The 72089-nt window shown below is 33.8% G+C and overlaps 2 protein-coding genes across 2 annotated transcripts; both read right to left on the minus strand.

The window, feature by feature from the left end:
* Positions 1–41784: 41784 nt before the first annotated feature.
* On the minus strand, positions 41785–44630 carry LOC149543367 (uncharacterized). The gene is made up of 4 exons (XM_089795793.1): positions 44586–44630; positions 43678–43741; positions 42856–42945; positions 41785–42762 (listed from the first exon to the last, which is right to left on the minus strand). The coding sequence occupies exons 1-4, from the start codon at positions 44628–44630 to the stop codon at positions 42020–42022; spliced, it is 942 nt and encodes a 313-aa protein (XP_089651919.1). The 3' UTR covers positions 41785–42019.
* A 1022-nt stretch (positions 44631–45652) lies between these two features.
* On the minus strand, positions 45653–48454 carry LOC149543368 (uncharacterized). The gene is made up of 8 exons (XM_089795794.1): positions 48242–48454; positions 48091–48162; positions 47896–47991; positions 47367–47446; positions 47177–47229; positions 46653–46817; positions 46417–46547; positions 45653–45754 (listed from the first exon to the last, which is right to left on the minus strand). The coding sequence occupies exons 1-8, from the start codon at positions 48452–48454 to the stop codon at positions 45653–45655; spliced, it is 912 nt and encodes a 303-aa protein (XP_089651920.1).
* Positions 48455–72089: the final 23635 nt, after the last annotated feature.

Genomic DNA, 72089 nt, shown 5'->3' on the forward strand with positions numbered 1-72089 from the left:
ACAAGACATGTAGGAAACCTACTATGCAAGCAGGAAAGTGTCATCGCACGGATCATGCTAGAGTTACCCTAGTAGTCTCCCAATAGACCCCGGCCCCCTAGTCATCCCTATGCGACCACTAGTATCCTCTCAAATAGATGAGGCATACTATAGAATGCAAGGTCGCAACCAAGCATTCTCTCTACTCCTATCCTAGTCTGTACTAGCACTCGAGGCATGGGAGAGAACAAAAAAATTATCTTATTAGGTTCATTTAAGTCAGTATTAGGTGTGAATGTTTTCATTTATAAAGAAAAATTACAATGAGTTACCCTGGCAGCCTCTTAGGGCCCTGGCCCCCATTGCAAGCCACTTCCCGACACTATAAGTAGATAACCTACCCTAAGCTCATGGAATCATAAATCTCAAAATCACAAAAGATAATCCAAAATGTAAACATCAAATCTCCATGAGTCAACTGAAAAACATCCATAGATAATCATGACCACAACAATTCTCTATTGGCAACTGAAGGTATCCCTGATAATCACAAAAGTCATTGTTTCTTAATAAGCAACCAAAAAGTATCTCAAAGTAATACTGATCGAAGACTCCAAAATGGTTGAGTCAAAACATGTCACAACATGATGTCATCAAGATCAGATAACAATTCAACCCCATCAAATAATTGGAAAGTAATCCAATACAACTGATTGATAACTCATAAAAAGGTTACGTATATCACAGCTTAAACAAGAAAACTAAAAACAATATCAATCAGCATGCTATCACATAACCATGGTTGAGTTTAAAAGATCGAGTTCAAAAGACATCATCATGACATCAAAATCATAACCCTCAAACCTCTAGTAGACATCTTATAATTGGTCAACAACTAGTCAACCCAAAAACCCAAAACAGATAGCATAGAGAGAACACAAATGCAAGCACATGTTTTGTTTTGCTAAAATTACATAGTTGAATAAAATGTGGAGGTCTCAGTTTTTTTTTCCAAATTTAGATATTGAGTGGAGAAATTCATACATTATTACCTAACCCATGTATAGGTTTTATTGATGAACTAAAGTTTTTTTCCCATAACTCTTAGACTTAATTTTCTAATTGATGTATTGTTTATACAAATATTATATGAAAACGATCCCCCATCAAAACCAATAAGACTCCTTGTAGCTTTTAACATGAATAAATACCAATTCCCTTTATTATCTTTCCTTCATAATTCAAGTCAATATTTATCTACATCATTTGACTATAATATTACAAAATAATTAATTATTAAAGAAATAAACTATTAGTACAATTCATTCAACAAATATAATAATTATTAATTATTAATAACATATACATACATATACATATATATATATATATATATATGTATATATATATATATATATATATATATATATATATATATATATATATATATATATGTATATATATACATACATACATAAATATACATATATAATTATTAATACTTAATAATAATAATAATATTTTAAAACATTATAAAAAGTCAAAATATGGAAAATTCAATTTCGCACCCATGAAAATCAAATCGCAAAACACACACACACACACACACACACACACACACACACACACACACACACATATGTAAGTACCGTCATCGACACGCAGTACCCTACGGTCGCAGGTCCTATGGTGACAGTGGGTACTTTGTACCCTCTATCATCGTAATGCCTGTGACAGCAGGTATTCGCAAGGACAGTGAGTATGGGGGCGCGGGTTCCATCCCCCCCAAAGTTTTAATAAAAATTTTCCAAAACATTTTTTTATTAAACATTCGGCCAGAGTAAAATTTTGAAATTTTGTTTTTAATAAAAAATTTCATTAAACATTTTTCTAATGTGATATGACAACAACATTTTTAAATAGATAAATATGTATATATATGTATATATACAAGTATTCATATTTGTACAAATATGTATATTTTAAAATGAGACATATACATAATTTGAAGGGCTTCTAATTTTAAGAATTTTCCTATAAAATATTTATTCTCTGAATTTACCCATAAAATAAAAATTGTATAAATTTGTCCATACACATCTGAAAACCCTAGCCCCATTAATTTCATCAAATCTACGCATATGAAAATTTCTTATATGGAATTCAACTACCCATAACAAATGCATGCAACCAAGATATGAAAATTGTCAAAAAGAATTCAAAAGACATGAAGAAGACAGGAAGAGGATGAAGTGAAAATGACATATGCAAAAATCATGAGTGTCTACCTGGACACTAATGCTATATCACTTCTCCTCAGAATTCCGCAGAGCAAGCTCCTTCCTTCTCCAACGTTCTCGGGTCCTCCAAACACACTGTCTAAGCTTCTAGGAGTGCCTAAATATAAAGAACTCTCAAGAAGCACCTAGAATGTCTCTAGAAAAAGCCAGAAGGTGTTGACAACTAAGCATGAGCCTTTTCTAACCTCTAAATGAGTCATAAGGTTGTAGACACCATGTGCTTAATTTGTGCACTAATTCCTGTGTTGTTGACATATGTGCAATCAAGAGGTGCATTTACTCCTAGGCAAGCTTATAACTTTTATTTTAATTCTTTTATTACTTTTATTATTATTTATTTATTACTTTATTATTATTTTTATTATTATTAATTTTAATTTCTTTTATTTAATTCTTTATCTCAATTAATTTCTCATTTAATTAATTATAATCTAAATATCTAAAGGCCATGATATTATATTAATTTTCCCCAAATAATTAATTTATTAATTAAATCTATTTATTTTAGACTTAATTAATAGAAAATTCACCATAGACCTCCAAGATAAAATATGAAAACCCATCATAGAACAATCCATAGAAAATCAATCTAAAGGGTTAAAAATTACGAATTGTGTCATTCGACACATTTAGAAGGTAAAGTATATCAGATACTTGTCCTACCTTACTAGGACAAATGGTTTAGGATTTGGACTTGAGAATTTATCTCCCTTATCTTACCATTGAGATAGTGTGATAGGGTACACTCATCCTGGCAATTCAGGGAAGTCGATACCCAGTACCTACAACTTGCATAAAAATCATGCATGTACATACTATATATATATATATATATGCTAAGATAAATAAGCAATGGCAAGAAGTGGTGCATCATGTAGATCCTGACTAGTAGGTGACTATGACTCCCTTCCTTAACCACATCAGAAATGCCATACATAAGAACAAACATGCACACCATACACATGCAAGTATGGGGTAAGTATCCATAATAAAACACATGTGATAATAAACCATCCAACTAATCATCATCAATAACTAAAAATAATGTAATAATCATCATGCATATATGAAATGTAGAGTCTAAGTAATCTCATCATATATCAACTGAATCCATAGCATAATATCTAATAGTCTTGAAACAATGCTACTAACCATCAACATAAAACTAGTCTAACATAGTCCCACAATAATAGCAACAATGTCTCCAGAAGAATGTGAACGAGGGCAGGCACTACATATTCTATTTTAATATTTGATGTTCTTATCATTATTTTTAAATCATTTTAATGTTTGATATTATAACTACTTTTAAATTAGAATTTTTTAAATATTTACTTTCATTTAAAAAATTATTTATCAAATTGTGAAATATATTATTCAATATTCTAATTATTAAAATTATCAAAAAAAATATTAACCCATGTATTACCGTATAATATTTTTAATATATTTTAATATTCATATAACTAAGGTTGACCCCTATTTGTTCTTTTGTAATTATTTTATTTTTAACTTGGTCATTCCTTTCTTTACAAATTCTTTAAGATATACCCTATTCAACCTTCTAATGTTGTTCTTGCTAGAGTTTGATGTCAATAGAAACTATGATACTCATGTATGATATGTCCAAATATGTACCTTTCCAATAGCCTTTTACTTCCTATGGACAGCTAGTTCTTATTTTTCTTTTATGATTCAAAACAATATTTCTTTGCTAATCACATAGTCAATGGTAATCTTCACCTTTAATTACCCCTATAGATCACTTCATAAACCTAACCTTCAAATTACTTCCACATATAAATAAATGAAATTATCCTCTCAAGAAAAATAAAAAGTATAAATCTATCAAGCCTTTCAGCTATATTAAGTCAAATTCTTCTCTTATTTCTATAAATTTAATTTTTAGAATGCCTTATATAGAAGCATATTGTTGTCAATTCTATAAAGTTCAAAATAGAAAATAACTCACATCACTAATCATTGAAAATTTAGTCAATATTTTTATGAAATTTTTACAATGAGGGAAACATTTTTTGGTCTATCCTTTTGAATAGATACAATTTTTACAATCGTCAACTTTGTGTGATGTTTATATTTTCATAACTTATTCAATTATACAATTTCACTTTTTTTTAGTAGGCTTTGTGAAACTTTAAGCCTAGGTGTTCCATACTTAAAACAACATTATTTGACTTCTAATTATAGTTAGATTTATATTTGTAATCTCCAAAAATCTTCTAGATGTGTTATGATTTAGGTTTTGTTTGTAATGCACTTTTCATATATTTCTATTGCATTGCAATTATATTTAAAATCATTCTTTCAATTCTATAAAGATATGAAATGCAAATGTTATTTATCAAGAATTATGATCATGTAGTATGTGACCTATCATGAAAGCTATAGCTAGAGTGCACAATGATTTTAACTAAATCTATTTACAAGAATGCGTAAGCATTTCTAAAGATTGTGTAGGGAGTTATCCCCATATTTAAGTACCCATAAAATTATAAAAACATGTTGTCATTGATGCATTGAAAATATGGGGTAAAAAACATGTTGATGCCTTAGTAGCTCTATGGCTACAAATATGACGATTGGCTTGCATTTGCAAAAAATATTGAATAATTTCTTCCCCAAATTTAGCATTCCTTAAAAAAGGTACAATCACATCCAAGGTGAGTTTTGTTTGAAAACCAATTTTAGCGAAGACTAAATATAATGAATTTAAACTATGATGTTCAAGAAATTGAGATGAAATAGTAATAGATACATGATCTTATTATCATAAGAGATTGTAACTAAAAAGCATATTAGATGCTTACTTCAAAAAAATTGGAAGAGTGTGATAATTTCAAATTAGAAAACTAGACCCCATAAATCTGAAGCTCTACATGGTATGAGGGTAAGAGAATGTGAGTAAAGTATTCCATTCTAAAGCATGATGCCATGAAAATGTGGAATTTATTTTGTTTACTAATTTAAATATAGTTCCAATAAGGGTGTTTCATGATTAAAGAGTCACTTGATCCTGCCCAACATGGGGGAAGATTTCAGCCTAACTCATCTTCAAAATTAAACAAATAGGGAAGCCCTAATTCCCTTCCTTGGCTCAGTGCTTAGATTAGTGCTCTTTTCTTTTAGACCTTTCTTGCATCAGGATTATATTCTCTTTCAAGATTGTTCATTTTTATAGTGTTTACGATTGTGAACAAAGATATAACATATCCATTGTAACAATACCATTGTTTCCAATAGATGATAGTAATGTCATGCATTAAACTCTTCTTTTGATGGATATCCATAGTTAGTTTAACCACTTATTATAACACAAAAAAGGAGAACAACTCCAAAAAGGTTCTAGAAATCAAGTTACGACCCACTAGTTCTAGAGCATTGAATATTTTAAAAGGAAAGTCATCATAACTTACCTTTTCACTTGAATGAGTTTATGTGTGCACATTCTAGTTTTATTCTGAGTATTCTATTACGGTTTTATCAGGAAGACTAGTGACCATGTATGCTTACAAGTGCATCTTTGGATCCTTGTGCATACTAACGAGCGATTGTGCATTCCTTTTTCTAGGCAATAAAAATATGTACATAAGAAAGGATACTAATATAAAGATTGAGAAAATGTTATTTTCTTACACTAATATCACTTATATACCTATTTTACGTAGCAAACCATGGTACGGGAGCAAAAAAGAAATAGAGAGATAGCAAACCGGTCATGTGGCCCACATGTTGGAGCAATAGGAACCAAAGAAACCACTATATATAACTAATATTGAAGCCAAGAAATTGTATCCACATGGATTTGACACTGCCAACCTTCCATCTAGGAAGAAATATATTCGTATGACAAAAATCTAAAACTCTCATATTCTGAGATTGAAGGGGAAAAAAAATGGTTTTCTAGAGTTCTCTTCAGTGATTTTATGTGTGTGAATTCTAATAGTTCTGAGAAGTGACTTTGAATTACAAGATGAACTAGATTTTCTAGTGCATTTCTAAGACTAGGATTTTTTTTAGATACATAAGATTGGTTTTTTAACACTAATTTATTTTTAAAGATGGATAGTTTGTTCTCACACATAAGAATGGTTTTCTTATACATCTTTTAAAATGGTGGATTTATTATTCCCTTGCAATTAAAAGGTAGGCTTTCTCATTTTGAGTCAAAATTATAAATCTTTGCCATGAATTGCAATAGAAATAATATGCATTTGTGGCTTTCTTTCTTGGATGAATAGGGGATTTAAAGCTATATATTATGCATAAGCACTAGATTATTTACTCATAACCTCACCCAAACCATCCTTTAGTTCTTGCAAGGGTATGACTAAGTAGGGATAGGAGCAGAGCTAGATGCATGCACACACTGGGGGACCAACTTCTTCAATGGAATGCCACATGTTTTAAAACTTTCATTTCATTTTACATTATGAATTTCAATGCACATAGTTTTATCTATTTAGTAAGAAACTATTTTAGCAAAAAAAATTACTATATGACTTTTGGAGTTGTAAATATACAGTACACATACACAAGTGAAGCAGAATTTTACCATTTTATTTCAGCTTTTCAGTTTATGTGTTAACCATTTCATCATTTTTTATTCTAAGGTGATTTATAAAATACAAGTGAATTGTATGTCATTATTAGTACATTTTGTGTTCTAAAATGTTATACTTACAAGCAACAATTCCTTTTAGTTGTGCAATTCCTTATAGTCAGATTCAATTGGATACTTGGTTGAAATTTCTAATTGTATCTCACTTGTATTACAATGTTTTCCAATTCAAGATGTCTTCTAAAAAATTTTGATTACTTAACAATAATTCTTTTTCATACAATTTTTTAATGTACCAAGTAAGGACTTGTAGTGCCTACCCTCGTTTACATTCTTCTAGATACATTGTTGCTATCATGGTCGAACTCTGTTACACTAGTTATATGTTGATGGTTAGTACCATTTTTTTGAGACTGTCAAATATTGTGCTATAGATTCAGTTGATATATGATGAGATTACTTAGTCTCTACATTTCATGTATGCATGATAATTATTACATTATTCTCAATATTGATGATGATTAGTTAGATGGTTTATTATCACATGTGTTTTCTTATGGATACTTACCCCATACTTGCATGTGTATGGTGTGCATTTTTGTTTCTTATGTATGGCGTTTCTGATGTGGTTAAGGAAGGGAGTTGTAGTCACCTACTAGTCAAGATCTACATGATGCACCACTTCCTTCCATTGCCTGTTTAGCTTAGCATATATATATTGTATGTACATGCATGGATTTTATGCAGGTTGCAGGTATCGAGTATCAACTTCCCTGAATTGCTAGGATGAGCATACCCTATTGCACTATCTCAATGGTAAGAGAGGGGAGATAAATTCTCAAGTCCAAATCCTAAACCTATAGACCATTTTCCTAGAGATGTAGCACAAGTATCTGAGATGTTTTACCTTCGAAATGTGTCAAATGACATAATTCATGATTTTAACCCTTTAGACTGATTTTGTATGGATTGTTCTATGATGGGTTTTCATATTTTATCTTGGAGGTCTTTGGTGAATTTTCTATTAATTAAGTCTAAAATTAAAAGATTTAATTAATAATTTAATTATTTTGGAAAAATTAATATAATGTTATGATATTTTGATTTTTTGATTTTAATTAATTAAATGGAAATTAATTGAGTTAAAGAATTAAATTAAAGAAATTAAAATTAATAATAATAAATAATAATAATAGAAATGATAAAAGAATTAAAATAAAAGTTATAAGTCTATCTAGGAGTAAGTGCACCTCTTGATTGCACATATGTCACAAATTAAGCACATGGTGTCTACAACCTTGTGACTCATCTAGAAGGTTGTAAAAAGCTCGTGCTTAGTTGTCAACGCTTATCTCATCTTCTGGTTGTTTCTAGAGACATTATAGGTGCTTCCTGAAAGTTCTTTATATTTAGGCACTCCTAGAAGCTCAAGGGAGCATGTTTGGAGGACCCAGGAATGTTGGAGAAGGAAGGAGCTTGCTCTACAGATTCTGAGGAGAAGTGATTTAGCATCAGTGTCCAGGTAGACACTTGTGATTTTTGTATATGATATTTTGCTTCTTGCACTTCCTGTCTTCTTCGTGTCTTCTGAATGCTTTCTGAGGATTTCATGTATTGAATATTTTAGTTGTATGAATTCTTGTCATGGGTAGTTAAATTTCTATATGAGGAAATCCCACATGCGTAGATCTGAAGAATCTATGGGACTAGGGTTTCAGATGCTTATGGACAAACCTATTAGAAGGATCGATTAGGTAAATCTGAAGAACAATCATTTTGGAAGAATTCTTATTTTTAAAATTAAAAAATAGAAAGAACTTTTTTTTTAATTATGTATTGAAAAAAATGTTTTAAAAATGTGTGTGTGTGTGTGTGTGTGTGTGTGTTGTTAGGATAAACCACGGACAGAAATAAAAAACTACGTGCAAATATAACTAATAATAGAAAATAATAGAACACACAGAAATGAACACAAGGCACCAAGATTTAACGTGGTTCACCCAATCCTTGGGCTACATCCACCAAATAGCAAGTCCGATCTTATTACAATCCAGTGATCACAACCTTATTACAATCCGTAATCCCTTACAGCTCAATACTGCCGCAAGAACCAATTTCGTATCACAACATTATATAAAATACCCAACCCTAAGCCCTTTTTATACAAGTATTAAACCGCTTTAGGGTTATAACATTTCGGCCATATGTCGGCCATAATATGTCGGCTACTTCCCAAAAAAAAAAATTTCCCACTATTTATGAAGTATGTACAGTACTTTCCTGATCAGTCACCACAATCTAACATGTGTGTGTGTGTGTGTGTGTGTGTGTGTTAGAAAATCTGAAAATGTTTATATAAAAAATTATATATATATCAAACGTTGCATAGTAGAGAAAGCGTTTAAATGAAATTATTTTTTAAAAAAATTGGTTGATGTGCATTTGGAAAAAAAAAATTTTGAAAATGTTTATAAAAAATTTTGCAAATATAAAATGTATTGGGGAGGTGCAGCTTTACCCACCTTCCTTCATAGTTAAAGGCCGACGGCCGCCCATACCGTTGTCGCAGGTACTGCAACTACCGTTGCAGGCCCTGCGACAGGGTGTAGGGCCGCACGGTCCTTTTTTAATGAGCCGCACAGTGATTTAAAAGAATCACTTAAAAACTTTTTTAAAATGCCTCTTGTTTTTATAATATACTGTGCAGTACTAAGTTTTTGTTAAGTTATTATAATATGTTATTTAACAAGTATGATTCAGATTTTATTGTTATAAGATAAGTTTTAGAATTATATATATAATTTTTTTTAATTAGTATATTAACATTAATACATGTTTTAATGTTATCTAATATAATATTATTGTTAATGTTCTATAAGTATTGATAAATATGAATTATTAAATTATTAATAATTCATTAATTATTATTAAAGAAAAGGAGATATTAATAAAGTTAGTTAGTTATTAATTAATTTAATTAATTGTAGAATTAATTAAATTTAATTGATAATTAAGTTATGCAATGGATATTTTTAATTGATGTGATTATCGATAATATTGATTTTAAGGAAATTATAAACTATTTATTTGAAAGTTGATAAGTTTTGTTCTAACAATGGGTAAAAGCATAGATTTGTGTCACCATTTGTGATACAAAAACCTGCTTTGGTCAAATCTCATTTCTCTATCAAAACTCAACTTTTTTCAAAATCTAAAAATACCCTTTTATAGATCTCAGATTCAATATCATCATTATATAAATTTTTGAGTCTTTTGATTAGTTCTAATATGTTATAATATCAAAATATTATAAGCCAATATTTCAACATTTCAGAAGATACTCCCTCAAAAAAGGAAAAAAAAATAGTAAATCATATCAAAAAATAAATAAATTATATTTATCACTAGAGGAGAGAATCCTCTTCACGAATATGTAATTTTTTTTCAAGAAGGTATAGATTTGATAGGGAAGTTTTGACGAGAGGAAAAAATTGTTGGAGTCTGACAAGGTCGAACTTGAGTACTTATAACAAAGAAAATATACATAAAAAATAATTATTTCCTTTTTTGTTCACTAGCTATACATATCATCTATAAAATATTTTCAAATCAGAACAAAAAAAGATGATTTGCACATACTTGTTTGACAGGAACTACATCCTATATTTTTTATACTTAAAAAAGGGACTTCAAAATAAAATAAAATGAATAAATTCTTAGTCAAAAAAATTATAAAAATTATAGGCATAAAATTCATACAATTCTACACATTTCATCAGTTCACATCATCTTCATATTTTAAACACAAATACCCTTTTTTCTGTCATTAATGTTGAATTGTCACATTCTGATATCACATTTCTTTATAAAAGGTGACACAGGTTTGTGCTTTTAACCCAACTTGAATAATGGGAGACGCTTCTTGGAATTAAGGAAGTTTTATTTAATCATTAGTAACATTGACTTTTGTAACATAATGCGAATGATTTTTGGTAAAAGTCGATGGGAACTAGTTCAATTATTTATACAAGTAAAATAATTATCTTATGATCATTTTAGGAAATTGTATAAAAATAATGAAGGGATAATTCTATTCAAAGAGATAAATAGGTTGACTTGTAGATTAAACAAAGAATTTTATACACTTGGAATATACTTGAAACAAAATCGAAACCTCACACTTGGCTCATCTATGATATTTAGCAATCCCAAACATGTGCTTGTATTCTATGTTTTCTCTATGCTTCTTGTTTTGGGTTTGGGTTGACTAGTTGGTTGACCAGTTATAAGATTTCTACCAGAGGCTTGAGGGTTATGATTGTGATGTCATGATGATGTCTTTTGGTCTCGATCTTTTAAACTTGACCATGGTTATGTGATGGCATGTTGATTGATATTGTTTTTAGTCTTCTTGTGTAAGTTGTGATATATGTAACCTTTTTATGAGTTATCGATCAGTTCTATTTGGATTACTTTCTAGTCACTTAAAGGAATTGAATTGTTTATCTGATCTTTTTGATGTCATGTTGTGACATGTTTTCACTTGACCATTTTGGAGTCTTCGATCAGTATTACTTTGAGATAGTTTTTGGTTGCTTGTTGAGAATCAATAAAAATAGTGATTATCAGTGATACCTTCAGTTGCCAATAGAGAACTGTTGTGGTCATGATTATCTATGGATTCTTTTCAGTTGCTCATGGAGATTTGATGCTCTTATTATGGATTATCTTTTCGTATGTTTCCAGTCGCTTGTATATGACTGTGGTGATTTTGTGATTTATGATTCCATGACCTTAGGGTAGGTTATCTACTTGTAGTGTCAAGAAGTGGCTTGCAATGGGGGTCGGGGCCCTAAGTGGCTGCCAGGGTAACTCATTGTAAGTTGTTTAATAAGTGAAAACATTATACCTAATACTGACTTAAATGAACCTAATAAGATAATTGTTTGTTCTCGCCCGTGCCTCGAGTGCTAGTACAGACTAGGATGGGAGTAGAGAGAACACTTGGTTGTGACCTTGCATTCTATAGTATGCCTCGTCAGTATGAGAGGATACTAGTGGCCACATAGGGATCACTAGGGGGTCAGGGTCTATAGAGAGACTACCAAGGTAACTCTAGCATGATTCGTGTGATGACACTTTCTCGCTTGCATAGTAGGTTTCCTACATGTCTTTGTTGTGCCTCTAGGATTAGATGTTAGTTTGTGTTGGAACCTTTGAGGTGGTATACTTTTAGGATTCTTGCACTTAGAGATTATTTGTGCTATGTGATTGATAGCCTATTTGGGACTTGAGATTATCTGCTCTGCGTGGTGGGAGTGGACCATTTAAGTTCCACGCAATCGAGTGGTAGTGCTTTTTCACTCTTACCATCTGAGATCTATCTGAGACACCGTGGCTGATGCATTCTTTGTTGGTATCTATCTTCATTTTTTTCATGGATTATGATGGTGGACATGTATCCTTATATTGATGATTAGCATATGTTAGATGATTTTATCTTATGCTTTATTTTGCATGATTAGATTTCTTTCTACATATGATGTAGTATGTTTTAGGAGTGACATTCCTACTATGATAATATTGATGATCTCTTCAATGATTTGGAATGTTACACATGGAGGGATGGCTAGGACCCACGATGGTCTACTGATGCTATTTACGGTTGGGAGGAATCGTGTACTTAGATAATTATGTGTTGTGATTATTGGTTATCTTTTACGATGGATGTTTATATTTTCTATGATGATGTTCATATATGGTATTTGGTTTCATTTACTTTATTGCATTTGCATCATGGATTAGAATAGGATGATGTACTTCATTTTCACATATGTATATTCTTTTAAGCCTTTCATACCCTGTGACATGTACAGTGGATGATTGAGCATTTTGAAATGTAATTTACTAAGGGACATTCAGAACAAAAGTATATTGTTTAATAACATTCAACTTTTCATTATTATTTCATGTGGATGTGGTATTAGATGGAATTAATATTAGTTAATTTAACAGTGATTCAACATTAAGGGATCCTTAAAGAATGTGACATGTTATGTATGTTTATGTTTACTTTTAGTTGAATGATGTTATTGCTTTCGCTACTATGTTATGAATGGTTTACTTTCATGTTTCAAAAAAAAAAAATGCTATCAAACTTAGTGAAACTTTAGGTTAATTCTTTGGATCCCTTGGCGGGGCATTATAGGACTTCATTCCTAAATGTTATGAGAGACGCATATTTTTATGTATTTTTCCAAACCCAAATTATTCTTCATGAAGATGTCAAGAGAGAAAAAATTTCATATGGTTCTCATAAATGTTATCACATGCTAGCATGATAACATGTTTGAGTTATATTATGTTAATGTTGATTTTTTTTAAATTATATTACATGTACAGTATAATGCATGTGACTTTAGGTTGAATATATGAGCCACAAATTTGATATCATGTAAAATAGGTATGTAAATATTTTTCGATAAACATGAAAGATAACTATATTTGTTGTACTCTCTTTATTATAGGCCCCCACATACATTATTTGAGAAAATGTCTATAACAATGAGAAGCTACAATCTATAGTTAGTTTATGGGGTGGGCACTAAAACTACAGCTAACATTATATTTAAGAATTTCACATAGTTAGATACAAAATATATAATTTTACTCATTTATAAAATGAATAGATCTCCCATCACGAATGCAAGTTGTCTATGTACCTAAATTCCTATCCACCTTCGACATTCTTATCATAGGCAAGGACTCGAGTTGCTCATGCAGCCCTTGTTGTTAAATCATCACCACCATTTATTACCCTAATAAATAAATTTGTGAGAAAGAAATTTTGAAAAATCTTGTATCCCTTACAAAATAGTGTCCTATTGATTATTACATCCTCGTGTTGGACATTAATACACCATTATAGAATAGGGAATTATTTTGTAGTTCTCAAACCAATACCTATAGTAAATTAGACTTGATGGAGTTTATAAATAATTAAAAGGGATTCATCATGTCAATTTAATGTAAGTAAACATTACTTGGATGAATAGGAGTAATTTTATCAATCATATTAAGGTGAGATTAGACCGTAGCTTTATTTCTAATGAATAAATAATTCATGATTGTTTTCCCTCCAACATTCTATCAAGGCTTGAGTGTGATCATTCACCAACAAGTTCTAGTATGAATTGTATGTCTAGGAAAAGGAAGTTCCCTTTTATATTTCAAAGAATATAGAACTCTCATCCTATGATTTATGATTGTGTAAAAAATGGTTGAACATAAGATTCAATGACACTACTATATTGATGACTAGAAAAAAATTAAGAGAGGTTAAGAGGAATATTAGAAAATAGATTAAAGAGACTCTTGGGAATATATTTCTAATGAAATACACTATCTAATTTCAATTAAAGGAGATGCAATATAAGATTCAACAAGAAGGATACACTGGAGACTATGATCTAAGAGGTAATAAGATTCTCATTAAGCATATAATAATTTTATATCAAGAGAAGAGATTTTTATAAATAATAGTCTAGATCATTGTTGTTCTCTTTTGGTGATAATAAAACTAGGTTGTTTTGTTAATCTATCCTTGACAATATAGTTGCAAGGAGAATAACTCATGCTATCAAAGATGGAGTTAAGATTAAAAATGGTGATGAGATAAGAAAAGAGGTAGTTCATTTTTGTTGAGCTCTTAATCATATATCCAAATCTTAGTATGAATTTGAACAAAACTCTTACTAATTCTATTGAGATTAACTTGAATAAGAAGCCATAAATTTTTTTTTCACTATCCCCTATTTGGAGGAGGTTAAAATTCTTTCTACTTTAAAAGTAATAAGGCTCCAAAGCTAGCTAGCTTTCCTATGTTAATTTCTCAATATTTGAAGATATTGGTAATGTCGCTAAAAAAATAATTTCCATCTATAAATATATTGAAGGGACATAACCTTTATTATTCTCATCCACAAATTTCCTAGAGCTAATTAATAAATTTTTTAATGGATAATCATTTTGCAATTGGACAATATTTAAATTTTAGAATCCAAACTTGGCTAATAAATCAAGATTCAAGGCAGCAACCCAAATTGTCGCAATCTTACAAAATTTATTTTTAAAATAGTTATATCACCAAATAATTTATTTAATTAAAAAAATTGAACTCAAGAAATTCCCATTGTATTCATTAAATGATTAGAACCAATTTTTAAAAATTATAAGTTATTCTAGAAATGCAAATTATTTTATCAATAATATATCATAGTTAGCAGAACATTCAATACTTAATTGTAATTAATCTCAAGTTGGTTAAAGTTATAAGAGACAAGGGTGACTTACATGACAATGCACACTACAAATTCCTAATCAATGAGGAAAGAATCTATAGTTTAAGAAAATACATGATTTCTAACTATGACTAAGTTAATCTAGAATTAGTTAAATTTGTACAATAATTACACCTTAAAAAACATTACATGCCTTCTAATATTATCCAATGGGGGGAATGACCAGAGGCTGAAAACCCCAAATAATGGATAGCATTTACCATTTCACCCCAAAATAATAAACAAAATTGAGTTATTTGTAGTACATCCCAAGAGATGTTATTCGAGATCTTTTTTGAGATACTAGATTTTATTCTTAGTCTTTATAAGTATGGTAGGAGGTTAGGTGATACTTTAAATTTCATATACTTTAGGTTAGATACACTTCCTATGATACATATCATATATTTTCAAAAATGAATTATGGATTATATTTACATGGATTTCGAACATGACTAACTTATATGACAACATATTCCTATATGATATGATTAGGTTATTCATACTCATGCATATTGGTTTGGGTGGCGATGCAAGTGTGTGTAGGAATAGGTACTAAATCCTATATATTATATGTTGATCCAAAACTAAAACCTTGATCTATATAGGCACCTTGATGAGCCTAGAGGTCCTATTAGAGAGTCAACTACCCAAATTGGCAACTTCATAGAATTTTATCCTATTTTGGTTTAATGATATTTTATTTAAGGCTCTTTTGTAATTTTGAACTTTGAATGTTTAAATATAAAATTTATTTGAGTATATATGGGTGCACATGTATATACCAAAATAAATAAATAAATATGAATGTATGTATGTTATTTCTTGAATGTGATGTTATCTCTTATTCGAATAAAGTTGCAAGTCTTATAATTAATAAGTAAAATGAATCAAAAAAATTATGAGATTTGAAAAAATAACCTACCAAATTTTGATTTCACTCTTAACCAACTCACCCACTTGGCTCGTCATGAATCATCAAAAAAAAAAATTATTTTAACTCATGACTTAGCAAGAGGAATTTATAGACTAGAGATAGTAAGAGGTCACAGAAACTGAACCCTTGAACCTTAAGGTGGATTGAACAAACTTAACCATTTTTCCATGAGAGTCCTTTGAGTGAGGAATTCTTGACAACCTAGATAACCTAGTAGTTAGTTAGAAATAAATTAAAATTTTAATTTTAATTAAAGGTTTGATTTATTTAATCAAACCATCCAACGGATGAAACCAATGCAATGACATATAGTCCCCTATAAATATGGGATTTCTCCAAGGAGAAAACATTTTCAAATAGGTGGAAAAAAATAGGAAATATTTATTAAAAAACTACAGTCAAAATTTCCATTGGTGGATTTACACGAAGTAAAAAATAAGAGAATCTAATAAGAAGGAGAGAATAGGGAAGTTTGGAAATATAAGAATTCTTCTGTAAACATTAGGAAACTTTACTACACCTGCAACCTTCTTAGGAAAAGAAGGTTTGGCTAGAAAATGCCAATTCTTATGTCCCTTTCTCTCTCCATGCATCTTGATGATATTAGGAATATTATTTTTTTAATTGCAAAATATATGAACTAAATTAATTGGTATTTTTTGTAGGGATCTATGTGTTTTATTCCTTTGTGAGTGTCAATGTCCTATTGTTTACATTTGGCCATGGGAGGTCTTCTATGGTTTGAATTTATTGAGATTAGATATGTGTATGGGTTCCAACCAGGTGATTCAACCAAGGATTATGTTTGGATAGCACTCTTATATCCAAAAAAAAAAAAATGAAATTCAACTCATAGCATTCCTTATATATTTTTATTATTTGGAACAAATGCCCAAGAATATTACACATAAGCACAGTTTTGCACATTCCAATTATGACTGGCACCTTAAAAACTAGTGAAACCTTAGAAAAACAAAAGCCCATCTATAGGAAACAAAAGTGAACTATATGGAAAAAAATTGTAACTATATAAACCTAAATAACATCTATAATGAATAGAAGCAAACATATGCTTGATGAATGTGCAAATCTAGTGAAAATAAGAAATGTGCAATTCTGCATAATAGAAGTACAACTATATTAGTTGGATGCACATGAATAATATAAAAATGCACAACTTTGTTGAACAAACGTGCAACAATAAGAAATATATATGCATAACAATAGGGAAACTTGTAAATTAGACCTCTGTAGTTGGTTTTCAGTGTTTAAGTACAAGTGGCATAATTTTCCACTTATACTTTAAGTTAAATTTTATGTTATACATCTTGCACCTTTTGAGATAGGTTTCAGCCTCATAGGACTTAAAATAGTGATTTTAGAATTTTGCGATTTTAAGAAATTTCAAACTTAGCCAAATTCTAGAAATCAACAATTCATCTTGTCCTTTTATGTTTTGTGATACAATACTTTCTTATAAGGTATTTACTTTGTAGAGATGTAATATTCATTCTTTTAAATTGTTTGATAAGTATTTATTGCATTCGATTTCTTATGTGGTGAATTAGGGTTTAGTAGGGCCTCCCTAAACAAGTTTCTTGTGAATGGTTGAATTGTATTTCTAATAAGTTTTTTCTAGTCACTAGAGTCTTATCAAATTATTGGTTCCTTGGAAAAGGAATTTTTCTATACATTTTTTATTCTGTGATATCATTCATGTGATTATGCTTGATGTATGAGTTAGGGTTTGGGACTAGAGATATGTGGTCCTAGGTTATTATTCCCTATAACTCTTGTTCTTTTGATTTCTTTATTTGAGTATGGTAGATACCCTAAGTGAGTGGCTCACCATAGGTTTTGGGGCCTAGAAGTGGCCACTAGAAGATCCTATGTGTTAAAGATTAAGGCCCTATATAGGATGTCTCTACATGTGACTTTTTGTAACTATTGGGTTATGGAGATCTTGGGAAATTAACATAAATCAAGATAATTGGATTTTTTGATAGTACATATCTTGTTGGAGTACTCAAGTAGTTACATTCTATGATATAGGATGCTCTAATTCCCTAGACAATTGATCCCAACATATGGGAGAGCATGATGCAACTCACCTAGATGTAATCAACCTCTCACGCATATTTTTGCCTCTAGTTGTCCATTATCTTTGTGATTTCATTTTGGGCATTATTCTTTGATGTTGCCTTATGTTAAATTTGTACATGATTTTGGGTATAAGCCTTAGACTACCTTAGAGCCTAGGTGCATGATGGTCTTCTCTACCATCTTAGGGGAGTGGTTCCTTATGGTTCCATGTTAGTTGGGTGGAAAAGCTTTTGAGGCTTGCATGTGGTCTAGTATTGGAGTTTTATAGCACTTATGAAAATGCTTATGAAGATTTTGACGAAGAAGCTTATGATTATGTTTTGAAGATATTTCTAAATTATTGTATACTTGATGCATTTCAATTGATTTAAAATGTATGCCCTAAAAGGGAAACTTTTTTTATTCAAAATAAAGCAATGTAAAAGGGGTGGGTTGAGAAGCAAAAGGGTTTTTAAAGGATCACTAATGATGTGTGATATATTGTTTATGTTTACTTATGGGTATGTGTAGGGTCATGGTGTGCCAAAAAATGGCGATTTGAAAAAATATGTAGTTCTCAAATGCCTCAAAGCATTGCAAAATATGTTCCAATTTTTTTCCCACCAATACTAATACTAAATGAAAACAATTTAAAACTTTATAAGTCCTACTATATCTTTTGATACCAACCCTATGGTCAAGTTTAAAAATGTCCTTAAAATGTGCTTTTGGCCTATTCTTGCATTTTTTTACTTCAAACATGTAGCTAGCGACATTTCTTCTACAGAATTTGATGAAATAAAAAGGGTTTCTTAAGAATACTCTTAGCTTTCCATAAATGTAAGTTTTGTCAAATTACAAGTTTAGTAAGTAGTTATTACTTATTTTCTAATGGAGTTACGTATAAAGTGTTGATTTACACACTACTTGAAAAATAGCTATAACTTTCAAATGGTACAACATTTTTGAAATCCAAAAGATGCGTCACTTTCTATGTTTATTCTACTATTAGGAAAAAAAATCAAATTTTGCTAAGTTTTGAATTAGTTAAGGTGGTCAAACATGAGAGTTTTTTATTGCAAAAATAGTAAAGTAGAAAATTAATTATTTATTATTTATTTAGAATAAAAATACCCAAAAATATGTGTCGCATATAGGAATTAGTATGCTTCTTATATCTAGGATATTATTAAAAATATTATTATTTTATTTTGATTAAGGTGGCCAAACATACATCTACTTCTTATTTTTGTCCTAAAATTTTTGTGCTATTGCATTAAAATTTAAAATTTTGACTAGTCAATTTTTTTATTTATTTTTAGATAATGCTTAGCAATTTAGAAACTAAATTCAATTTCCTAGAGATTCTTTTCTCTCAACTTTCTGATATAAAGTTTATAACAAGTGGAAAATTACATGTCAAGTTGACATAACACTAATTTTTTGGTTTTTTATTGCCACTTAAGAGCATAGTTTGGTTGACCATGATCCTACACATACCCTTCTTTTGAAAGTTTAATAATGAAAATTGTTGTTGGTATTCTTTTGGAAAGTATAATGTAAAAATTATTCATTAACAAAAAATTTCAAAATTTGTATTATGATCTTTGATTTACAAGTGAAATTTTTTATGTGATTATGACTTAGAGATAAAACTTAGATTAATCAATCTTACATATTTTAAGGAAATGAATCTAGGAAATTAATTGTTAGGGAACCTATTAGGACTCTTACACTTATGATTAAAGTGAACTTAATAAGAAAATGATATTAAAAAACAAAATGTACTCACCAAACTTAGTAACATTTAGACTTATCCTTCCAAGTTCCCTTATGGGGCATTATTTTTTATATGCCATTAACAAAAAAGTATAAAATGAAAACCCAAAGGTAGGGGAATACATCACCATTCACTATCACAACTAATAAATGAATCGGGAAAACCCTATGAGAATTGGAATCCCTCTACCCCTTTGGACCAAGAAAGATTGGTTATTTTGGACTCTACTAAGAATACTTAGAAGAAAGGTCATCCTAGACCTAAAAGAAAAGAGATTGGGAGAAAATATGGGGAACAAGAGGATAAGGGGATGACCAGTGAAGAAAAATTTCAAGGTACCCCTACTGGTGGTCAAGATAACCTTGTTTCATCTCGTGTGTTGGACACTTTTAAATCCAAAGCTAATACCCCAAAGCACAAGGTGGGGAATGAAATAGGTGATTTGGGGATGGTCACCTCCCCAATTAAAAACATGAACTTGGAGATTCAAAATCTGAGAGTTGGGGAAAATTTGGAGACTCATCTTAAGGAAGCAATGGGAGGAAATAACAAGAAGGGGGATAATCCCATGCCTTAAGAAAAATTTGATATAGATCCACCCTTGAATGATGATTTATCAAGATTGGAGTAAACCAACACTTCCTTAGCAAAGAAGAATGAGGTTCTAGACCACAAGTTTGATAGAGTGGTAAATTTCTATGTTCATGTCATGCATTATGTGGCCACTACCCTCTATCTTCTTCAATCTAGGAAGGAGGAGATCAATGATGCTAAAGACATGGAGACCACTTTATCTCTCTATGGATTTCTTATGGATGACTAGCTGAAGATCTTGCTAGAGAACCTAGATAAACATAAAAAGGAAAGTTAGCTCCTAGTTGCTTGTCATTTTTTTCTTTCTTGTTTAAAGTTTATTGGTTGCCCCATGGGACTCTTTTTGTTAAAACTTACTAGACTTTATGTATGTTTAGAAACCTAAATTGGGTCAAGTTTATATGTAATTATGATAATGTGTTAACTACAAAATGTAGTAGTTTTAGATATAGAAATATGATAGTTTGGGGGTTTTTGATATTAAGGAAGGGGGTGGGTTAATCTAATGGTAATGACTTAAGGTTGAGTTTTAGCTGAGTTTTTTTTGTCTTTTGATCAACCCTCATTTTGGCCACTTTTTAATATTAAAATTTGATAAATAAATTTATAGTATTATATGGCATGTGAATATTCTACTACTATACTATGAATATGCATTTATTGAATGAATAATAGAAAAATTCAATGAGAAATCATCATTCATGCTCCTGATTTAACCAAGTTTTCCTTGTCATAGAAGTTAGGATTAAGATCCAAATCCTATTCATTAATAAATAGCTCCTACTATTGTAAGTCCAACATAAAATCAATATATGTATTGAGACAAAGATCTAGTTAGAGATTCATATTGATGACCTAAGTTATATTTTATTTTTCATAGAATACAAGTAAAAATTTAAAATGGAGGGAAATAGAATAAATTAAAATAGTTATTTAATCTTACTAATCCCTTTTTAGAACTCAAACTAGATCAATAAAAATTCCCTTGGAAATTGTTTATGGAAGTGATTATGAGGATATCAAGCCATCCAATGAGGTTCATGTGATGTGCAAAATCTAGTCGAACAAGCTCAATGTAGATTGCGAAAGTTTATTCTAAAATCTTTTATTTTTCTTTCCAAAATTTCATCATCCCTTCCTCTTCCTTTTATTGCTTGCATAAATGAAAAAGCATGAATGTTTTTCCTTACTTAAAAGAGAGTATTATTAGTTTTTACTTTGATTTATAATAACTAAAATAGTAATTTAAATATTTAAGATTAAACTTTAATATTATCTTTTCAAAAAATATTTAAATATTAATGCATGTAATATTTTAAAAATGATCATAGGATTGTTCATAAATCTAAAAATATAGCTTACAACAAATGAAATATTAGGTTGAGTGATGTAAAAATAATACACATAAAAAGTCTCCTAACATAACTCCAAATTGTACTCATGGAAAAAAAAAACCACAAATAACACTAATGAGTTTTTCCATTTCATTCAATACATATAAAATATTTCATAGATAAATTCCATGGCACTTATGACCTCTTTGTGCTAATTTTTTATTTAACCATTCACTCATCTTTAACATGTCTATTTTGATTACATAATTATTTTTTACTCTAGGTGGAAAGATTTTTTATAGGATTTAGAGTGGGAGTTATATGTAGCTTACTCAACTTGCGAGTGGAGGTGACCAACCCCCAGAAAAGAACATTTCGTTGACCAAGACTTGTTAAGATGGCCCCCCTACAGTGGTTGGTACTCAATCAGAGGCTAAGAAGAAGATGGAGGAGCCAAAGGATAGTGCTATTACCCTGGTTCCCTCTCCTCATATTTTCCCAATTCCTTCTCCTCATGTCACTCCAGTTTCCTCACCTCATCATAGCCCAATTTTGCAAGTATGTGCTACAGTTCTGCAACCAAGTAGCTCCCTAGTGTAGATAGTGGATTTAGGAGATGGAAAGAGAAATAGTAGTGAATCTACTAAATCTGATGAGGTAACTAAGAGAATGTCATAGGTGGAGAAAGACCAGAGCTCTTCCAAGCTCATTTCTCAGGCCCTAAAGAATCCCTTCTCTTCAATTGCGATGGCAATTACTCTAGTTAAGAAGAAGATGTTTAGCATAGACTCATTTGGAATGGCCTCCAAGATGGCCCCCCTCTAGTGGTTGGTGTTGGATACAATTTTTCAAATTGTGTGTTGTTTTTAATGTCACACAAATGTCATATCAATCATCAGAGAGTGTCTATTGAGCTTAGAAGGTCAGCAAGGAAAAGGATAGTGTGTACCAAACTCAAAAGGTCACCTAGACAAAGGACATTGTCTATCGAACTCAGAAAGTCAACTAGACAAAGGACAGAGTCTACCGAGCTCAGAAGGTCAGCAAGGCAAAAGATAGTGTCTACCGAGCTCAGAAGGTCAACAAAGCAAAGAAGTAATTCTTACCGAGTTCACTCGATCATCAAAGGTAATGTGGAAGAAGCAATTCTTACCGAGCTCACTCGATCATGAAAGGTAATATGGAAGAAGTTCTTACCGAGCTCAAATGGTCATCAAAGTTAATTTGGTAGAAGCAATTCTTATCGAGCTTTCAAGGTAATCAAAGAAATTCAGTTCTTACCGAGTAAACTCGGAAGCCAAAGGATTTTAAGGATATTGCAATGTTAACCGAGTCAAGATGGTTAACTCAAGAAATTTTTGGAAGCAAAATTTACCGAGCAGGGTTGGCCAGTAAAGGATTTCATTATTTTATGAAATAACGTTTATTTGTTTAGAGTAATATCTATAGCCGACTAATGTATGATTTATTGGTAAATGTAATATGTAAATGGGCCGACTTGACAATCAGAATGGTATAAGTAAGAGGTCAAGTTGCAAATTCTAAAAAGTATGAAATGGAAGTGGAATTAATGTAAAATGAAGATTGATTATTGTGGAAGCAAATTTGAAGGATGATCAGAGATCATTGACGAGTAGCAGAGCCATATTTGATCAAGGTGGATCTAATGATGCTGAACAGAGACCTGTTGATGCAGGAGCATCTAGAGGTATAAGGGCAATCCTATGTCAACCAAAAAAAATGTTCTTAGACTTAGTTTTTGTTTCATGTGTTTTTATTTCTGGATACTCATTTGGGTCAAATAAAGGTTCCAACTCTCATAGGTCCACTATCAGTATCTAGGATAGAGTATTTAAACACCTTGGGATATGTGTAAATGCCAAAAAAATAGGAGTATGTAATTGAGCCATCATTTTGGTGAACTAGAAGGTGTAAATTGGTCAAAAGTTTGTAATTTTAATTTAGAGCATTCCAGAAAAAGAATCAAGTTGAAAGACCCCATGTTTTGAAAGTTATTGCAATTTTTTGATTTCTGGAGACCTTCTAAGAATGCTTCAAAGTTAGGTTAGGGGAATTAAATGACCTCAAATAAGGCTAAAAAATGGGGGATGAGTGAAGCTAGTCCATAGGGCTATAGAGCAGTTTGAGAGCTTTCCAAAAATGTAAATGGTTTGTCAATCGGAGCTACGGTTCAAAAGTTATGCCTCCCAGAAGTTTGGTTACCATTTCTGGATTCTTCTAATTTTATGCCGACTTCTAATGCAACTTCTAGAGCCTTCTATTTGGTCAATGGATGCAACTAGAACTTTCTAAAATGTATTCCTAATCCTTAACCCTCCAGGGTCTATTTAAGAACATTCTTGGCATTGTAAAAGGTAGTTCGGAGTGGAGTTTGAGAGGAGGTACAATAAGGAAAAATTATCTCTAGACTTATACTGTTGTAAGCCCTTAGGGCATGTTTGAAGTCTATTTTATATGTAGTAAATGTAATAGCATATTTACATAGTTAATACAATTTTCCCTTTCCTGTTGTGTCCATTCTGTGCTTGGGTCATGTCCCCATCAAGTGGTATCAGAGCTTGTTTTCTTGAGTGTGTAGACAGAGCGCCGACTGTGAGGCAGTTTGCACCAAGACTATGTGGTTGTGGGTTTGAGTTAAGAAGATGTCTCCACAAAAAGAGCATGGTGTAAGGGCCAGAGCTATTAATCCTGAGGAGGTTAGAGCCCTCCAAAGGTAGGTACAAGCATTGCATGAGGAGCTCTGTAGAGGAACAAATGTTGCTGCAGGCGACAAAAGTGAGGATGACAATGAAGGAAAAAAAATTGGACCAGAAGGGGAATTTGACAGGGAAGTTCTGAATTAGGTAGAGGAAAGGCTCTTTAGGGCCATTACTAAGTTTGGGAAAAGACCTACAATTGATGTGGGTGTATTTTCAGGAAATTTGAAACCAGATGAGTTGATCGATTGGATCAATGAACTGGAAGAATACTTTGAGTATGAGGATAATAGGGACCCACATAGGGTTAAGTTTGCAAAGGAAAAACTGAAAGGACAAGCCAAAATTTGGTGGCAAGAGGTTCAATTGGAAAGAAATAGAAGAGGAAAGGATAAGATCACAAGGTGGGATCACATGGTGGACAAACTAAAGAAGCAGTTCATTCCTATGGACTACGAGCTTGATTTGTTTAAGAAGATGCATGGGTTAAAGCAAGCTGGAAAATCAGTCCAGAAATATACAAAGGAGTTTTACCAACTTTTGATTAGAGCAGGGCATGCAGAAGCAAATAAGGAGAATGTTTCTTGTTATATTAGTGGGTTGTGACCTAGCATACAAGAGGAATTAAGTCTGGTAAGAATGACCAGTGTTGAAGAGGCATACCAGTTTGCCCTGCGAGTTGAAGAGAAGCTAAATAAAAGGTTTGAAGGGAGATAAAGAGGGCATGATCAAGGAGGAAGGGGTAGTGGTAGGTCATCTGGAGGCCAAAATGAAACCCAAAAGAAAAATGAAGATGTGGGTACTAGCAGGAACCAGAGGAACGAGGGTTTCAACCGCTCCCGAGATCAAGACTTTGGAAATCAGAGAGGAAGAGGTAGAGGACATGGACAAGGAAGAGGAGGTTTTTGTGGTACTTATTTCCATTGCAATGAAGAAGATCATCGTACCTTTGAATGCCCTCAACGACAAGGAAGGACAGATAGGAGAGCTAAGGGTCAAGTGAGGGTTGCTCATGTGAATGAGGATGCACAATCATCACATTCAGAGGATGCAGAAAGAGGAGAGACTTTAGTAAATGAAAGGGTCCTGTTAAGTGGTGAGATTGAACTAGGAAAAAGGATGAGTTTATTCCATACTAGGTGTAGGTGTGAGGATAAATGTTGTGATGTGATCATTGATGGTGGTAGCACTGATAACTTGGTATCAGAGGAGATGGTCTCTAAACTAAAGCTCAAGAGGGAGAAATACCCCCAGCCCTATCAGATTGCTTGGGTGAAAGATGATCATAAGGTCTTGGTTAGTGAACAATGTTTAGTGAAATTCAAAATTGGGAGTTACCATGATGAAGTTCTCTGTGATGTTATTCCAATGGATGCTTGCCATCTATTGTTGGGAAGACTGTGGTAGTTTGATAGGCATGTAGTACATGATGGTCATGCAAACACATACTCTCTAACAAAGGATGGAGTTTGCCACAAATTGAAGCCTATGAAAAAGGAAGGTGAAAAGGTATGTAGCAGTGCTAGGATTTGTCTTGTTGATGGAAGGAAGTTTTTAGATGGCATGAAACATCAGTGTATGTGCTATGCTTTGATTCCTAGGAAAGATAAAGAAGGTAGTAGTGAAATACCACTTGAAGTTTCAGATTTACTTGGTGAGTTTGGAGATACCATCTCTGATAATGTTCCAGAAGGATTGCCACTAGTAAGGCAAATCAGTCATCAGATAGATTTAATCCCAGGAGCTAGTTTTCCTAACAAGGCTATTCATAGGATGACTCCTATTGAAACTGAGGAGCTAAATAGATAGGTTCAGGAGCTATTGAGGAAGGGCTTGATTAAGGAGAGCCTGAGTCCATGTGCAGTACCTGTAGTACTAGCACCAAAGAAGGATGGAGAGTGGAGGATGTGTATAGACTCTCAAGCTATAAATAGGATAACCATCAAGTATTGATTTCCTTTGCCAAGAATGGATGATCTTATGGACTGCTTGAGTGGAGCTCAGTACTTCACAAAGATAGATCTCAAGAGTGGCTATCATCAGATACAGATACGAGAAGGAGATGAGTGGAAAATAGCCTTCAAGACCAAGGAGGGTCTTTATGAGTGGTTAGTCATGCCCTTCGGATTAACGAACGCCCCAAGCACCTTCATGCGGCTTATGAATGAGGTACTTAAGAAGTTCTTGGGAAAATTTGTCATTTCCTATTTGGATGATATTTTAATTTTCAGCAAGACTTTGGAAGAACACTTATTGCATATTCATAGTGTCCTTGAAAGGTTAAGGGAAGAGAAATTGTTAATTAATCTGAAGAAGGGTATCTTTGCAAAAAGGGAGTTAGTCTACTTGGGGTTTGTTATATCACCTGAAGGTCTCAAAATGGATCCAGAGAAGGTAAAAGCCATCTTGGAATGCCTTACTCCAAGGTTTGCTACTGAGGTAAGACCATTTCATGGTTTGGTTAGATTTTACAACAAGTTTATTAAGAATTTCAGTGGCATATGTGCACCCCTGACTGACACAATAAGAGGGGATAGAAAAGAGTTCAAATGGACTGCGGTAGCTACGAGAAGTTTTGAATTGCTGAAGAAGAAGGTGATAGAACAACCTACGTTAGCACTTCCAAATTTTAGAAAGGTGTTCTAGGTAGATTGTGATGCTAGTGGCAGTGCTATTGGGGCTGTATTAAGCCAAGAAGGTAAGCCTATTGCATATTTTAGTGAAAAATTGAATGATGCGAAAAGGAAGTATTCTATTTATGATCAAGAGTTCTATGCAATAGTTTAGGCCTTTAAGAAATGGAGGCATTATTTATTACCAAAGGAATTTGTTTTGTGTACTAATCATCAGGCATTACAGTACTTAAATAGCCAAGGTAAATTGAATTAGAGGCATATGAAGTGGGTAGAGTTCTTGTAGAGCTATACATTTCTGTTGAAGCATAGAAGTGGAAAATCTAACAGGGTTGCAGATGCACTAAGTAGGAGACAGTTGTTGCTTATAGTAATGCAGGTTGAAGTAGTTGGGTTTGATGAACTCAAGAATCTATACCCTGAGGATCCTAATTTTGTTGAAGCATGGAAAGCTTGTAAAGAACCTGTTTCTATAGATAAAACTAAGTGGTTAGACTATCTGATTCAAGATGGTATGTTATTCAAGGGCAATCAATTATGCATTCCAAGGAGTTTCATGAGGTAAAATTTGATTAAGGAGAAACACAGTGGAGAGATGGCAAGACATTTTGGTCAAGATAAGACCATTACCATTCTTAGAGAACATTATTTTTGGCCTCAGATTTTACAAGATGTGAAGAAGTTTGTACAAAGTTGTCAGATTTGTCAAGTGGCCAAGGGATTTAGTCACAATACTGGACTATATCAGTCATTGCCTATTCCATCAAAGACATGGGAGGACATAAGTATGGATTTTGTTCTTGGATTGCCAAGGACACAAAGGGGTAATGACTCAGTATTTGTGGTAGTTGATAGGTTCTCCAAAATGGCACATTTCATTCCATGCCACAAAACTCATGATGATGTCCATATTGTAGACTTGTTTTTCAGAGAGGTGGTAAGACTACATGGTCTTCCAAGGAGTATAGTTTCTAACAGAGATACTAAATTTGTAGGGTATTTCTAGAGAACATTATGGAAGAAGATGAGAATAGACTTGAAATTCAGTTCCACACATCACCCATAGACTAACGGCCAAACAGAAGTGGTAAACAGAAGTCTGGGCAATTTGCTGAGATGTTTAGTTGGGGATAAACCCAAGGGGTGGGATTTGATTCTACCACAAGCAGAATTTGCTTACAATAACTCTATAAACTAGAGTACTAGTAGATCACCATTCCAAATTGTATATGGAAGTAGCCCAAGGACTACACCAGAGTTGAGGAAGATAGAGCAAGGGGAGAGGACAAGTGCTAAAGTTGAAGAATTTGTTGAACATATCAAGCATCTACATGAGGAGGTTTAGGCACACATTACCAAGATGAATCAAGAGTATCAAGCTAGGGCTGATCAAAAGAGAAGACATAGAGAATTCCAAGTAGGGGGTCTAGTCATGGTACACTTATGGAAAGAAAGATTTCTATCAGGTACTTACAACAAGCTGAAAATGAAAAAATTTGGTCCCTGCAAAATTTTGAAGAAACATGACTTAGGAAATGCATATGAGGTGGAGTTGCCAGATGGAATTCACATTTCTCCTATTTTCAACATTGCAGACTTAACAGAGTATCATGTTGATGGTGCAGATGAGGAGCTAATGTTAGAGCCATGTCCAATTCCTACTTCTAAGAAGGAGGAGATAGAGGAGATTCTGGATAGTTGTGTGGGTAGGAGTACCAGAAATAGGCAGTATGAAGAGTATTTGGTCAAGTGGAAAGGACAGCCGATAGAGGACTCAACATGGATTTTAGCAGTTGAGGTTTTCCATTTGGGATTTCCTCTACCATTCATAAAGTAACAAGGTCACTTTTCAATCTACCCTGGGTGTCTAATACAAGAGCATCCAGAGGTATAAGAGCAATCATGTGTCAACCAAAAAAATGTACTTAGACTTAGTTTCTATTTCATGTGTTTTCATTTCTGGATACCCATTTGGGTCAAATAAAGGTTCCAACTCTCACAGATCCACTATCAGTGTTCTAGGATAGAGTATTTGAACACCTTGGGATATGTGTAAATGCCGAAAAAATATGAGTATGTAATTGAGCCATCATTTTCATGAACTAGAAGGTTTAAATTGGACAAAAGATTGTAATTTTAATTTAGAGCATTCCAAAAAAAGAATTAGGTCAAAAGGCCCCACGATTTGAAAGTTATTGCAATTTTTCAATTTCTGGAGACCTCCTAAGAATGCTTCAAAGTCAGGTTAGGGGCACTAAATGACCTTGAACAGAGCCTAAAATGGTTAATGAGTGAAGCTTGTCCATAGGGCTATAGAGTGCTTCGAGAGCTTTCTAAAAATATAAACGGTTCGTCAATTGGAGCTATGGTTCAAAAGTTATGCCTCCCGAAAGTTTGGTTACCGATTCTGGATTCTTCTAATTTTGTGCTGACTTCTAATGCAACTTGTAGAGCCTTCTATTTGGTCGGTGGATGCCAACTAGCACTTTCTAAATGTATTCCTAATCCTTAACCCTTCGGGGTCTATTTAAGAACATTTCTGGCATTGTAAAAGGCAGTTCGGAGTGCAGTTTGAGAGGAGGTATAATAAGGAGAAATTATCTCCAGACTTATACTGTTGTAAGCCCTTAGGTCATGTTTGAAGTCTATTTTCTTTGTACTGAATGTAATAGTATATTTACACAATTAATACAATTTTCCCTTTCTTGTTGTGTCCATTTTGTGCTTGGGTCATGTCCCTATCACCTGTAACCAGCAAATTCAGCTGCATCTTGTTCAGGTCAATTCATTGTTACTTTCTAACCATTGTAGTAGAAATTTCAAATCTCTTAACAGAGTTGGTTTAACAGCCATTTCGTAAATCCTCTAACAAGGTGACAGTTCAGTTGAATTGTTCTAAAGACCTCTAGCAAGGCCACTCCTAACAGGGTGATTAAATCCTCTAATAGGGTCACACCTAACAGTGTGTATTGTAACATTCAACAAGGTTGGCTCCTAACATGGCTCACTTCAGAAGAGTGAAAAATTGGTGACTAGTTACTTGGTGGTTTTTCGCATATTGCGTTTCCATGTTAAATCTGGTGTCTCTTGTGTTCATTTTGTTTTCAGTTACATGCATGAATGCTTGAAGATAAGTAATAATTTAATTTACCGAGTTACAGCATTTTTTTACCAAGTATTAGCAGTAACTAGATCTTTAAGACATCTAAGGGATTTGTGGATTAATTTTTGTTAGTAACTAATTCACCCCCCTCTCAGTTACTCTATCTTTAATCCCAACAATTGGTATTAGAGCTATTGATGCTTACAGGAAAAGATTTCAAGGATCTAAGCTAAAGATCAAGATGTCTTACAAAAGAGAAATTCCAAGACTTAACAGGGACAACTTCTTAGCATGGCAAGGATTGATGAGGCTTCATCTGGCTTTTATTGGTGATATGAGGCTGAAGTGCCTTGATGAAAATATAAAGAACCTTCTGGTACATTATCTGTCAATGATATTGTTGAAAAGAAGACTCACATTAACATGATGATAGACATAGCATCTACTCTGAGTTATGAAGAGTTTGATGACATCAAGGATTGCAAAACTGCCTTTGAAATGTGAAACAAGCTAAAAAAAATCTATGGAGGAGATGATAATGTGAAAAGAGCCAAAGCAGAAAGTTTGAGAGGACAATTTGATCAAATGAGGATGAGAGAGGATGAAAACATTGCAAAGTATGTTGAAAGAGTTAAAGCATGTGTTAGTGCAATCAAAGCATCTAGAGGAGATATCAGTGAGGAGACAGTTATAAGTAAAGTTCTTAGAACTCTACTTCCCATTTATGCAATTAGAGTCTCTGCAATTCAAGAAAGGAGATGTGAGGCAAACCATAAAATAAATTTAGAGGCCATAGTTGGAAGATTGACTGCATTTAAGCTAAAAAACTATGACAATTATGTTCTAGCTGCCAAGAACGTTGAATCAGCATTTGAAGCCAAGCCTTCACTCAAAGAAAAAGGGAAAAAGATGAAGGATCCACAATCAGACAGTGATGGAGAATCTAAACAAAGTTTAGACAGTGATCTTAAAGTGGTTGAAGCTCTGCTAGCAAGGAAATATTCAAGAGGCAAAGGGAAATACAAAGGTAAGGTTCCTCTAATATGTTCTTCTTGTGAAAAAATTGGACATATTGCTGCTAGGTACCCAAATAAGCAAAACAAAGATGAGAAGAAAGGTCACAAGTACAATGGCAAGAAAGACTTCAAATCATTCAAGGATAAAGGTAAGAAAACATGTTTTTTGGCTAAAGATTCTAATGATTCTGATTATGAAGAAGAAGATGAAATTGTCTACGTTGCTGTGAAAGATGAATCTGATAATGATGAGAAAATGGCACTCATTTCTCATATGAGCAGAAATGATACATAAATCATAGATAGTGGTTGTTCTCATCACATGACTAGTGATAAAACTAAGTTTGAATACTTTGAAGACTATGATGGTGGTAGTGTAAGATTTGGTAACAATGAACGTTGTTGTATAAGAGGAAAAGGAAGAATATCACTAACCAAGGAACTTGTATGTGATAATGCATATTGGTTAGAAGGACTAAAGCATAATTTGTTGAGTGTGGCACATCTACTCAATAATGGATTCAAAGTAGAATTTATGCATGGAAAAGCAAGATTGCTAGATGGCAAAGGAAAGCTGATTGGATCAGGCACTCAAACAAACAGTAACTTATTTTATCTTGAACTTGGTGAATGTTAATGTTTTATTACTCAAATTGAAGAAAGTTGGTTATGGCATAGGAGATTGTGTCATGTACACTTTGACAACTTGATAAAGATCAGTAAATTCAAAAAAGTAAGAGGTATTCCTAACATAAAGAAACCCAAGGTTGATCTATGCAAGAATTATCAAATTGGCAAAATCAGAAAGACTAGTTTTAAAAGCAAGAACTATCAAACTGAAGAAGTTCTAGAAATTGTGCATACTGATTTGTGTGGACCTATTGGCATTGAAAGTTATACGGGTGAAAAATTCTTCATTCTGTTTGTTGATGATTATTCAAAAATGATGATTGTCATGTACCTAAGAGAGAAATCAGAAGCATTTGAAAAGTTCAAATGGTATTTGGCCAAAGTAGAAAAGAAAATAGGCAAAAAATTGAAATGCTTAAGGTCTGACAGAGGTGGTGAATTCATTTCACATAAGTTCAATAACTTTTTCATTGAAAGGGGAATCAAAAGACAAGTTTTAGCACTTGGAACTCCTGAACAAAATGGAATAGTAGAATGAAGGAATAGATCTATAATGGATTGTGCAAGAATCTTAATGATTGAGAAAGGCATTTCTATCAAATGTTGGAAGGAAGCTATCAGTACTGCAGTTCATACCTGGAACCAAGTACAGCTGAAAAAGGACTCATTCAAAACACCCTATGAGTTTTGGTATGGCTACAAACCCAACATGTAAGTTATCTAAAATTATTTGGAAGAGAATGTTACATTTTGAAAGAATCTAGAAAAGGTAAATTTGATGTAAAAAGTGATGAAGGAATATTTTTGGGATACTCTTGCAAAAGCAAAGCATATAGATGTTTAAACTTATCTACTCACAAAGTCATAGAAAGTGCACATGTGAAAATTGATGAGTTTGCAGAAAGAACAAAAGAAGAAAGCAAAAAGGAACCTGAAGACTACAGAAGATTTGTTTACATTGAACTTGATACAATGCCAAGTATACCTATTAATCAGGAATCCTCAACTCCAGAGTCTTCATTAACCAAGTCACAAGAAGTTCCAACCGAGTAAGCATTAACTGAGCTACAAGAACCCAAGTTGCAAACAGAAGCTACCAAGTTAGCATCTACCGAGCCTGAGCAACTAGAATCAAAACCAGAAGTTGAGACACAGAAGGATAACAATGCAAGTCATCAAAAGGGAAGGAGCCCATGTTAGCCAAGTATGTCAAAAAGCACCATGCACCAGATCAGATCATTGGTGATAAATCAGAAGGAACAATGACAAGAAGTAAGTTGAAAGGCACTTGTTTACTTGCTGATTTTGAACCTAGAAATGTCAAATATGCACTAGAAAATGAAAGTTGGATTGAAGCTATGAATGAAGAGAAAGAATAAATAGATAAAAACAAAACATGGACTCTTATACCTAGACCCAAAGACAAGAATGTGATTGGAACAAAGTGGGTATTCAAAAACAAACTAAATGAAGATGGTAAGGTATCAAGGAACAAAGCTAGACTGGTATGCAAAGGATATTCATAAGAAGAAGGTGTAGACTATGGAGAAACTTTTGCTCTTGTTACAAGATTGGGAGGTGTCAGAACCTTACTCGCATATGTTGCATTCAAAGGATACAAAGCTTATCAGATGGATGTCAAGTTAGCATTTCTCAATGGCATATTGGAGGAAGAGGTTTACATTGAGTAGCCTGAAGGTTTTGTTGACCCAGACAAGAAGGACATGGTCTGCAAATTGCATAAAGCATTATATGGTCTGAAACAAGCCCCTAGAGCATGGTATGAAAGATTGCATAACTATCTTATTCAGATTGGTTTTCAAAGAACTAATGACAATAGTAGTTTATACATAAAGGAAGGACCAGATAATAAGATTATTTTGGTAGAAATATTTGTAGATGATACTTTGTTCACAAGAAATGATGATCTTTGCAAAGAATTTTTAGAACAAATGAACAAGGAATTTGAAATGTCAATGTTTGGTGAAATCAAATTCTTTGTTGGTCTCAAATTCAATAGAATAAGAATGGCATCTACATCACTCAATCTAAATACATCAAGGAGATACTAAAAAATTTTGGGATGGAAGACTGCAAACCAGTTGGGACTCCTATGTGTATTGGATTAAAACTTACCAAGGATGATGAATCAAAGGAAGTGGATCAGACATTGTATAGATCTACAATTAGAAAGTTGTAATATGTAGTGCACACAAGACCAAACATTGCCCTTGCAGTAGGAATTGTAGCAAGATTCTCAGCAAAACCAAAAGAAAATCACATGATGCCAATCAAAAGGATCATGAGATACTTAAAAGAAACTAAAGATTATGGATTATGGTATAAAGTTGGAGGAAAATTGGATTTAAAGGTGTTCACTGATGCAGATTAGGCAGGAAATATTGATGACAAAAAGAGCACAAGTGGAGGAGCTTTCTTTCTTGGAAAAAGGTTGGTTTCTTGGACAAGCAAAATTGTACATCTCAATCCATAGCAAAGGTTGAATATGTTGTAGCAGCAGTAAATTGCTCAAACATTGTGTGGTTTAAACAATTATTGGAAGGTATGAAGCAAGAAATCAAAGAACCAGTTGTTATGTTTTGTGATAACACAAGTGCAATTAACATCTCCAAGAATCCAGTGATGTATTCAAAAACCGAGCATATTACCATAAAATATCACTTTATTAGAGAATTGGTGCAAGAAAAGGAAATAAGATTGGAATATGTGCATACAAAGGAACAAATTGCTGAAATATTCACAAAGCCTTTACCTAAGGATGCATTCTCATATCTAAGAGGTAAGTTAGGGGTCATTCCCCTATCTGAAGCTCACTAAAATACAGTTTTAGTGATGCATCAACAAGAACAGAATTGAAAATCTATCACTTTATGTAGCAAACCAATGAAGACATTGCATATGAATTAGTACATTAGGTACAATGTTATTCAGTTGTTTTGAGTTTTCTTTGGCATGTGTTGTCAAAGAGGGAGAATATACTATCATATCTTTCTGAATTTTGCAAAATAATAAGACTTTGTGTAAGAGGGAGTTTTGTATTCTATCATTAAAAGACTTGTTTTCAAATTTCATCCTGTTATAAAATATTGTGTTGCCATCAATTCCAAAGAGGGAGATTTTTGGATAAATTGTTCAAATTGTGTGTTGTCTTTGATGTCACACAAATGTCATATCAATCATCAGACAGTGTCTACCGAGCTCAGAAGGTTAGCAAGGCAAAGGACAGTGTCTACCGAACTCAGAAGGTCAGCTAGAAAAAGGATAGTGTCTACCAAACTCAGAAGGTTAGCTAGACAAAGGACAGAGTCTAACAAGCTCAGAAGGTCAACAAGGCAAAGGATAGTGTCTACCGAGCTCAGAAGGTCAGCAAAGCAAAGAAGCAGTTCTTACTGAGTTCACTCAATCATCAAAGGTAATGTGGAAGAAGTAGTTCTTATCGAGCTCACTCAGTCATCAAAGGTAATGTGGAAGAAGTAGTTCTTATCGAGCTCACTCGGTCATCAAAGGTAATTTGGCAGAAGCAGTTCTTAATGAGCTTCCAAGGTAATCAAATAAATTCAATTCTTACCGAGTAAATTTGGCAGCCAAAGGACTTTAAGGATATTGCAATGTTACCAAGCCAAGATGGTTAGCTCAGGAAATTTTTGGAAGTAGTATTTATCAAGCAGGGTCAGCCAGTAAAGGATTTCATTGTTTTATGAAATAATGTTTATTTGTTTAGAGTAATATCTGTAGCCAACTAATGTATGATTTACTGGTAAATGTAACATGTAAATGGGTCGACATGACAATTTGAATGGTATAAGTAAGAGGTCAAGTTGCGAATTCTAAAAAGTATGAAATGGAAATGGAATTAATGTCAAATGAAGATTGATTATTGTGGAAGTGAATTTGAAGGATGATCAGAGATCATTAAGGAGCAGGAGAGCCATATTTGATCAAGGAGGATCTAATGATGTTGAACAGAGACCTGTAACCAGCAAATTCAGTTGCATCTTGTTCAGGTCAATTCATTGTTTCTTTCTAACCATTGTAGCAGTAACTTTAAATCTCTTAACAGAGTTGGTTTAACAGCCATTTTGTAAATCCTCTAACAAGGTGATAGTTTAGTTGAATTGTTCTAAAGACCTCTAGCAAGGCCACTCCTAACAAGGTCACACCTAACAGTGTGTATTGTAACCTTTAACAGGGTTGGCTACCAACATGGCTCACTTCAAAAGAGTGAAAAATTGGTGACTAGTTACTTGGTGGTTTTTCTCATATTGGGTCTCCACGTTAAATCTGGTGTCTCTTGTGTTCATTTTGTTTTCAATTACATGCATGAATTCTTGAAGATAAGTAATAATTTAATTTACCAAGTTATAGCATTTGTTTACCAAGTATCAACAGTAACTAGATCTTTAAGACATCTAAGGGATTTGCGGATTAATTTTTGTTAGTAACTGATTCAACCCCCCCTTAGTTACTCTATCTTTAATCCCAACAGTTGGTACTCAATTAGAGGCTAAGAAGAAGATGGAGGAGCCAAAGGATAGTGTTGTTACCCTAGTTCCCTCTCCTCATATTTCTCCAGTTCCTTCTCCTCATGTCACTCTAGTTTCCTCACCTCATCATAGCCCAATTTTGCAAGTATGTGCTACAGTTCTGCAACCAAGTAGCTCCCTAGTGTAGATAGTGGATTTAGGAGATGGAAACAGAAGTAGCAGTGAACTAAAAGAACTTTAGAGGTGGAGGAAGGCCAGAGCTCTTCCTTGAGCTCATTTCTCAGGCCCTGAAGAATCCCTTCTCTTCAACTACGATGGCAATTACTCCAGTTAAGAAGAAGATGTTTAGCATAGACTCACTTGGAATTGCCTCCAAGGTGATAGGCATTGATTCCTAGTTGGAGGATACTCTGGAGAGAAAGAGGAAAAGGAAAGATGAAAGCATCCTCGCCAAGGATAATATATCTCTTGCTATTTGCTTTGGATCTGCACTAACCAAAGTGAAGAAGCAAAAAACCCTTTTAATACTTGGGAAAGATCTAGAAATAAGGCATTTAACAATGGAGATAGCTAAGCCAAATAAGGAAGGAAGAATTGAAGATATGACTACTAACAATTTCATTCTGCACTCGGTGGATCATGGAGAGGCCAGACACAACACCAAGGTTGGCTTATGGAAGTCGACCAATGAAGTAATTGAAGGATAAATGGAAAACCTCAAGTTGTCAAAAGTTAGGATGAAAGCTGAGATAGAAGAGCTGAAAAAATTTATCAAATAATTGGTCACTCCATTGGCAACTATCTCTAGAGTGTTAGTAACAAAAAGTCCTACTACTGCTGAAGTTCAAGGCCTTATCTCCCAACTTCAAGAAGATAAGCATTTTGGCCAAATTGGTAAAGATTGGACTGGGAAGCTCAAATTGAAGGGAGTCTCTATTATAGGAAAAATTGGTAATGTTACCTTAAGATTAGAAACAGAGAAGGATAACATCTTGGCAAATAGCAATACTTTGGCCTGAGAAAGAGTGAAGAGTGATGATTGTATCTCTCTTCTAAAAATGATTATTCTAATGAAGGAAAAGGAAGTCGTTGAAGCAAAGATCTTGCCAAAGGGAGATGAACCTTTGTTCAAATGGCTTCAGAGCATGCAATTCAAATCAGAAATGATCTTGTTAGTAGAGAAAGGAGTTAAGGAGATAGAGGATAAAGTGAAGAAGGTCCAAGACAGAGTCTTTGAACTCATGAGAGCATTGCATATAGATTTACAAACTAGCGGCCAAGGGAAAGAACTTGTTGGAATAACTGTCATGCAGGAGAATTTCTCCAAATTCATAGATAGTCTGACAGATATATCCTCCAACAATAAAAATAGAGTTGTGGAACTCCAGAAGCCTAGCAGATGTATACATGTGGCCACGGAGGAATTGTCAAATCAATTGAATGTTGTGACGGAGTTGGCCAAGGAGCATTCTAAGTGGCTCTTTAGATACACTAACATATACATGCCTAGGCATGAAGAGCTAATCCCAATCATAGTTGTTGTTAAGGCCTATAGAACAAAAATGGAAAAGGGAAAGAAAGTGAAGTGATTCATATTCTGCCCCCTTTTTACTTTCTTATGTAATCATTGTAATACAACAAACCAGTTTCTTGTCATTTGTCATTCTTTTGAGGAGATGAACCGATTGAACTTCTATTGTAACAGCATCTCAAAATCCTATATGTATGAAATTGATAGATTAATAAAAGGTCAACAAATTTTATTGTGTGAAGTACTTGATGTTGCAAAGTCGATTGAATGGTATTTTGTATCAACTATTTTCTTTTCCATTTATGTTAGTTGTTAGTTATATGATTTCTCTTTTATCTGAAATGAAGCAAGGAAAGAATGGAGTTTCATTCCCCTGTTTTGAGGCAGTGAATGGATGTGATAAGTATTGTCATTGCATGTTCAAAGAGGAATCGCTTAGATGTTTTTCCTTTCAATTAACCATTCCTTCCCCATAGCTTAGATTCTAGCTGAATTAGTTTACTAGTAGTTATTATCCTATTTTGAGTGGTTAAGTTGCATGAGTCCATAAGATGTGTGGGTTCAGGAACTTAATTAATCCTTCAAAAATCATTTTTTGCCTGAGTTAGATCATGTTTAGGCCTAACTCGGTTTACCTCTTTTGTTCTCAGGTCAAGAACACACCCCCATATTAGTTTTAGGAATAAAACATAGTTCATTGCAAATCCACCATAGGGAGCTATACCTAGTCTTTTTGGAAGCATCTTTTCAACTGTTTGGAATCAGATATTGTTCATAATTCAGGCATTTAAGAGTCAAAATCAAAAAAGAACAAATTTGTTTACCAACAAATATCGATGAGGTTCTATGGTGGGTTTAGCATAGAAAGTGTCTTAGTCCCATGGAATGAGGCATGTCTAGTTCTCATGACATATCTCACCTTAGAGGGTAGATTTGGAATCTAATATTTTGATCAATTTCCCTTGCTTAACCACTTTTGACACCATGATGAGATTTCCATACCATGATTTCTTTTACATGACCTTGAGGCCATTGTAATTGATATTAAGGATAGGAAAAAGAAAGGGAAAACTTATAATATTTTGCATCAAGTCTTAATTATTTGTCTTTATAATTTCCACCTAGCACTCGCCCCTCATCACTCTATTATTAACAACTAGGACCCACCCTACCCACCTGGAAATGATGGGGTTTGCACTATGATGCCCATGCTAAAACCATCTATGTCACTCTGTCAAGAAATCCTAAAATAAATAGGGCCTAGCAAAATCTGAGAGTTGAAAAGCCTTATCAAATTGACCTAGTTTATTGGGAAGAAGAAAATGAGGTGGGTAGGAGAAGGTTGGGAAGACATACAAACTACATGTCTAGGATGAAACAAAAAGCCTACAGTGGTTGGGAAATTAATAAGGAAACAATGTCTGATACCAGTGATAGGGAGGAGAAAAAAATCAAAGAAGAGAGGGGAAATGGGATCTAAATAGACCAATTCTTCCTTGAAGGAGATTAGGACCTGTAAAAAGAAAAGAAAGCTAGCCAAGATACAACCCATGTATTGGCTAGCTTCACTATGAACATTATGGATATTACTACTCATGTGGTCCCTTCCCCAAGAAAACATAAAAATGACTCACCAATGATAGAAACTTCCCCTATGCATGTGGACAAGAACATCAAAAAATTGGTTTCTACTAACACTATGTGTTTATAGGCTAAGACTTTGGAGCCTTAGAAGGGTAACTATGTTGGTTGCTAGGAGCTCTTTGGCAATGTCAAAGACATTAAGTAGGAGATTGGGGTCCTTAAGGAATGGTTCAAGACTTTGGATGAGAGCTTTCCCACTCTCTCCAATTTTTTGCTCTAACTCATGCTCCTATGATCACTCTTCAACTTCTATAGTAGAATGAAAAGAACAGCCTTCAAGTGGAGAATTCTGCCAAACTCTATGAATTTTTGGTAGATGATTGGGCAGAGGTCTTTCTGTGTAAGAAATTGAAAGTGAAGGCCAATATTTAGGACTTTTATTTTTATTTTCTCTACTCATGATAATCTAGTGTTGGTTAATAGTTAATAGTTTTTGATGTTTTTGGGAAGATTAGGTTGATGGTAGTGTTTTATTGTTATTGGGTTGTTGATGGTGCTACCATGGTAGTGTATTGAGGGTTAGCTCTCTTTTTTTGGATGCTATTAATATTTTAAAAAAACATAATGATAAATTATATTGCATCATGAAGTTTTTTTAGTTTTCATTTTGATTTATTGGGCACTCTAATATTTCCTATGCTATAGTAGCTTATTTATAGTTATACCACACCAAAGGTGTCAAAATACATTTCTAGAGCTTCACACTTGAGTTATCATCCTTTTTCATTATATATAATTATGACATTGTGATCTTTCTATAAATTGAAATTGTTCATCCCTAAGGAAAGATCCCATATAGGTTGTTTACCATCCCAAGACCTCTATAATTTCTCTCACTACTTCAAACTCAAAATAATGAAACTTGATACTAATTGGGACCGCTAATTAAAAAATTGTTGATGTATTGATACTCATTTGAGGCACATGTCTTTAAAAAGGAAATACAAAGGATAATAATTAGATTTCGAAAAACAAGATAGTTTTGGAATCATAAAAAAAAATACTAAACATAAAAACCAACAGGTAGCATAATATATTAACTATACATTATCATACATTCAAATTATATATTTTATGTCTTCATAGAAGTATTCACATATTTGTTAAATAATATAATAATAAATAATACTACACAGTGAACTATTTTTAGTTTGCAAGTTAATTTATTGAGTGCTCTGATATTTCCTATGCTATAGTAGTATATTTATAGTTATACCACACCAAATGTGTCAAACTGCATTTCTAGGGCTTTGCAATTGAATTATCATCATTGTTCATTATAAAATGCAGAATCATATAGAGAAAAATTGATAGACAATGAACCTCTACACGCAAACATATTTATCACATGTCAAATAGAAGGTTTGCTATTAGACTTCATTCAAATAGCTTATCATCCAATGTCTCTATTGTTTATCTATTATGTTACCTATTGAATTAATTGAAATTCAATTTTTGTAAATTCTATAAAACTAAAGTTCCAACAATCATTATTAAAAAACATTTCCTTTTTAGTACACAACCACCATCTAGAAACTAATCTTTTAATCTTATTGAAAGCTTATTGCTATTAAAAATATGAGCCTAGAATTATAGTAAAATATTTTTATATAAATTGAATGATGACCTATCTGACAATCTCACGGCGGCTTAAACATCACACACTAAGCTTCATTCTAACACTAAAAGTGTTAAATAGTCAAAGTTGACTTATTTTTTCCAAGCTTAATTTTCTCCTTAGTGTGTGATGTTTAAGAGTGGCCACAATCTCAATCTCTAAGATTATTACAAACTATTAAACTTCTTCCCCTCAATTTATGTCACACTCGCAAATATCATAACACCTAAAAATATAATTCTTCCATTCTCAAATCAAATTTAGTTAAATGCAATTGGTGAATAATTCCATTAAAAAAAGTTTAGATACATCCATTTGTTTTGAAACTCTAAACTACAATTATTGTCACGCATACGTACATTGCCAGAGGCATGATTTCTACGGGACATTAATAATTTGAAAGTATCAAAAAAAGGCTAAGAGGCGCACAGAAGTAAAGAACGTGGAATTTGTTAACGTGGCAAGAAAACTTCCACCAGAGGTTGCTTATATTAAATGTTTCATACGGATGTGATTAGAACACTTACAAGGAAACGAGCTTATTCAATAAAAAGCAGTCTGTGTGCTTCTGATGATTGAAAATGACTCTTCTTTTCTGTAACAGCAATTATTAAACAAGGTCATCCCGTTAAAATTTAATATGAGAGAATCTTAGCATGTTTATAATGTTGTACTGACATGCCAACATACAAAAGGTTCTAAGTTGTGATGTTAAAATAGGATGTATAGAACTCATCCATGTAGCTGTGGAGGGGCTTGAGCAGATAGTTTCTGTTTGATCCACTAGCAATGAAACTAATGGGATGATATGAACTGATTCCTGGAGCTCCAATGTAACTAACTGAATCTTTGAAACTCCCATCAACTGTACTAGCCTTGCACTTCAATGAAATTTCTTTTGAAGATGATTCTTCTCCAAAGAGAAAGCAACTCGGCAGACTTGTGGACTCAAATGATATGGTATCCCTTTTACCATCTAACCCTTCCACTGCTTTGAACATTATTCCTTCACTTTCAGTGGTTATTTTTGCAATTGTAGCTGGCTTGTCTGCTCCTTGGTGTGTAATAGCAACTCCAGGTTCATTAAAAAGTTCAAGATAGACATTCTTCCCAATTAAATCCATGGCTGATTTATATCCTTTCTCTCCCTTTGAAGAATCGACCACTCTAAAAGTGGAATGAGTTGCTTCCTCTGTCCCAACCATTGGAGCTTCGCTCAGAAAAATGTGAGTATTATTTTGTTGAATTACAAAGGTTTTTCTACCAGATCCTTGGTGAAAGCTAAACAATTGAGACGCAGATATTGCTGGAACTGGTTTTATCCAATCATTTATTGAAGATCCTTTCTCAACTTTAAGGTTCCATCCCTTATCACTCATGCCAACAAGTAGATATGGACCAAAAAGAACTGCTTGAATAGTTTTAGCTGCTTCACGAGTATCTGCCAAGGATATATATTAGATTTATCTGTTAGTTTATGGGAAATAATTGTATTGAGCATTACTTTTCACTTATGATTTTTTCTAAACATTACCTTTGATCTTCTCTGTCCTAAGGCCAATTGGTAATGACAAAGTCACCTTATCTCCAGAACTCCATTTTCTTTTAATGGTCAAAAAATTCCCTGCAATTTCATTAAAACAATCAAATAATTAATTACTATATAAATCTCTGTTTTCAAAAATATCTCTTTCTCATAGATATATTTAATATATTAATTACATATTTGAACATTATAGATAATGTTGGGTGATGCGACGCGCTCCCCTGCCCACAGGTGGTTAATTATGTGGTGTTCCATGTGCACTAACAGTCATGGCTTTTGGTGCAATGGCAAATGGACCCCACAATTGGTATCAAAGCACGAGGTGTGCAGATTGGAAAATCAGTGTTGAATTTTCTGGAAAGATGGAGGATTTGAAAATAGAGAAATTTACAGGCAAGAATTACAGCCTGTGGAAAGTGCAGATGCGTTCCTTGCTGGTTAAGCAAGACTTGGCTCTCGCAATCGAAGGAAAGTTTAAGAAATCGTCTACAATGACTGATGAAGATTGGCAAAAGATGGATGACAAGGCTATGGCATCCATTTTTCTCTCACTAGCGAAAAATGTCTTGTTCAATGTCTCAAATGAGACGTCAACGAAAGATGTTTGGGACAAACTTCAAAATATGTATCAAACGGCGTCGGTTGCAAACAAAATCTTCATTATGAAGAAACTCTACAAACTAAAAATGAAGGAAGGGATTGCAATGTCAAATCATATAAATGATTTGAACACCCTATTATGTCAAGCAAGCTCGGTTGGTATGACTCAAGATGACGAATCCAAAGAAATCATCTTGTTATGTTCTTTACCTGACAGTTGGGATCCCGTAGTTACAGCTGTAAGTACTTCAAGCTCTACGAAGTCAAAGCTGGCCTATGATGAAGTTGTTGCCACTTTATTAAGTGAAGACATGAGAAGGAGTAACAAAGACTCCTCATCCGGTGATGCTCTCACTATGGTCAGCACTGAGAGAAGAGGAAGAAGCCATCATAGAGGAAATAATAATTACTATCAGCGAAGATCAAAGTCACTCAATCGTTCAAGGTCAAGAGGTAGGAATGGTGAATGCTGGTTTTGTGGTAAGCCTGGCCACACAAAGAGAAATTGGCGGGCTTACAAGAAAGCACAAGAAAATGTGAGAAACATGGAAGCAAATACAGCCTATGAGAAAGATGAATGTGCTTTAGTTCTTTCTACAAGTGATACAAAATTAGATTCTTGGGTGATAGATTCTAGAGCTTCTTACCATGCTACTTCATGTACGGATTGTTTCACAAACTACCATGGTGGTCAATTTGGAGAGGTATTTCTTGGAGACAACAAATCCTGCGAAATAGTTGGCAAAGGTGACATTTTGTTACCGCTGGAAAATGGAGGGAAATGGTTGTTAAAAGATGTTCGCCATGTTCCCAAATTAAAGCGAAATCTAATTTCGGTTAGTCAGCTCTTTGCCCAAGGATATTATCCATTCTTATCTCCGGATACTTGGAAAGTTACCAAGGGTTCGAGATTAATTGCCAAGGGAAACAAAGTTGGTAATCTTTATCTTCTTGAGAAGCCTACTGAAATAGGGGCTGCTATGACAATCATGGGCAGCGATGCAACACTTTGGCATCAAAGATTAGGCCACATGAGCAAAAAGGGCCTTGAGATAATGCTCAAAAGGGATCAACTACCGGGTCTCCAATCAACAAATTTGGAATTTTGTGAACATTGCCTTTACGGAAAGCAAAAGCGGGTCAGCTTCTTGAAAGATGGACATGATCTCAAGGAGAAACCATTGGAACTTGTACACTCGGATGTCTTTGGTCCGGTTGAGGTAAGCTCTTTAGGAGGTTCAAATTTTTTTGTTACATTCCTTGATGACTGTACTAGGAAAGTATGGATATATATGATGGCAAATAAATCTGAAGTCTTTTCTAAGTTTAAAGTTTTCAAAGCTCTTGTTGAAAACCAAAGGGGCCATAAGATCAAATGTTTAAAAACGGATAATGGAGGTGAGTTTTGTTCGCTGGAGTTCGACAATTATTGTGCAGATAATGGTATTCGTAGGGTGAAAGTTGTGCCCTATACCCCTCAAGAAAATGGGGCAGCGAAAAGACTCAATAGGACAATAATGGAGAAAGCTCGGTGTATGCTTTCTAATGCAGGATTGGGAAAAGAATTATGGGCTGAGGCATGTAATACAGCCGTATATCTCATTAATCAAAGTCCTTCTTCAAGGTTGAACTTCAGAATTCCAGAAGAGGAATGGCCAGGTAGAAGACTCTCTTATTCTCATCTTAAAGTTTTTGGTTGTCAGGCTTTTGCACATGTGCCCAAAGAAAAAAGAAGCAAGCTGGATCCTAAATCTGAGCCTTGCATATTCGTTGGCTATGGAGAGGATCAGTTTGGCTTCAGGCTTTGAAGCTTAACTGATAAGAAGATTATTAGAAGCAGAGACGTTGTCTTCAATGAGAAAACCTTTCCAGCATTAAATTCTCAGGAAATGTTTGAAAAAGAATTTGTGCCAATCGCTGCACAAAGGAATGTTGGATTGAATCCACAAACAGTTTCTAACACTATTTCATATTGTCCCACCTCTCTACTATTTCCAAATTTTTCATCTTCTTCCACTCCTGGGAACACAGGACATGATGATAGTTCTACACAAGAGTTTTTTGATATCTCTTCTCATGACAGGAATTTGTCTCTCCATCATGATCAAGCTTGTGAAAGTTTTTCAAACCAAAGTACAAGGGATCCTCTTACTACAATGGGCTATCAGTCAAAGGACTATAATGCTCATCCACCAATGCAGGGTGGGCAAATAGAACTGCAGGACATCAATCTGGAGGATGAGAGTAATTCGCAGGCTGTGCCAATTGATATCCATGGCAATCCCGTCTATATACAGAGTACTCACAGTAAACGTATAAATCTCTGTTTTCAAAAATATCTCTTTCTCATAGATATATTTAATATATTAATTACATATTTGAACATTATAGATATAATCGTATCATTAAATTAATTAAGAATTAATATAATATTAAATATATATAGAGAGAGTTATGCATCACCATAAAAAATATTAAGCCATTCTAAAAGTATGGACAATATATAGAACTAGAACAATAAATAGTGTATTCAAGAATAATCTTTATATCTTTGTTTATTTATCTAAAGGAAAAAACCAATGAAAGAAAATGTAACAACATACCAGGAGATAGTGAGAGTTCTTCTTCATTCAACATTGCAATTGCACTTTTAGATGTCCAAAATGGTATTCGTATATTTAGAGTAAAATCTACATTGTTGATCTTTTCACTCTCCAATTATCAAGAGAAAACGAAAAAAAAATTATTAGATTGAATATATAAACTATAATGATTAATTGATATATGAAAAATGATTTATAGAAAATAATTTTGTTTGTGTTTAAATTTTATCATAACATGTTGAATCTTTCATTCCACTCTAAATAAGTATTCGAATTTTACCTTATATGAAGAGAATTCTATTGAGATCTTGAGATTTGGATCATAAGAAAATAGAGGTTGAATTACTTGCTTCAAGTTAAATCCAACATTATCCCAAGAAAATGTGCTAGGTATAAATTGCATGATGTACAAATTACGATTTACACCACTCTCTTCAAAATATATAGAATCTCCGAATTTAGAAAATGATTCACTAGCTGTTCAAAATTATAAGAACGTAAAATTAAATAATATCCATAATTTTATTTTTTTTAAATATATAAAAATTAATTTATAAAAAAATTAATTAAATGAAATTTTACCTGTACCATAACAACACCAAAATGAATCATACAAAGTACCCCAACCGTGATCACTATAAGCCTTTGAAACTCCAGCTCCTTGAGGTTGCATATAAATGAAAACCCCTGGGTCTGTTCCTCTTAGTCTTCCAAGTATACCATTTGTCAAGACACGTTCATAGTAATCTGCATATTTAAGATCTCTTGTCCATCGAAACAAGTGTCGAATAACCTATGTTCATTTTTTTAAAATGTGAGGAACATGTATAAATAGTTGTGTGAATTCATTATAGAAGAACAATATTTCAATTATATTATAATATATTATTTCTATTGATAGAGAAAAATGAAGGTTTTATTCAAGTTATTTTTAAAAATAACATTTATAACAGAGTAGCAATATATATTATGTTATGTAAAATAATAGATTTACACTTTAGTTATTTATGTTCAGTTATGTTAATTTGTCTTTCATATCATATTTATATCTAAACGTTAGTATTAAAGGAAGTAAGAAAAAACCTTTAATAAGTTGTATGAAGTACATGTTTCTTCGGTTTCGGTAGAAAGTGAATCAAGCATTCTCTTTGGATCCTCCCTTCAAAATAACAAAATATTTTGTCAAACAAATATAAAAGAATGTATTCTATTAATTTTTTTTTTAAATAGAAATTTTAATTGTTTCAAAAATATTTTATTTTGTTACTTTAAATTAAAAAATAAAGATATACTGACCAAAATTCACCACTAGAAGTTCCGCCAGTTGCCCATGCATGTGATGAATTTACAATGTCTACAAAGAATGTACTTATTTCCTATCAAAATAAAAAACAAATATTTAGAATTCATTATTGAAATGAGATTTTAATATTTTGCACTAAAATTTAAAATTATTTGTTATTAGATATTGAAAAAATGAATACATTATTAGTTTAGGTCCTTGGGGAAGATGAATTTGTTGCATAATCAGATTATCTTATAACTAGGTTTTCGAAAACCTAATTTTGTGGTTTGGAAAGACAATGGTCCATTTGTTGACATGGTAGATGAATATACCATGGACCCCACAATAACCTAGTTTTAACCTGATAAACAGGTTATAATTTTAACCAACCAAATGCCCATGTTTTTCTGCAAAACCTAGTTTTGACCTTGATAACCCGATTTTAGCCCTCGTCTTCCAGCAACCAAACAGAACCTTATGAACAAAAAATTGAAAATACAACCTATATATTTACTTTTATATTATTCTACACTCAGTTACCTTGTAGAGTGGGTCACCTGTGACCTCATATCGCATTTGTGAACCCTTAACCACAGGAATATGTGTATTCGCATGAAATCCAGAGAGACTATCCGCCTGTGAACAGTTAGAAACAATATACAAAATAATAAAATGCCAATTTTACATTTAACGTCAAACATCATTGAAAGGAGATTTTATGTACCAGAGAAATACCTGCACAGCTAGTAACCCTAAAAAGCAAGGCTTGTCAAAAAGATGCGCAAGCTCCATATATTTTGGATTTTTCTGCACCAAATGTTTCCTAGAATTTGTAAACAAATGTAAAATTAAAGGTTAGCAAAGGTAGAAGGGGGAAGAGCAATACAGAAATGGTGTAGAGGCGATAGAGAACATCATTCATGCCACCAGTCTCTTCATTCAAAGAAGTCCAATGTCTCTCTATTGTCCACCGTTTTATCACTCTTTTCACACGCATGTAAAAGTAATCAGCCATCCACGTCGTCATGTTCAGTGCTTGTTTATTTCCCGCTATGCTGTATTGATCTAGCAATCCTGTCATGATCTGGTAGTAACCCATGCCAAGCAATATAATGTGTGTTACAATAAGCTGAAAATTAATTGACAAATAGGGTAAGTAACTAGTACAGTGTATCTATTGTGTTCTAGCATGCATTAGTAATATCATGTATTTATTTTATGAATGTTAGAAATTCTATTTAATTATAAGCATGAAAGGATATACAGAATCAATAGCAATTAGAGGGTGGCCGAGATAGAGAATATATATATAGTGCAAGGTAATTAAATTCAAGTATTCAAGGTAATTCAAGGTAACGTGTGTATATATATATATATATTGTGTAAGATAAATAGAATTAAAAATATATAAAATATCTATTGTTTAAAGTAACGTGTGTATATATATATTGTAAGATAATTAGAATTAAAAATATATAAAATATCTATTGTTTAAATTATTTAAAATAAATATTGGATGATAATGGTACAAATTAATAGAATTTCAATATAATAATTGTAAAGTTTTACAATAATTTTAACTAATGTATAGTTAAGTTAAACATTATTTTCTAACTTTAAGTGGATCCTTATGTTCAATTTTTATTTATAAAAAGAAGAAAAAGTTGTAAGGTTTTGTGTATTGAGGTGGCAAAATACTTATTGAGGTTGATTCTTGACCAAAATAAGCTGAACTGCAATTTAAAAAGTTGTTCTAAATTTAAGTTAGTGCTCATTTGAAATTGTATAATGGGGTGAGTCTCAAACAAACATGAGATATTTCAATGATACAAATTCTTAAATATTGAGTAAAACTCTCAAGTTATAGGGCTAAATGCAATAGGTCTATTCTTCAAGTCATTTAAAAATAGACATAGAGGGAACTGTTTTTTATTTTAGAGGCCTAAAAGACAAATGTAGTGCAATTCTTCAAAGTACAAAAGGACAATGGATTGAAATACAAGATTAATGAAAAAGAGAGAGGGAGATCGAAATAGGGAAGAACCAAAAAAAAACTTCTATTTTAGAGGCCTAAAAGACAAATGGAGTGCAATTCTTCAAAGTACAAAAGGACAATGGATTGAAATACAAGATTAATGAAAAAAGAGAGGGAGATCGAAATAAGGGAAGGACCAAAAAAATAGAGTGCAATGTTATTAGACTCAAGAGATGTAAAACATCTTCTTTTTGAAGACATTGAAAAATAAATAGAATTATGATAGTTGTGCAAATTAGTATAATTTTTAACATTTTAGTTTTTTTATATATAAGAAGTGAAGTCAAGATTAATTATTATGTGTTTCAATTAATTATTACTATTAATTTATTTAATTGGGGGAGATTCAAACCCAAGACCTCTAGATAAGAGGCTCACAAAAACTCTTGCCAATAATTTTCAATATTATTATAATTAAGTGTAGACCTATAAAAGACAACACAGTATGATACTCCATTTAAATATGACATATTAGATGAACCAAACAAGCAAATCAAAAAGCATAGATAAATTCTATAAACAAATCAAACCTCAAAATACACCATTCAAATCAAATCTAATAAACAAATTGTTGAAGATTAACGCCAAGATTGTTGCTCCTCGAAAATAGAAAATTCCAATTCCACCACTGTTCACAACAATTAAAATTAGAACTTTCATGCATAGTTGTTAGATTGCATGGTTGTCAGCAATTTTTTAGTAATTTCTAAATTTGATGGTTAATAATGCATGCAATCATGCTGAAGATGCCATATAGAACTTGAGATTAGGTAGTAGTTTTAATTAGTTATTTTCTAAATAAGTATACCAGCAGTGGTATTAAATGTAATGGTTTTTTGGAATAGTATAATCTGCAATAAAAATGTTGTTTGATTCTGCTCTAAAAAAAAAATAGAGCGTACTATGTTTCTTCATTGTTGGAGGTTTGTTTATTTTGCTTGTTTATCATCTTTGTTGTTATAGATTGGATTGTGCAGGTGTTCATATTCAACATTTGGTATCAGAACTGAAGGTGTTTGGAAGACAGCAGCATGGCAAACAATTTGCAAATCCCAGAGTTTGATGGAGTTGATTACCAATATTGGTCAATCAAGATGAAGACTTTTTTGATTGGAAAAGATTTTTGGGAGATCGTTGAATCCGGATATGAAGAGCCTGCAGATTGGAATACTCTCCAACCTAATGACAGGAGATTGAAGAAAGAAGCTGAGAAGAAGAATGCAATGGCATTGTTTCACATTCAGATGGCTCTTGATAAGAGCTTATTTCCCCGAATTGCTGATGCACAAATAGCAAAAGAGGCTTGGAAGACTCTAAAAGATGCTTACCATGGCAATGAACAGATCAAGGTTGTGAAGCTACAATCTTTGAAAAGAGAATATGAGAATTTGAAGATGAAGGAGACAGAGAGTGTGGGAGATTTTTGTGTGAGAGTGAAAGATGTGACTAATAAAATGGCCACTTTGGGTGAATCTATTGCTCAAGAGCAAATAATACAAAAGGTATTGAGATCTCTAACCCCAAGATGGAATATTGTAGTAATTGCCATAGAAGAAAGCAAAAATTTAGCTACCATGGAGTATGATGAATTGGTTGGATCTCTTATATCACATGAGCATAGAATAAGGGACACATCTACCAGTGTTAATGAGAAGGCTTTTGCTTCCCAAATGAAAATTTCAAAGAACGATGGTGCTAGCAGCAGTAGTAACAACAACAAAGGCTCGGGAAGGGGCCAAAATCAGAATTTTTCAAGAGGATCTAGAGGAAGAGGAGGTGCTCAAGGAGGAAGAGGTAGAGGCAGATTTAATAAAAGGAACATCCAATGCTATCATTGCAATAAGTATGGACATTTTGAGAGAGAGAGTGTAGACTGAAATCAGGTAACAATAATGCAAATTATGCCCAACAAGATGAGGATCCTTCCTCGGGTAATTTATTTTTGTGTTATGGGAAAGGTGAAAGTAATGTGAATGATGTTTGGTATTTAGATTCTGGATGCTCTAACCATATGTCTGGTAACAGAGAAATATTTTCAAAGCTTGATGATAGTTACAGATCCAATATTACCCTTGGTAATAACAATACTGTTGATGTTGCAGCCAAAGGAGCCATGGATGTTCAGAAAAAGGAAGGTATGAAAAGTGTTCAAGATATTTATTATACTCCCAAGTTGAAGCATAATGTATTGAGTGTTGGGCAGCTATGTGAGAAGAATTATAGAGTGGTATTTGAGAACATGTAATGTACTATCTATGATAAGAATCGGAAAAATAAAGTGATTACAGTTGTTCCTATGACAAAGAATAGGATGTTTCCTTTGAAGTTTGGTCAAAACGACAATCAAATTGTCAATATGGCTTATGAGGATAAAAGTTGGTTGTGGCATCTCAGGTATGGCCATTTGAATTTCAATAGGTTGAAGAATCTAACATCAAATGCATTAGTTTTTGGATTGCCTAAGGTTGAAGAGCATAAACAGATTTGTGAAGGGTTTGCAAAAGGGAAACATTCAAGGGAATCATTTCCAAAAGGCAATGCATGGAGGACCCAATACCCACTTCAGCTTATTCATTCAGATATTTGTGGTCCAATGCAAACACAAAGCTTGGGTAAGTCATCATATTTCATTACTTTTATAGATGATTACTCACGAATGTGTTGGGTATATTTTTTGAAGACTAAGGATGAAGCCTTTGATACATTCAAGAGGTTTAAAGCTCGTGTAGAGAATGATAAAGGGAACACAATCAGATGTTTGAGAATAGATCGAGGAGGAGAATTTTGCTCAAACGATTTTCAAAATTTTTGTGAGAGGAATGGCATCAAAAGACAACTCACAACTGCATACAGACCCCAACAGAATGGAGTGGCTGAAAGGAAGAATCGTACTGTGGTAGAAATGGCAAGGAGCATGTTACAAACTAAGGGTTTGAACAATTCTTATTGGGCCGATTCAGTTGCTACAGCCATATATATTCTCAACAGGAGTCCTACAAGTGCCCTACACAAGATGACTCCATATGAAGCATGGTATGAGAAAAAGCCTAACGTAAATCATTTTAAAGTTTTTGGTTGTTTGGCTTATGTTCGCATCCCTGATCAAAATAGGCAAAAGCTAGATGCTAAAAGTGAATCATGTATTTTTGTGGGCTATAGTGAGGAAAGCAAAGCTTATAGATTATTCAATCCTATTACTAATAAGATTGTTGTTTCAAGAGATGTGATTTTTGATGAAGGGGGAGTTTATGGTCATCAAAAATAACATGTTGGAAAGCCAAAATCAGTTTTGGGTGATGATGATATTGCTGATAATGATAATGAGCAGCCAGCTAATGGTTCTATTTTAAGATCACCAAGCCCACCAAGTGTCATGTCCCCAATTTTCTGGTGACAGTTCGATTTAATTATTTTAATTAATGGTTGTCCAAGGACGACTAATTAGTTATTTTAATTAAATAAATAATTATTAAATAAGTAACTTTATATTTAATAAAGTGACTTGGAGTATTTAATAAAGTCACTTGAGGGATAAGATCAAAAAGGTTCTAGAAGTCTCTGGAGAGGATGGAGGGAAAAGAATAAATAGGCACCCCGGGGCTCCATTCGAATCAGGCGGTTGATTATCTCTCTCTTTGTTTTCAGGTTGTGATTCCATCACGGGTGCATTGTGGAACCTAGGGTTTCTAAAATTGTCACAGTTGGCCATTGAGAACGATAACTCTCAATTGGTTCGCAATTTTGAGGGTGTGAAATATCATCCGAATTATTGCAGATTGGAGGTGACGTTTCAGTCATTTCATCGGGGCAGAATCTGTGGCCAAGGGCCAACGTGGGAGGAACATTGTGTGAATTATTTGTAGGATAGAGATAGCTGCAGTATAGAATCGCTTTGTTCTTTGTCAGCCAAGATTAAGGAAGAAGATCCATCCTTGTTAGCGACGGCAGGAAGTGTATATCTTTCCATCAGCAGTAATTTGGACGCATCATCCCTAGAGCAAGATCACAGGAGCCAGCTGGAACCACTAGGGTCTGAATTATATGCAAGTTTAGCTACCAGGAGAAAATCCTACAACAGTACCGTGCAGGCTTTGAAGCGGAACAACAGGACAAGAAGGTGTATTTTGCGGAAGACTTAACAAGCACACGCAAGTAAACTTGAATTAGGCAAACATGCAAGGGCAGATCACGAGTTGATACGCTTTCCTCCAGCGCACACCACAGGGGAAACTCATTTGCGACAAACTCGGATTGAAGACCATTAATCACAACGAAGTTGATTAATAAGAAGTCGCATGCAGAATAGTTGCAGAGACCACGACTCCATTTGCCCCTGCGTTTCCTGACCCCGGTCAGTAGCAAGCATTGTGGAACCTAGGGTTTCTACAATTGTCACAGTTGGCCATTGAGAACGATAACTCTCAATTGGTTCGCAATTTTGAGGGTGTGAAATATCATCCGAATTATTGCAGATTGGAGGTGACGTTTCAGTCATTTCATCAGGGACAAATCTGTGGCCTAAGGTCAAATCTGAGGATCAGTGATTATTGGAAGGTTAGCTAGAGCGGAATTAATTGTCACTTAGACAAACTATTGCAGTATTGAGTGGAAAGACGAAGAGGAGCCAGGAAGAGAGTTAAAAGACAAGAATCCGATTGTGGTCAACAGATCCAGATATCGCAGGATTGATGATTTTGTATGGTTGATGAACTCCTGTCATCACATCGAAGTTTGCCGTACTTAAACGTATATATATATATATTGGTTGATCCATTAATCTGCTAATCGGCGTGAGTTCCCTTGTCATTTGACGCCTTACTTTTCATACATTTCAGTCATTGAATGGTGTTGTTTCCTTGCGGAGGGATCAAAGGAGATTTCAGGCCGAGCAAGGGGGTCGGGGTGCATTTGTATGGGCCGGCAATTAAGTCCAGACACCGTTCCCACCACTATTTAGAATCTGCTCTCCCGCAGCAAGCCGAATGGAAGTCCAATCTTCCTGTGAGTGGATCTGCGACAAGTCACACTTGTGCAAAATTGGACCTGTATTGAATATTGTTGCCCTGAGAAGTTGATGTGCTGGGTTTGTGAGTTTGCATGGATAACATAATGAGCCGATTAATGCTATTTTTCGTGATTCCTACCTTTGGGAGCTTGTGATTATATTGGTGCAAATACTCGTCTCTGGTGCTCACTATTCTTTACCTAGTGTGGCTTCTCATATTCATTACAGGATAAGTTCTAGATGTTGTTCTTGGTGCTAATCATTCAGGGATCCTATTCCCTTACCAACTCTTGGCATTCCGTGCGATCATTTGGAGTGAGAACTGAAACCTAGGAGTCACTTAAGCGACATCTGCATTGTAAAAATGAAGCGTCCATGCAGTTCGAATAGGGTCTGAGTATCTGATGAGCTGGGAATCGATAAGGTCTACATATCATCCTTATACTCTAGATTTATTGGAAGTTGTTGTTGGTTTCCTTCAGACACAACTGAACAGAGTTTGCTCGTACCTATGAAAAAGGTCAGAACTATTTCTCTTGGTTCAGTACTGAATAGAGGTTCGGAATGAGTGTTTTGATTATAAGTAAATCTGAAGCAATCCTAGATAGCAGAAAAATCCACTGTTATTCTTCCTTCATCAATTTAGTAAACAGCTAACTAGATGATTCCCATAAAAGGACAGTGACTGCTTGTAAATCAAAGAGAGTATGCCAAGTGTTTGATGGAATTTCTCTGGAGAATAAATGTAAATTCTGGATATTACGTTCGTCCAAGTGTTTGACAAAATGCCTAATCATTGAAGTTTTAGTATTTTGGTGTTTAAGAGGCAAATATCCTATCGGGGATACTACAGTGGTATCAGAGCGGTTTTCTTGCCATCCTGTGGGGTGAGAACCGAATTACATGAGTGATCAGCACTCGACTTCAACCAAGATGTACAGGTACAGCACCAAGTCACCAAGAACACAATCTCGGACAAGTAATAGACAGAGTATTCAGAGTCAGAAATGTGGAAAGGAGGACTATTCAGGTATTCAAGACGAGCTCAGAACGATCAAACATAACATGTCTGAGCTGTTGGTTAAACAGCACCGTATGCTTGACAGGTTGTCCGTCCCAGCTAAGGTGAGTAAATCAACTGGATTTCATTTTGGCAAATCTTCTCATGAAGCGTTGACAGATACAATGAGAGATGTTACAAGGAACCTTAATGAGGAGTTCGAGAAACAAGTGTGCAACCAGTCAGAGGCTTCAGTTCGGTCACAGGAAGAAGCAGTGAAGGACATTATGCTGATGGATAGTAACTGTCAACTTGACACTCAAGTTGAGACAGTTGAATACGAGTTTTCCGAAGGTGATGTCTCATGTACTCAAGGTAGTTTGGTTCCGGCAAGCAATGATTTCAGTGAAGTGAGTTCAGATAATGATAAAGATGTCATTGTGCATGATGATGAGATACCTGGTGAAGATGAGCAAACACTGAGTATCCATGATTTTGTTGAGAGAGAGTACCAGGCTCAGTCGAATGCTTCGGATGAAACTGGTAGTACTTCACATGATTTGTCCAGCCAGCTGAAGGTAAGCAAAGATAGTATTGTGGCTTCTTTATCTCATCATGACAGGATGCGGGAGATGTTAGAAGAACACATCCAGATGATTCAGTTACGAGGAAGATATAAGGGAGTTCAGGCAAATTCTTCTTGCTTTGACTTACATGCAATTGGTGAAGGAATGGGAACAACGAAGTTGAGTTATTTACATCTTCTATCAGACCGTGATCATCTTCTAAGCCTTGCCAAAGACTATTCAGATGCCTTGAGGAGGAAGGAGGAGGAAGTTGTCAAGCTTTCTTGTGAGCTTGAGGACACTCGAGCAACTTTGGCATTACAGGACTGGGAGAGACATGGGAATGAGCACGACATGGAGCTGAGCTTAAGTTCATCTTGCACTCAGTTTTTGACAGAAGAGGGATCATGTGAGGTTGCTGATAATGTTACGAGTTCATCTTGCATTCACATCCAGGATACAAGGACAATGGCAGACCGGTATGTGAAGTTAATTGGTATTGGTCACATTACTCAGGTAAGGAGTTTGCTTGAGTTACCAGTTGTTCCTTGTTTACGAATATGGACTCAAGAATGTTTCAGCAGCATTTGGGATTCAATTGACTGGAGAACATTTAATAGTAGCAATGTTTGTTTGAGTGCTATCATGGATTTGATTAGCAGAATACACGGTGTTGTCTTTCCTTGTACCAGCAGTTTGTCCAATGTTGGTATTAGTCTTTATGCACCGTTGTTGGGTTTGGTTCATATTTCCAGTCGACCATTCTTGCTGAAAGGTGTTGAAGATTTTTCATACTTGGAAGCATGTATAGATGAGTCCCAGGATCATTTTGACCTTGATGACATCCGGGAGAATGAAGTGAACAGTTTTGAAGATTCAGCTTCCTTGACAATTTCTTTAGGTACAGAAGAGCTTGATAGCAGGACTACAGATTTTGACACTCTGGATGTTGATATGAGTTTTAAAGTTGATTCAAAAAATATAGATGGTAATAATCCAGAGACCAGTATCTTTGAAGAAATTCCTCCAGTCAATGTGTCAGAGGGAGTTTATAGAAGACAGTCTAGCCAGAGCCATCATGTGGTTAGCCAGTTGAAAGTTAGTGAGCAAGACATTGCTATCGCTTGTGAGCATTTTGATACTGCTCGTCAGTTGTTGGCTGTTACTAGTTGGGGTACTTCTATGAAAGATGAGTCCAGCGGTGGTTACTTTCCTTTGGCAAAAATTCATGCCTTGCGTGAAGCTGTTCGGATTTTGAAGCAAGATTATTTACGATTGGTAGCCGACCGTGATCACCTGGTTGAGTGGGGGAGTACAGCATATGAGGCACTCTTGGATCGTGAAGAGGAGGTGAGTGAGCTTTCCCAAGAGCTCATAGTGACTACTGAGGCGTTAGAGGACACACAGCAAGATCTACAGAAGTCACAATTTCAGTTGAAGGACGTGACCATGGAGTTGGAGCATTTGCGGTCACAACCAGCCCCAGACCCAGTTCATTTGACTACTGAGGTGGATGATGGTAAGAACACTTCCGCAGTTACTACTAAGGAGCATATTGTTAAGGCCGACACATACATTCAAGATTTGGTAGTAGCTGGTTCTAATGAATTTGGGATATCGGTAGAGTCAAGTCTCCAGATTGATTCTTCTCAGACAGATGATAGTGTGGTACAGTTGAGTATGCCACCCTTACAGGAAGACCAGTTGTGGTGTAAAGGGGAGTATGTTAATGCTTCCTCATATAATTTTTACTGCACTGAACCATTCATGAAGTATTTGCTGGATAGTGCATGTGTTCATTTGGACCCGTATGAAGTAACAGAAGGTGTTCTCATCCATGATACTAGTGTTATTTGCAGATTGGTTGAGAAGATTATAGGGGTCCTTTCTACTATGCTACCTCACCGGGATCTCGAGGAAGAGTTTGTTGAGCAGAATGCACGGGATCCTAGCCAGCCTACAGTCACTTGGAGTCAGAAAATGGAGCCATATGTTGATTACCAGCTCAGTGATGAAGAGCCAGTAGCAGAATTTGGAGGATCTTACCGGCATTATACGGTAGGGTACGCTCATCATTTCTCTTTTGACACAGAGATAGAAGATTTTATTTCATGCAGATGTAGATTGGCTCCAGTTTCTTACCATCCATTAGGGGATAGATTGGCACCATCTTTTGAAAATAAAATTGGTACCAGCAAGTTACTCAGCTTGCAGCATCGACACACCTGGAGTAGTTTTTCAGAGATTGGATTTGATGGCAATGATTCAGGTACCTGTAGCTGTTGTCATATCTACAGAGCAGTTGGGTGCAAGTGTCATTCTGACGGGGGCTTGAGTTTTGATAGAGTTGATGTTTTAGTTGGCTTGAGTTCCGCAGCATGGTTTCTTCTACTGACATCTACAGTTGGTTTTCAGATGATTTCATCAGAAGTGTCAGTTGTTTGGATGTTGAGTACAGTTTCTCAGCTACTGGTATTGATGATTTCTCCACGGGAGTATGATGAAGATTGGGATGATACACAGATTTACATCTGGGATCCAGGAAGACTGATTGGTTCATAGTTCAGCCATTGCTTGGGGACAAGCAATTTCAGGAAGGGCGGACTGTCATGTCCCCAATTTTCTGGTGACAGTTCGATTTAATTATTTTAATTAATGGTTGTCCAAGGACGACTAATTAGTTATTTTAATTAAATAAATAATTATTAAATAAGTAACTTTATATTTAATAAAGTGACTTGGAGTATTTAATAAAGTCACTTGAGGGATAAGATCAAAAAGGTTCTAGAAGTCTCTGGAGAGGATGGAGGGAAAAGAATAAATAGGCACCCCGGGGCTCCATTCGAATCAGGCGGTTGATTATCTCTCTCTTTGTTTTCAGGTTGTGATTCCATCACGGGTGCATTGTGGAACCTAGGGTTTCTACAATTGTCACAGTTGGCCATTGAGAACGATAACTCTCAATTGGTTCACAATTTTGAGGGTGTGAAATATCATCCGAATTATTGCAGATTGGAGGTGACGTTTCAGTCATTTCATCAGGGACAAATCTGTGGCCTAAGGTCAAATCTGAGGATCAGTGATTATTGGAAGGTTAGCTAGAGCGGAATTAATTGTCACTTAGACAAACTATTGCAGTATTGAGTGGAAAGACGAAGAGGAGCCGGGAAGAGAGTTAAAAGACAAGAATCCGATTGTGGTCAACAGATCCAGATATCGCAGGATTGATGATTTTGTATGGTTGATGAACTCCTGTCATCACATCGAAGTTTGCCGTACTTAAACGTATATATATATATATTGGTTGATCCATTAATCTGCTAATCGGCGTGAGTTCCCTTGTCATTTGACGCCTTACTTTTCATACATTTCAGTCATTGAATGGTGTTGTTTCCTTACGGAGGGATCAAAGGAGATTTCAGGCCGAGCAAGGGGGTCGGGGTGCATTTGTATGGGCCGGCAATTAAGTCCAGACACCGTTCCCACCACTGTTTAGAATCTGCTCTCCCGCAGCAAGCCGAATGGAAGTCCAATCTTCCTGTGAGTGGATCTGCGACAAGTCACACTTGTGCAAAATTGGACCTGTATTGAATATTGTTGCCCTGAGAAGTTGATGTGCTGGGTTTGTGAGTTTGCATGGATAACATAATGAGCCGATTAATGCTATTTTCCATGATTCCTACCTTTGGGAGCTTGTGATTATATTGGTGCAAATACTCGTCTCTGGTGCTCGCTATTCTTTACCCAGTGTGGCTTCTCATATTCATTACAGGATAAGTTCTAGATGCTGTTCTTGGTGCTAATCATTCAGGGATCCTATTCCCTTACCAACTCTTGGCATTCCGTGCGATCATTTGGAGTGAGAACTGAAACCTAGGAGTCACTTAAGCGACATCTGCATTGTAAAAATGAAGCGTCCATGCAGTTCGAATAGGGTCTGAGTATCTGATGAGCTGGGAATCGATAAGGTCTACATATCATCCTTATACTCCAGATTTATTGGAAGTTGTTGTTGGTTTCCTTCAGACACGAATGAACAGAGTTTGCTCGTACCTATGAAAAAGGTCAGAACTATTTCTCTTGGTTCAGTACTGAATAGAGGTTCGGAATGAGTGTTCTGATTATAAGTAAATCTGAAGCAATCCTAGATAGCAGAAAAATCCACTGTTATTCTTCCTTCATCAATTTAGTAAACAGCTAACTAGATGATTCCCATAAAAGGACAGTGACTGCTTGTAAATCAAAGAGAGTATGCCAAGTGTTTGATGGAATTTCTCTGGAGAATAAATGTAAATTCTGGATATTACGTTCGTCCAAGTGTTTGACAAAATGCCTAATCATTGAAGTTTTAGTATTTTGGTGTTTAAGAGGCAAATATCCTATCGGGGATACTACACCAAGAAACCCCTCACCAATCCCAAGAGCAAGTCCATCCTCAAGTCCTCCAAGGAAGGTAAGAAGATTGAGTGATACCTATGAGAGGTGTCAAAATCAAGCACATGAAGAAGATCCAATAGGTGAGACAGTAAATTTTGCATTACTTGCTAAAGCTGATTTTGAGCCATCATGTTTTGAAGATGCATGCGCTAATGAGGTTTGGATGCAAGCAATGAATGAAGAGATGGATTCAATTGATAGGAATGAAACATGGGAGCTTGTAGATCTTCCACATAAGAAGAAGAAGATTGGCACAAAATGGGTCTATAAGACCAAGTATAATAGTGATGGGAGTGTTGAAAGACACAAGGCAAGATTGGTTGCTAAAGGTTTCACTCAAAGGTATGGCATTGATTATGAAGAAACTTTTGCACCAGTAGCAAGACAAAAAACTATTAGGATGCTAATCTCTTTTGCAACTCAAAAAAAATGGAGTATTCATCACATGGATGTGAAAAGTGCCTTCTTGAATGGGTACTTAGAAGAAGAGGTATATGTGGGACAACCACAAGGTTTTGAGATTCAAGGCTAAGAAGATTATGTCTACAAGTTGAAGAAGGCTTTGTATGGCCTCAAGCAAGCACCACGTGCATGGTATGCAAGAATTGATGGATATTTTCAGCAGAATGGCTTTCAAAGAAGTAAGAGTGAACCTACCCTTTACTACAAAAAAGAAGGTAATGATATTCTCATTGTGAGTTTGTATGTTGATAATTTATTATATATGGGTAGTAGTTCAAAGATGAAAGATGAATTTAAAGTTGCTATGATGAATGAGTTTGAGATGAAAGATTTAGGCCTCATGAAGTACTTTCTTGGCATGGAGGTTTATCAAGGAAAAGATGAAATTTTTATTTGTCAAGAAAAATATGCAAAAGATATGTTGAAGAAATTTGATATGGCAGATTGTAAACCTCTTTCCACTCCAATTGCTCATGGAGTTACATTATGTAGAGATGATGGTGCTAAAATTGTTGATGAGACATTATACAAGAGCATTGTGGGGAGTTTGACGTTTTTAACTCACACAAGGCCTGATATTGCTTATTCAGTTTCATTGGTTTCAAGGTATATGACAAATCCATCAGAGGAACATATGAAGGCAGCCAAGAGAATTTTGAGGTATGTGAAAAGTACGGTAGATTTTGGCATTCACTATTCTTCTAATAAGTTTGAGCTTGTTGGCTTTAGTGATTCAGATTGGGGAGGTTGTTTGGATGACTGAAAATCTACATCTGGTAATTGTTTTTCTTTGGGTTCTAGTTTAATTACATGGAGTTCAAAGAAGCAAAGTATGGTTGCTCTCTCTTCTACAGAAGCGGAATATGTTGCGGTCACTTCAGCTGGCACACAAGCTTTATGGCTTAGAAAGCTTCTTGAAGAAATTGGAGAGATACAGGTTCAGCCTACTGTGATTTTTTGTGACAACATAAGTGCTATTAAATTGGCCAAGAATCTGATTCATCACAGCAGGACCAAACACTTTGATTTGAAACAACATTTCATCAGAGATTTGGTACAAAATAAAGCGGTTGAGTTGAAGTACATCAACACAAAGGAGCAAATCGCAGACATCTTCACAAAGGCAGTTGCAAAAGATCAGTTTTTGACACTCAGAGATCGAATTGTCAGTCCTCTCAGCATCAAGGGAGAGTATGAAGATTAACGCCAAGATTGCTGCTGCTCGAAAATAGAAAATTCCAGTTCGACCACTGTTCACAACAATTAAAATTAGAACTTTCATGCATAGTTGTTAGATTGCATGGTTGTCGGCAGTTTTTTAGTAATTTCTAAATTTGATGGTTAATAATGCATGCAATCATGCTGAAGATGCCATATAGAACTTGAGATTAGGTAGTAGTTTTAATTAGTTATTTTCTAAATAAGTATACCAGCAGTGGTATTAAATGTAATGGTTTTTTGGAATAGTATAATTTGCAATAAAAATGTTGTTTGATTCTGCTCTAAAAAAAAAAAGAGTGTACTCTGTTTCTTCATTGTTGGAGGTTTGTTTATTTTGCTTGTTTATCATTTTTGTTGTTATAGATTGGATTGTGCAGGTGTTCATATTCTACAATTGTCCACGTACGATATTAAATCCACTATATATCTGTTGAAACTATTTAAAAATGGACACGGCTATCCTCCCTACAAACTGTACAGTTGGTCAATTTTCGAAAAATCGAAAACATCGTAATTTTTTTCAAAAATTTCAACATCTGATCTTCATGATCTGCATAGTTTTGTAGTCGAAAACAACAACAACAAAAGTGGGAAAAAATTACTACGTTTTGGTGAATCTGGAAAAAAAAAATTAATTTTGTTTTGTCTTTAGTACATTTTGTATCGAATTAGCCAGTCCCTTTAAAAATTAACCGTTACATTAATATTTCAGATACCCCTGAAATAACAAATGCAGTGGAGGTAGAAAGAAGCTTACCTTGTGAATGGTATAATACGGTGCCCAGACATCTTCAACGGCCTCAAAGCGATCAAAGAACTCGGAGGGAAAAGCAGAAAGATAACCAGATCCCATGGCATTCTGGCAGGCAGCAAGGGCAGAAACAAGGTAGGTCATCTTGTCAAAGAGGGCAGCATCATGAGTAGAAGCCCACATGAGAGCAGTGGCGCTCATGTAGTGCCCCACAAAGTGCCCTCTCAGCTCCACCGTGTCGTTCTCCCATCCTCCGTACGGCTTCCCAGGAGTGGCCAGCCCCGCAGTCTTCCTGAAGCTCCACACCAAATTGTCCACATCCAACATCATCAGATACTTCAGATTCGTCTGCTGCGCAATCCCATACACAGAACCGGGATCCACACGAACGTTGTGCAAGGGAACCTCCTGCAAAAAGCCTCCCTCAACAGTAGTAATGTTGTTGTTATTAATAGGAACCTCTCTCAATCTCCTGTACATCATTCTCCACTTGAAATCCTCCTGCGCGTCTTCCAGATTTTGCCTGCGATTGCGAGGCTTGAGAGAGCTCCAGAAGTCCTCGTCGGTTGGAGTGAGATGTGCAAAGTGGGAGTGCACAGCTGCTTTCCACGCCTCGTCATTGGAGGACTCCACCTCGTAGCGAAGTGTGTGGGAAGACTGATGCGTTGGAATGTTTGTGCACTCTTTCAGCTTTCCCCACACGCAGCTGCATTGGAATACTAGCGCTAGCACTACCACTAGTACACTATTTACTCTGCTAAATTCTCTTGATTTCCCCATTTTCAACTTATAACTCTCTGTATTATCTTATCTACGGCGCCCCTGAAGATTTGGGTGGACTGAGAGGAATATTTATAGTGAGAAATGGATATTGTAGTGGCTCAGAAGTTTGATCCGCTTTTGCGCTGTTGATATGCATTCCATGTCATCGCCTAAGCTTGGTAATTACAGATATTGCGGGTTTCCGATGTCGATTGGACCAGTTTATTAAGCAAAATATCGGTTCCGTGTCAGCTTCAAGATATACGAGGAGAGTCACGCGTCGATCAAATCCAGTTTATGTATATCGGTTTTGAGAGGCCATATTGGAGGGTTCTTTTTTTAAAGAGGTAAATTCTATTAAGTTTCCCATCTAAAATATCTTATTACTTTTTTAACTTATTTTGAAAGTTCTATTGTATAGTTTTTTTAACTAAATGTGTTGACAACACAGGTGTTAGCAATTCTTTTATGCATATGGTGTCTACAACATAGGAGTTAGCATCTAATTTAAGCACATGGTGTCTACATCATTTCAATACGAGATACACCTTGTCATACTTATCCTCTCCGCAATAGAGGATAATCCACTTTTGGTGGAAGTGTGTTTAGTTCTCATGCTTATCTCCTAGCTCATTTTAGAGACATTCTAGATGCATCTTAAAAGCCTTTATATATAGGCACTCCTAGTGTGTATATCCATAACATTACATGAATACAATTTTATATTGTTATTATGATCATACTTTATTGGTCCATTTTTGTGCTAGTGCTTGAGTTCGTTGATCCTAGGTGATTTTGCCCTAAGGCAAATTCTTACAATAAGTGATGGTTTATGGAATCTATCTTTAATGAGAATGAATGAAATACTTAACACTCATTAGATCAGATAATATTCTACAATGTTGCTAGTGTCTTCGTATTTTAATTTTCAACTTGTCAGTTAGTAGAAAATGTTATATTATTTTGATGACTTTATAGAATTCTTTATTATTAGATTAAATAAAAGAGTTCAAATAAATTACAAGTCAAAGTGTATAACAATAATTGCATTGTTAAAAGATATAATAAAATACAAAATTAGAATGAAAATCTCATAAACTTATTTTACAATTTTTTCAACTTTCAATATTACAAAAATTATATCTCAATTCATTTCCTTTCATATATCCATTCATTTCATTTCATATTCTACTAAATCCAATAAGTATATCTCAATATAATATTTTTATAATTTTATATAAATCCATTCACAAAATCGAGGGAAAAAAATGTTGTAAAAAAATTAAAACAAAATTACAACCATTGATTTTAGCTTTTTTTTTTCTTAATTGTTACCATATCGACATGCTAGATTATTTATTTTTACTATATTTTTAAATGATATGATAACATTCATTAAAATGACCACAAATACAATTTCAAATTCTTCCTCACATCAATCTACTCTAGATCTTCTAGAATTCGAGGGAGAGATATGAAGTAGAAGAAAGATAAGGTTCCAATTACAAGCATAATATAAAATGGTATGAAGTAGACGAAAGATAAGGTTCCAATTACAAGCAAATCAATAAAAATAAATCTGTATAGCTAATATGGAACTCAAAAATGCAAGTGCAATATATTTGGGGAACATAGAGTTTAAAACGTAAGTAATGTAACTCTATATTTAGGCCCGAGATCCTCCCTCATCCAGTGAGTCACGCCGAGAGTTGGGCTGAGTGAAATAGGGAGAATTTGAATTGTCGTGCAAACTGATCTCATGTTTCTATGTAAAGCATCATTTAAGCTGTTGAAGTGGGTTATAAAGAAATTAGGAAAATAATTAATTTTTTAATTTTAATTTTTGAACATTTGTTGTCTAAGAAATAGAAATAAGCTATGAAAAAAGCGACCAATTATTGCTACTGAATATAAGCTAAGAAGTAATATGGAGACTTGTTATTATATTATATATAAGATCAATTTTGTCTTTAAGAAAGAAAATATTAATATAGAAAAAATATGGCACATGAGACATTCAATGATTCATGCAATGCATGTCAATTTGGAAAATGTCGTAAATGGACCTTTCTTTTGTTTGACTTTTTAGTATACATTTATTTTATAGTGTGTTATTATATATGTCTATTTATAAAAAGTACAAGAATTGAATTCACTATATTTGAAATGCCTATAGACATAAAAAAAAAATATTTAATAAGTTCATAGTTATTGTGGGCCATATAAAAAATAAGCTTTTGGGTAAATAGAGGGAAGATAGAAATGAATGTTACTATTGCAAATTCAATTATATCAATACATAGGTTACAATAAAAATATGAAACATTTATATCTTTTGCATATTTTAATTATTATTTTTGAGCAGGATTGTTAAATAGCTCTCTTAAAAGAATAGTAGCATAAGAGTTCTCGAAATTTGATTAAGATCATTAAATTATACATGCTAAAATATCATCTTATAGTATTGGTAGTGATTCCTAGAAATCCACCCCAATAAGACTTCATATATATGAGCTAATCATATTGAAGTAAAATATTTAAATTGATTTTAAAAATTAAAAAGCTTACAAATATGCATTAGAATAGTAAAATATCAAAATTCAAAAACAAAATACATAAATCTAATTGGTTGAAATCAAGAAGATTAATCACTCGATAGAAGTGAATGGTAAAGTCCAAAACTCATAGAATATTTGACACATACAGTTCAACTATCAACTCAATACTATTAATTGGATGTTTGAGAATTACTCTTTATTATACTATTACACGTTTTATTTTAGTTTATTTTTCTTCTTTTTCTTTGAATAGTTTTACATAACATTCTTTAATCATGTTGTATATTTATACATTGATACTAGTTTGTTTGTGATACATTGATTTAATTATCGCAAAGATGAGCAACTTCTGAATTTAACTTTGTATGAAATTGCATTAAAGAAACATCCCTCATCTTCCCATGTTGCTGCTTAAGTGTTATTTTTGCTTAAATTTAAGCTACTGAAGTGTTCCCATATAATTTTTTATTCCAAGAAGGGGAAATTTCGGGATCTTTTCTTACACAAGTGGAGCAGCTATTGTTTAGGAATTGGAAATAAGCTACAAGAGAAAGCAAGTAGCAACTTGCTTATTGAAAAAGGTAAAAGTTTCTTCATAAAAATGAGTTATCTTATTTTTAATTGGCCCAACATTTTGCATCTATATTTTATTCACAACAAATAATATATTTTTTAATTCAAAAAATATATTTAAGAATAATGCTTAAAAATAAGAAGAAAATTTTGTTTCCATCAACTCTACATATTACTCCTAAAAATATTGAGCAACTACTTCTAGCTAAGATAAGCCTAACAACAACATGAGAACATACTCTTCGTTTCCTAAATAAATTTAAACCTAAATAGAAACCAATCCAAACATGAAAATTTGAAGCTTGAATTTTTGCATTATAATTATTCTATAACTAATTTGTGTACACATATTTTTTTATAGAGTTGTGTAGGAAATGCTTATATGCATAACACAAAAATTGGTATGTGTGGGTCTACTAACTAATAATCAATAAAAATTCATGTCTATGAATCACTAATAAAAAAATTGTTAAAACATGACTTTTGGTTTAGTTTGTTTTTTACTTCTATTCATTTTTTGGGTCTCAGCAAAAGAATTGATTGTTTTGCATGAATTGTGCTTTGAATGATTTGCTAGAAGGAAACTACTATTTACACACAATCAAGCTTCATTTCCCAAGAAAGGATTATAGAGAGTTTGAAAAGAAAAACTGTAGCACAAAATCTTAAATTAGACCCAACTATCCAAATTATCTATTAAATAAAATAGAAAGAAGAGGCCTTACTACCTCTTTAAAAAAAATTTAAAAAATGTACAAACAAAAGCCCTACCTCCACTTCAGCGAAAAGTGGTGAAAAGTGATGGCAGTCAAGAGGATAATACATTTTCTATCTAAAAACTTTGGATTATGGATTGCACAAAATACCTTTAGGAAACCATTACTATGAAATCTGAAATTCATTATAGAATCACAAGTGTTGATTAATTGTTATAAAATGAATAATTCATTTCCCCTTCCCCTAGTGATGTACACCTAGCTTGATAATTATCATATTATATTTGAGTATTACTTAATTCTATATATTTCCTCAATTAACTATATTTACTTTACATAGATAGATAATATAAAAATATATAACTAAATAAAACATTTCTATTTAAATTTAAAAAGAAAAAATTAATTTTTATTTTTATTTTATTTTTCAATTAGTTAATAATTAAATTTAAAGTGATTTAGAAATATTGGTAGAGGCAATGATGGGAAAATACTTTGGTCCTAGTTGTGGTGTTGGCTCTAGTGTTGGTTGTAAACACTAAAACAGGGGTTAGAGGGCTAGGTCCTAGAGAAAATATTGGGCCTTGGGGTCCTGGATCTTCCTCAGTAAGTTCTGAGCAAGAAGACTTCGTTGGTACTAGAGTAGGAGGCAATTATGCAAGTTGGGATGATCAAGCCAAACATTATCCAAAGTTTTTAGATAGAAAATGTATTATCCTCATAATCCATTAAGACAATATACATTGGAACAATAGAGGACTCAATAGTCCTCATAAGAAAGATATTCTATCAACTACGATGAGAGATCGCAAACCTGATATAATTTTTATCCAAGATACAAAGATGTCTAAGAAAAAAGTTGAGAATTTAAATTTCTTTTGTTCTAGTGAAGTAGTAGGATGTGATTCTAAAGGGTCTTTGGGTGAAATGGCTATGTTATGGAATCAAAAGGTCATTAAAGGTTCACTATTGCTATCATAGAAAAATATCATTATTATTAAGTTTAGCACATTAGAGATAAATTTTTTAGTGGATAGCTATGAACATCTATGCTTTGAACACTTAGTTGGGGAGGTTGAGATACTAGAAAAGAATAGAAAGTGATAGGGTTCATTTCCCTGATCTTAGTTGGATGGTGATGGGGGACTTCAATGCCCCTTTAAGAGAGAATGATAAATTAAGAGGCCTCATTTCCTAGATAGAAACATGATAGAATTGATGAATTTTATTAATAATAATGCTCTCTTTGATATTGATCTTCAAGGTCTCAATTACACTTGGTCTAGTAAGAGATTGGGAAAGGATCTTATTTAGGTTAAATTTGATAGAGAACTTTTCTCCTTTGACTAGTTAAGTACATTATTTCTCTTTCCTTTTTCAATTGCATTGGTTCTTACCACTCTCCTATTTTTTTGATTGCTTCTTCACTTTCTTGTAAGATCAATTTTCCTTTTTGTTTTGAGTGAAAGTGGTTGGGGAATCTAGATCTAGAGACTAGAATCAATGAGTGGTGGAATATCAATATAGAGGTTTCTACTATGTTCAAAGTTTCCAAGAAGCTAATGAATGTTAAGGACTTAGTCAAAAGTTGGAATAAAGATGTTTTTGGAGATAGTTTTTACTCTAAAGATGAGTTCAAAAATTATCTAACTTTGATCCAGGAAAGAATTAAAGTTTAGGTCCTAATTGATCCTTTAAAAAATATATGACAATAAAATTATTTTTTAAGTATCATGATGTAATAACTATTAGAAAGGTCAGGGTTTTCGTTGCACCAAAAGATTGACTTGTCACTGTTTGATACAACCAATAGTCTTATATAACCACAGGAGGTAATCAAGCCATGTTGTGAATCCTATGAGGGACTCTAGCCCACTACCAACAATCCCCCTCCTAGTGTTACTCATCATGGTCGTGAGATTTGAACCTATGACCAAACTCTCATACCAATTGTTAGAATGGGGTTGTCCTAGCACCAAAAGATTGATTTGTCAATGTTTGATACAACCAATGGTCTTATAGAACCATAGGAGGTAGTTAATCCATGTCGTGAATCCTATGAGGTATGGTCGCCAACTGCCAACAATAACTAAAGAGGAAACCTATTGGAGAAAAAGATCAAGGATGTTATGGATAAAAGCTAGTGACAAGAGTACTAAGTTCTTCTACATGACTACTCAAAAATATAAAGTGGAAAAAAGGATTAATTTTATTCAAAGTGAGAGGGGGAGGTTTGAAAAGGATTATGAAATAAAGGAGGAAGTTGTCAAGTACTTTTCTAACATATTATCTTCTGATTGTAATTTAAGTATCCCTAACCATAATGCACTAATCTCCTCCATTCCCTCTAAAATTGAGTGATCCCAGAATAAGATGTTAATCTCTATTCCTTCTATTAAAAAAATTAAGGTAGTGGTTTTTTCTTTTGAAGGTTAAAAATCTATTGGTTTGGATGGTTTTCCTATGTTCTTTTTCCATATATTACATGGCATATTATATCTAAACATTTTTTTCTAATGTTGTGAATGATTTTTTTGGTTCTCAATATTTTCTGAAGGAAATCACTTCCATATTTATTTCTTTCATCCCTAAACATCATGGGGTGGCTTTTATTGATGGTTTTAGACTTATAAGCCTTTGTAACTCTATTTATAAACTTGTCTCTAGATTTATCACTACCAGGTTTTTGTCTTTGCTTCTTGAGATTATCTCAGCCCACCATAATGACATTTTTCTAGGGAGACAAATCCTTGAGTCAATTATTACTATTCATGAAATATTCATTCTCTAAAAGCTTTCATTAAGCATGGATTCATTATGAAACTTTATCTTTTAAAGCCTTTAACAAAGTGGACTAGCCTTTCCTTAGCAAAGTTCTTAAATATTTTAGATTTTTTCAAAGGGTGATTAATTAGCTAATTTCCATCTCTTCTACTACTATGATTATTAATGGGGATTCGTCTAAATTTTTCAAACACTCAAGGGGATTAAGACAGGGGGTTCCCATATCCCCTATCTTTTTTGCTATTATGGTGGAGGCTCTTGGGTTTCATATTGGAAAATGTGTGTTGGAAGGAAACATTAAGGGTCTTCAACCCTCTTCCATTTCAAAACCCTATCCATATGAATAGTTTGTTGATGGTATTATTTTAATGGGTTAGTCCTTTATTAAGGAAGATAAAAACTTCAAGTTGGCCTTATCTTTCTATACAAATATCTTTGGTCAATTCATCAATTAGAACAAGACCTCTATCTTCTTTGTTTATACTCCAAAGAATAGACAATTTCATGTTTCTAAGATTCTAGACCATAAGGTTGATGTCTTTCTTTATAATTATTTAGGTCCTTCTTTGGGATCTAAGCCTATTGATTCTTTTTGGAACCAAATTGTTGAGATAACTAATAGCAAACTGGTAGGGTTGAAAGGTGTAATGTTAAGCCAAGCGGGTAAAATTCAATTGGTGAGAATCTCTCTTAAAAAATTGCCTATTTATGCTCTAAGTCTCTTTTCTATCCCAATAAAATATGTTGAACTCTTAGAAAAAATCCATGAGTTTTTCTTTGGACAAGGGAGGAGAAGAAAGGGTCATTTTCATCTTGTTTCTTGGGAGAATATCTATAAACCAATGAAAAGGGGGGATTGAGGATCATAAAAATTTGAATTATGAACAAATCCCTCCTACACAAAATATTTGGAGATTATATGGGGTAGAAAAGGAATGGAATACTATCCTTAAAACCAAGTATGTTTAGGATACCCCTTTTATTGAGGACTTCTTAGAAAATGATGATAGAGTCTATGGTTCTTATAGCTGGAATAGTATTGCAAAGGTCAAATGGATGGCTAAAAAGGGTATTTGATGGAACTTGGGTGATGGTAGAATAATAAAAAAAAATTTTGATAATTTATTATTCCACAAGCCTCTCAATAACTACCTTGTCATCTCACAGGCTTCCCAATAATGCATTGTTTTTTTTGGAGAAGATGTCCACAACTACTAGTCTAACAAAAGTTGGATTCAGTTTGACTATATTAACCCTATCTCAACTCCTTTAAATATTACCTTGAATTCTTATTTCTTAAGGTCTAATTTTAATGACTTCTTTATTGGAATCCTAATTCATATGGGTTTTTTTTGGTGGCCTTGACTTATGCTAATCAATTCCAAAATCAGGAGTCTACATTATATGCCAAAGCCAGGCTTAAAAATCTGACCCTAAAGTTTATTTTTTGTTTTGGCTTTTTCTAGAGAATAAAGTTTAGACTACTAATAATTCATTAAAAAGAACTTTAACTTTCCCAATTGATGCTACCTTTGTGGTTTAGAGGGTGAAATTGCTTCTCATCTTTTGTTGCACTGCCAATTTTCCTTTAAAGTTTGGGATTCTATTCTTTGGCACTAGAACATTTTTTGGGTTTTCCTGAACACTATAGAGGATTTATTTTATCAATGGAAAAGCCCTGTCATAGGAGGAAATACTTTTTGGAATCTGATTGTACCTCAATTTATTTGGAATGTCTAGAAGGAATGCAACGATAGATTCTTCATGGACATATATAGTTTTACAAAAGACACGGGTGAAAGAATTTTTAGAAATGCTTTGAAAATTTCCAACGTTTGGTCATATTTCTAGTGACTCTTAATTT

The sequence above is a fragment of the Cupressus sempervirens genome, chromosome 8 (genome assembly GCF_028749045.1).
Source record: "Cupressus sempervirens isolate cs-2001-9-10 chromosome 8, ASM2874904v1, whole genome shotgun sequence".
Classification (NCBI taxonomy): Eukaryota; Viridiplantae; Streptophyta; class Pinopsida; order Cupressales; family Cupressaceae; genus Cupressus; species Cupressus sempervirens.

Bases quoted from the DNA above. Each gene is read 5' to 3' on its own strand.
- LOC149543367 (XM_089795793.1), bottom strand. From the start codon at position 44,630: ATGTCCATCTTTCAAGAAGCTGACCCGCTTTTGCTTTCCGTAAAG. The intron at 42,946-43,677 runs GTAAAGAACATA...ATGAAATTGCAG, and splicing joins TACGGGATCCCAACTGTCAG to GGAATTTTTTGACCATTAAA. The intron at 42,763-42,855 runs GTAATGTTTAGA...TATCCTTGGCAG, and splicing joins TAGGACAGAGAAGATCAAAG to ATACTCGTGAAGCAGCTAAA.
- LOC149543368 (XM_089795794.1), bottom strand. From the start codon at position 48,454: ATGGGTTACTACCAGATCATGACAGGATTGCTAGATCAATACAGCATA. The intron at 47,992-48,090 runs GTATTTCTCTGG...AACTGTTCACAG, and splicing joins TAGGGTTACTAGCTGTGCAG to GCGGATAGTCTCTCTGGATT. The intron at 45,755-46,416 runs GTAATTCAACCT...CTCTGTATATAG, and splicing joins TTGGATTTAACTTGAAGCAA to ACGGGATTGCCATGGATATC.